This window comes from Tenrec ecaudatus, chromosome X, assembly GCF_050624435.1.
Source record: "Tenrec ecaudatus isolate mTenEca1 chromosome X, mTenEca1.hap1, whole genome shotgun sequence".
Lineage (NCBI taxonomy): Eukaryota > Metazoa > Chordata > Mammalia > Afrosoricida > Tenrecidae > Tenrec > Tenrec ecaudatus.
In genome coordinates, this window is record NC_134548.1 from 161725567 (window position 1) to 161797655 (window position 72089).

At 41.3% G+C, this 72089-nt stretch overlaps 3 non-coding genes across 3 annotated transcripts; 1 reads left to right on the forward strand and 2 right to left on the reverse strand.

Moving 5' to 3' along the window:
* Positions 1 to 21304: 21304 nt before the first annotated feature.
* LOC142435433 (small nucleolar RNA SNORA61) lies at positions 21305 to 21424 on the reverse strand. Its single transcript, XR_012781491.1, has one exon. It is a non-coding gene; the product is annotated as a small nucleolar RNA SNORA61 (small nucleolar RNA).
* A 3248-nt stretch (positions 21425 to 24672) lies between these two features.
* On the reverse strand, positions 24673 to 24792 carry LOC142435434 (small nucleolar RNA SNORA61). Its single transcript, XR_012781492.1, has one exon. It is a non-coding gene; the product is annotated as a small nucleolar RNA SNORA61 (small nucleolar RNA).
* Positions 24793 to 38157: 13365 nt separating this feature from the next.
* On the forward strand, positions 38158 to 38277 carry LOC142435430 (small nucleolar RNA SNORA61). The gene has a single exon (XR_012781488.1). It is a non-coding gene; the product is annotated as a small nucleolar RNA SNORA61 (small nucleolar RNA).
* Positions 38278 to 72089: the final 33812 nt, after the last annotated feature.

Genomic DNA, 72089 nt, shown 5'->3' on the forward strand with positions numbered 1-72089 from the left:
TCCTGTGAGGTTGCCAGACACGCGTGGTTTCAGGACGTGGAAAGCCTGTCCTTCTCCCCTTAAGTTCTCAGTGCTTATCAATTTTGCACCCTGTGGCTTCCAGCACACCATCACCGAGTCTCCTTGTACCCACCTTTCCGGCTGTTCACTGTCTGGCTGCATATTGATTCATGGGAGTGGGTTGCGTTAGGGGTCAGGAGGCACTCCCAGACTTACAGTCCTGAGACTTCTACCTGTCTCTAATAGGCCACGGAAACCAGCCTCTTCAAAGTCATGTTTTTGAAAACATATTTTTCCATTTTGAAAACCGTGCTGGTGATAACTACTCACATGTGGAATACCCCTGGGTATGTGAAATCCACTACACCCGTGTGACTTTTGTTACTATATATAATAGTAGATGAAGGATCCCGGTGTCTGTCCTATGAAGACACCACAATTCTGGTGAAACTTTAAGGACTCTATTCTGGCAAGTCCTCCCTCCAAGCCATCACTGGAGCATGCGCTTGGTTATTCCACCTGCAGACTTAGAGCTCCGCAGCCTCTTACAGCATCAGCCTCTCTAACAGCAATGGGAAGGCTCACTGGGATTCGGCGGGAGGACACGGGAGGAATTTGCCTGCATCAGATGCTCGTGGGCTCAGTCTTCATTTATAGACATGGAATCTTATCCCATTGAAAATGTGGGCCCGCCTGATTTAGCTTTCTAGGGGGATTATTATATAGGCTAATTAGGAAAAGGGGCAAAAACAATCAGGTCTTAACCATATGAAAATATTGTGTGATTTAGAAAATGTCCTAAAGAGTATATCTGGGATGTCTCTCATCTCATATCACACTCAATGAAAATCCAGACATGGACGCCCAGAGAGGTAGAACGAGATGCACCATGGTGATGGCTAATGGGTGAACGACCAAGAAGAGCAGGTGCGGGCCAGTTCAAGGGTGGGCACAGCCCACAGTGTGGAGCACAGTGATCACCGACAGAGTTTCCCATGATAGTCACATACCTAGGGGTGGAGAGCGTTCACCTGGGACACAGGTGAAGGAGACTTTCTGCATGCAGTATTCCCACCAAGTCCCCCTCAGAGTGCTCTCACTGTCACCGTGTGCATCATAGAGTAGTGCATTACTGACATCCATCAGGGGCAATCATAATGTACGGAAATATATGAAAGGCACCTAATGGACAAAGGTACCACACCCAGCACACCTGTCAGAAGATGGGAACCTTGCCCCTGACAAAGAGCCCCCCGCACCCCTATTTGGGCTGTGAGTGGACACTGACATTTGTCCTAAGGCCCAGAGGACCTCGCGTCCCACTGCCTCCCCCCCTCCATGCCGCACTGGGCCCTCTCCCTTCATGATTGGCAGGCTTTCATAGCAGCCTGCACATGCTCAAATCTATTGTGTCCTCTTGCCAGTTACTCTCTGTCACAGAAGGAAACATCATTTCATGCCTCCTCCTGCTCTTTCCCCAATGATTATAAAAAGACCATTGAATAAGGCGCTGACACCCTCTAGATCTAACAAGTAAGTAGAAAATCCGCTGCTCACCTCCTCCAGCCATGCCACTCAAAGGTCTGGAACCCTCTCTTGCTGGCTGTCTGACTTGAACTCCTGCGGTGAAGATGAAGCGGTAGCAGGTCACAGGACTCTGCAGGCAGAGAAGGAGAGAATACTAGGTGGGTGGTAGGATGAAGGATACAGAGTCCTCTCAACCCAGGAATGAAAGAGGGCATCTTCCTAACAAAGGGTGGAATTCTAGAGTGGCTGGGTTTGGGGTCCTGAAGGCTCACAGACATTTTCTGTGCTTTACATCAGAAGCCATGATGTTTTGAGAGCATGTTTTGCATTTCTCACTTTGACATACCTTCTACACAGCTGGCGTTTCCGTCTGCAAAGCACTCCTGCAGAAAGATGGAAGGAAGAGAAGACAATAGTAGAGTAATGACAGGATTGTTTTAATGATACAGAAGCCTGGCTATAGAAAACTTTGTGAAAAAAAAATATGGGAATTTCTATAAATTTATTTCAGGTATAAAGAAATATAAAAAAGAAATGGAACCAGTCTCACCTAGCTGTGAGACTTCAGCTATATCCTTGTCAGAACTTGTCCATAAAACACGCTCCTTGCCCCTCATGCAAAAAAATGGTTCCCTTTTCAATTGAAGGCAGAAATTTTAGAACATTATCAAGAGTACCACATGAAAGTCAGATTTTGCTGTAGATAATTCAACAATTGCAGCAGTGGATGCATGGGGCCCTGCCAACAATCCAAGCAGGATTCAGAAAAGGAGGCCTCATAAGTTTCCAAAGAGGACATGTCAATGGAGTCATCGTGGCTGACTTCAGATGGATCTGGTCTCAAATCGGGCAATACAGAAAAATGTTTATTTGAGCTTTACTGGCCACTTGAAGGCATGCCACGGTATGCATCAATACAAAATCTGGAATACATTGCAGAAAAGGGGAATGTAAGCACACTTCATTGTGCTGCTGCAGATCCAGTCCATGGACAAGAGGCAGTCCTTGCAACCAAACCAGGGAATTGATCCCAAGCAGATGGGGAAGTGCCTAAAGTTTTCATTCTTTTACTATCCCCCCTTAACCTGTGTGCTGAGCAAATAATGAGAGCACCGGCCTGTAGGACAGAGAAGGAGGCATCAGGATTGGGAGAAGTCGGTAACAGCCTCCAATGTACAGATGACACAACCATGTTTGCTGAGTGTGGAAGCATTTGTAACAGAGTGAAAACCTAGTCTGTTATTGACAGATGCCAAAAGTTGGATTTGACAACATCCAACACACATCCTATTTAAGAAACCCAAGTAGATAGGAAAGAAAGAATAATTCCTCAATATGATATAAGGTATACATGAAAAACCAACAGCCAACATGGTAGTCAGTGGAGAAAAGATGAAAACACTTCCACTGAAAAGGGGGACCAGACCAGGAAACCCCTTGTCCCTGCTCCTAATTTACACTGTATTGGAAGTCCCAGCTAAAAACAGACATTAAAATTATTCGTCACGGGATGCAAGAGGTGAAACTATCGTTATTTGCAGATGATATTACTTTTCATATGGAAAAAAGCAAAAGCTCCACAAGTGGTGTACTGGAAGCAAAAGAGGACTATGGCAGAGTGGCTGGATACAAGAACAACAATCAGAAGGCTATCAGACTAGAGGACAACAAAAAGGTAGAAGAGTTCACAACAGCCGAGCACAAAGTACAATATCTAGGGTTATACCTGACTTATGTGTATGAGTAAAACAACAGAATGCTATTACAAGAAACCAAGTGTGACCAGAACAAATGGAAAAATATCCCATGCTCACAGATCACAACACTCAATATAGTAAGGATGTCAGTTCTACCCAAGGCCCTATGCAAGATTTATGCTATCCTGATATAAATGCTATCATATCAAAGAAATGGAAACACTGATTACCTACTTCATATGTAGAGGGGAAGAAGTCAGGAATTAGGAGAGAACTCCCCAAAAAGGACCAAGTGGGAGGGTTTGTTTTACCTCACATTAAAACCTATTATACAGCCACAGTGGTCAAAACAGTGCGGTCTTGGTATAATGAAAGATACTCAGTCCAAAGAAGAAGAACTGAAAACCCAGAAACAAAATCATGAGCATTCACACAACTGAATGGGAAGCAGATGCCCTCTTTGTCAAGTAATGATGGGAAAAATGGATATCTACCTGCAGAGAAATGAAGCACGACCCCTCCCACACTCATGCACAAGTAAACTTAATGTGGATCACAGACCTTGAGGGAAACTCTCAAACTATTAGGTCCATCAGTGAGCAAAATGGACACAACTGATAACTTGGGAGCACGGCTCTCAGAAATAGGTAAGTGTGTACACTCAGGGAAGGCACACATTTACAATTGAGATATACTGAAGATAGAACACCTGTGCACACCAAAAGAATTCTCAAAGAGACTAATGAGAGAACCTACAAACTGGTAAAACATCCTCAGCAATGATGCATCAGACACAGACCTTGTAACTAAAAGATACAATACTCTGCTAGCTTATGTTAAGAAAAAAAGAAACCTACCTGGCTATTGTGGAGCTGGACAAAGGATTTGAGCAGAAATGTTACAAGAGCAGAAATCTGAATGACCATTAAACATATTTCAGAAAATATTCCTGATGATCTGCCATAAGAGAAATGCAAACTACATAGACTATGTGATACCACCTCACCCCCTAAAAGATAGCTAAATTCAAAAAATCAGAAAGTAACAAGGGTTGGAGGCACTGTGGTGAGATAGGATGCCTGTTCTCCTGCTGGTGGACCTGTACGTATGGATAGCCATTATGAAAATTTCTTTGGTGTTATCTAAAACATATAGAAATTAAGCTACCATACGACCTGACCCATAAATGTCTATATTGGGCATATAGCCAGAGGAGACAGGAAACAAGCCAACGCCAGACATGTGTTCTCCAATGTTCATTTCAGAGCAGTTCACAATAACAAGAAGTTGGAAACAACCTAACTTTACATTTATGCACAAATGAATTAAAAACTGTTAGACATACATACACTGGAGTATTACGCATCCCTAAAAAGCAGTGCTGAAACGCATTGCCTCATGGGAAGAAATGTAGGAAACTATGCCAAGTGAAATAAGCCAAGCAGAAAAGGGCAAGTTCAACATGAGTCCTCTGAGAGAAGCGCAAAGTTTCAAAAGGAGCACAAGAGAAAAATTACTGTAGCCATACATTCCCGGGGGGAGGTCCAGGTACTATGGTAGGGGCCTGGCCCAATGCAGGGATACATATGGCAGCCAACTAAAAAGGAAAGGAAAAGAAAGAGCAAGAGGAAAAGGAAGAAAAACTACAGCCTGAATTTCTTCTGGAATATTGTATGATTTTATGGTCTTGTATAATCTCTTGCCTCTTTTAAGTGTTGGGGTAGCTTTCCCTAAAGTACAATCTATCAGGGGAAAACTAGATTTGAGGGTTACAAAACATTTAACTCATTATGGGACCTATATTTCTTACATTACATTGTGTAGCTGTGTGTGTGGTGAAACTTTTCTTTGTTCCTGTGAGGATTTCTTATGCTGGCTTTGAGTATGGGGTCTTCTTCCTGGCAGAGTGCTGGGCTGTTTGCGCTTTTGTTAGGCTTTGTTTCATGTTTTGCTTTGTGTTCCTGACTTTGGGAACTCCCGTCTCCCATTCCTTAGTGACTCATTCTTGCCCTCGTTATGGTCTTGTTTTTTAAATTATTAGTTTTTTTACCTCTCTTTCCTTTACTTCCCTGATTCCTTCAGCCTCCCAGAAACCATCTGTCTGCCCCTTTTATTGGTATGAAAATCTTTATCTTGACTTTTTCCCATTTCGACTAGTGGTGCCATGCAATGTCTCATTTAATGAGAGAGAAATTTGCATGCACATGTCTTCCAAAGTCATCCATGTCAAGAGGTGTGTGACAGATTCCACCTTGTCTTTTTCTGAACATGAATAGCATTCCATGGTACGGTGTGCCATAGTTTATTTATTAATTCCTCCACAGCTGGGTTGGGTGTTCCCATCTTTCTGAGCTATGGTGGAAAATGTTGTGATACATAGGGGTGGGCCTATATCTCGTCCTGTCTTCCTCTTTCTGTGGGGTGCATAAGGAGCAGAGAGATGGCTGAGTAGGAGGGTTTGTCTATTTGCCTTGGTTTCCTGAGGTGGCTGCTGCTGTCCACACAGGGTCTACAATGTGCCGCTCTCACCAGCACTGCAGGAGGGTTGCAGTCTCTCCACATCCTCTCCAGCACTGGTTCTTTGCTGCTGTTGTTCTGTTTTAACCTGTTTACCACTGCTGGGATGTGGTGGTATCTTAATTTTGGGTTAATCTAGGTGTCTCTTCTGGACAGGTAAGCATTCAGGCATATCACTGTAGGCCACCTGGATGTCATCTATGGTGGAATTTCCTATTCATAATTTCTGATTTTTTAAAATTTGGTTCCGTGTGTGTGTGTGTTTCCTTTCTTCTTTTTTCCCCCTTTCCTCTTCTTAAGGTCTTGCATTTTTCCTATAGATTCTGTAGTGTGGCTCTCTATCTGATCTATCATGGTCTAATTTTCGACATTCTGTGGGTTCTCTTTCTAATCCTTTGATGATATCTTTGCATGTACACAAAAAACTTTGTTTTGGGGAGGTCAGTCATTGTGTTCTGTATTGGGATTTTCTCGTGATGCTTGGTAGAGCATTCACTCCTTTTATTAAAGGTTGACTTGGGGAATTTTTAGGTTTGTTTTATTTTTGTGTTGTTGGAAGATGTGACATGCTCATGGTTTTTTGATGCTTTAAGTTAGGACGCAGTTCATGTTTCTCACACGGCTGTATTTGACTTACTTTGAAGACCTCTGGCTATGCCTGTGGTTAAATCCTCAACGGATAACCTGGAGAATGGCTGTTCATACTGACCTGAAAGCACTCCAGAAAGGAAGATTTATGTTTCCATTACAATCTCAGCCAAGGACATTTTCTGAACCCCAGTTCTACTTTTTAACACGTGGGGTTACCATGAGGTGAAATAATCTGGATGAAAGGGGGTACAGATTTTTATTTTCAGCTTCGTTTGCATTCTTGGGGTTGTAATCCTGCATGTGAATAGAAATCCCCATTTTTCTCTCATACAGTACAGTGCCTGCTGGCTTTGAACCATTCACTTGAAGGTTAGCAGCACAAGTTCCAACCACTAAGCCACCAAAAACACTCCACAGAATTCTGTGTTTTTTTGGCGGAGGTAGATGTGGTGCACTGTAATTGTAGAATGCCAGGACTTTTTCCTTTGGTATGACTGTGTGGGTTCAAACCAATTTTTATTTAACAGCTGTGTGCTTAACTGTTTATTCATCGTAGGTCCTTAACAGATAGATTACATATCGTTCTGCCCTCTTTAAGAGCATAGTTTCTACAGAAGGCATCCCCCAAGCAAGCACACTTTGTTCTCAGAACCTGACTTTCTTGGATGCTCACCCTCCTGACATGATCGCTTAAGACGAAATAGGTGCATAAGCAAATGTGATGAAGAAAGCTGATGGTGCCCAGGTAGTAAAAGACATAGTGTCTGGAGTCTTAAAGGTTTACACAAGCTGCCATGTAGTAGAAAAGCAACAGGCTCACATGGAAGAAACACACCAGTCTGTGTGACCATGATGTGTACACAGGTTCCAAAAACAAGCATCAGAAGACTGCCCACCAAAAAACCAAAAAAAACCTCTGAATAATGTTGAGAAAAATGGGATGTTGGAACAGAGACCCCAAACCTATATGAAGACAATTGAACATCTCCTCACAAAAGAGTCACAAGAAAGGGATGAGTCAATCAGGGCACAGTATCGCCCCAATGAAACACCCAATATTCTTTTAGTTCTTTGAGATTTCCTCATGCCCCACTATCATGACCCCAGTCATGCGTTTCAGTTTGGCTAGACCGGAGCATGTGCACTGGTATAGGTAAGAGCTCAGAATACCCTGAATCCGGGTCAGATAACGTGCCCAGTCACAGAATAAGAGTAATGCTCACAGGAGTGCAGGGCGAGGTAGAGGGAGGAAAGGAGAAAGGGAGAAAGGATTGCAATGATCAAAGCATAACCACCCCCATGCCCACCGGGGGACGAACAACAAAAATGGGGGTGAAGGGAACAGTGGTTGATGTAAGATTATGAAAATCCTAATAGTTTATCATTAATCGAGGGACCACAAAGCGGGACAGAGGGGAAAACGAGGAGCTAATACTGATGGCTCAAATAGAAAGTGAATGTTTAGAAAATGATGATAGTAACATATGTGCACCTATGCTTGCTAAAACTGATGCATGCATTATTATAAGACCTGTTAGAGTCACCAATCAAATGTCTCCCCCCAACTCACCAAAAAAAAAAAAGAAGAAATAAACGATAAGCCTAAACTGTAAATAAAAGCAAAGGTAACCTTTCTAATTTGGAAAAAGTAGATACTCACTTCACTTCATGTGTTCTGTCCACAGCAGCTTCAACTCCCAGCCGGAAGTCCTGGACAGACATTGTTGATGTTGTACATTGCTCTACTCAGAATAGCACCATTCACATACCAGCTATACGAGTGGTGTGATCCTGAGTAAGGCACCATACACAGACTGACGGCAGGTACTGAAAGTGTCCCATTTCCACAGCAGATTTCATGGGATGCTCCTCCTGCATGTATCTGGAATTTGTTCATCAGATCTAAGAAAGGCCCACCTTATTTTGTTAAGTGTTCTGAAATGTGGCCCCTCCTGGTCCATTTTCCCTTCATATATAACTAAAATATTGATGAATAAAACCTCAAAGTCAACTCACTGCTGAAGAGTGGATACCAAATATATGATTCTGTAGGAGAGAGTAGATCTGTCCCCGACTTTCTAAGACCATCTCGCACCTTAGGAGAATTCCAACTCATACCCACTATGCCACCAGGGTTCCCAAAGAGATAACTAAATAAGCCCACAAGAATAACTCATCAATCAGTAAGAATTAGAACTTGCAAAGAAGCAGAGTTAGGTAACTTGAGGGTATATATGGGAAGGTTCTCCTAGGGGATCCCCATGACCCTAGGCTTTACCTCTTAAAAGACTAAAAAAGCGCCTACTGGGTGTGCCTCAGCTCAAGACATGGCACCCAGGTGCTGGCAGCCACACCCACTCACAAGAGTTCCCACCTGCATTGCACCTGTTCAACATTAAATCACTCAAAGGAATTTGACCCATACATCTGTAGACATGAATGGCACTTCCGTAAGTGGGGGCACTGAATACACAGGGGTAAAGTTGAGAACCCTCCCCAAATCCACCACCCACCACTTCTGTGTGAGCCCAAACCTCCACTCCGTGTGACATCAGTAGAGGGACACAAAGGACCTGGAAAGCCACCACCCTCGCCCCTCCCTTCTCACTCTTCCCTGACTAGGAGTCTTTGTTGGCATTACTTGTACAGACTTTAAGACAGATATGGAAGATGCTTTCCCTCCTTGCTCTCCTCCCCTGGGACTTAAAATACTTGCTGCAATTGTTCTCCTGAGATTCTACTGAGTATGTTTGAGATATGAAAAACACATTTGCATCTCTGAAAAGTCAGCTGTTGAGTACAAAGGGTCAGAGGGCAGGAAGAATAGTGGCAGATCCTTTGACAATTAGGTAGATTTGGTAGCCCAGTTGGCATCCAGCAACGGCACAGAGGATTGAGGGACCGAAATGATCTCAGGTGAAAGGTCTGGCACATGATTTCTAAATTGCCACACCTTGAAAAATGCAACAGAGTGGTTAAATTCTGCCGTGAGCGAGCTTCCACTCAATGACAACCTTTTTGACCTTTGATTGGTTCTTTGGGGGTTGGGGTTTGTTGCCTTGATGGCACCCAGTCCAGAAGCTGTTGGGAGACAAAGAAGAGCAATTCCTGTATCTACACGGTAGCATTAAAATCCCACTGCCGGAAGGAAGTAAGGCGAGGGCAACTGGGGGAGAAACAATAAAATACCCATACACCGGTTTCCACCCGACACTGTGGCATGCTTTCAAAGGACTTACCCTTGATGAGCTCAGGGTGGCCTCATTCCTTCCTCCTGGGGAAATGTCAGTTACACCATGGCCGCCCAGGCTGGGTTTGTTTGCTGTCTTCCAGCTTCCTTTCTTGCTTTCTCTGTACTGAGTTCAAAATGGACAATTCTTGATATAATTGACCCGATGAATTATATGATTCGGTCCCATTAAAATGGTCTAACAAAAAAATTTTTTTAAAAGAATTAACAAAAGGGAATCTTTAAACATGTTACCTCTCTACAGGAAACTGCTAAACAAAGAAATAAAACATACAGAGATCATAGATTAAAGGGAACAACATTTCTATGTACTTTATTAGTTCCTGGACATGGTTACTAGGTAGAATGCAGAGTGTTATTTAAAGGAAAATGTTCTCGATCAGAGAAAGACTGGTGGCTCCTAGAGACCATGTCGCTGAACTCACACTTCAAGCCAGAAACTGAAGTCACCCTCTTGGCTCAATTATCAGACAAACAGTTGGTCTGTACAGTGAACAACCGAACTATGGGGCTTCAGACTCTAGAACAATCAACCTTTCTTGAGCATGACAGCACTTGATCAAGGACAAGGTTCACAAGGCAGGAAGATTTATGAAAGAAGGAATCCTGGAGACAGTAGAGAGGGAGCAATTGGGGCAAGTGATGCTGCACCATAGAGATGGCCATCAAGGATATGAACCAAGCTATAAGTGATTTTTTGAATGGAACTCTGATGTGCTCTTTACAGCTGCTCCCCCCCCCATAAAACATCATTAATTAATAAAACACACTGCAGAAATCAGTAGATTCAGTCTGTCAAGAACCACCACACTAATAGGACATAATATGCATTAGTCTACACAAAAAGGTGACAGTCATGGTTGAGCTAATGTGGGTGACCCCTTCTGGAACACTGCGCTGCACACCAACAAAGCAGCTTGTCCTGCTGATCACAGCTATGCACCAGCCACCAATGCACACTTGTCGGCAGGTGAACAGTGAGGCCATGACCCTCCTCGAATTTCCCGGGAGTGACATCCTCCTTAAGAAGTGCATTTTGAGGCCTGAGACATGACACACTTTCTTCCCTTTTGCTCCTCCTTGGGTCAGAAATAACACCAACAACATGTTCCATGGTGGGTTTCAATGCGCAAGAAATGACGATTGAAAAATGTCTTCTTTGCTATTAAACTGAAAGTTATCCTCCATGTATCCTTTAATACATGCACCCAGTACCTCTATGCTCCAATGTTTCATCGCCTTGTTTTGAGTTCTGTCACTGGCTTCCAAAACTATGACAGAGGCAAAAGCAAACAATCAAAAAGCAACCTTAATGGAAAACAGGTGATAACACAGCTGATTCTAAGATTCATGGAACAGAAATCTTAATTTCTCCAAACGCTCTGTGAGCATGTACACCACTTACCTTGCTTGGTGTTTTTCTGAGAGACAACGGGCTTAGGAACTAAGAGCACACCCTGTTCTTCTATTTGCAGTAGTGAAGGCAGAACTCTTTGGCAACTCATCTGAAAAATAACCTTTTCCAAAGCCAAATGTCATGTTGATGACTAAGTGGTGGTTAACCCAAACCACAGTCTTTTGAATGGGCTTGTGATAGGTAGGTTTATTGTGACGACCTGACCAAAAGACCCACGTGGGATTAATAAGGTTGCCATTTATTTGCAGTGCAAAGAGATAAATGGGTTGGCAAGCCTTCCCTTTCTGTCTCTTGCTCCCTGATGTTGGGACCAGTGTGTAGCTGCCTCAGAGTTCTCTTCCTCAACTTTAGAGCTACATTCCCTGGGTGACACCCAACCCTTGTGTCACTAAACTTTGAGGCTCTTTCCAGACCTACGTCGCCACTCTGCTGGTATATACATCACTTGATCTGGGAACTGTCAAACCGTGTCATTTCTCTGACGGTTGGTGACCTGCCTTGCTGTTTGCTGCCTGTGGCCTGACTGCCTGTGTTTCACTACAGAAGACTCAGCTGTCTGCTTCCTTGACTTGCACTGAACAGCGCATGTGAGTTGAAGTGCTGCCAGTATGTTAACTGTCTCACAGAATGAGATGAATTGAGTCCTCTGTATAGCTCGGTGGACTCATTAGCTGTTTATTCGTTGTATCAATCAATCAATCAAACTAGCAGAAAGAAACATTCAGTAATTTGTATATCTCTGTGACACACGTCAAATGAGGAAGAGCAACAGACAGAAAAGGGTCAAACAAAAATGCCTACACACAGAATCTAACTCAATATTTGGTGACAACCTGATAAAGCCCACAGAATCATCATTACCAGTTAACAGATCTCATCTAAGAGAAGCCTTGGCAATCATCAGGTTAAGAGTGAACTAGTGATATAATTGACCAAATACAGAATGCTAAATGTTAAGTATATAATTTTGTATGGCCGGACATTTATATTATAAACATACAAATGGCCTTGGCAGAAAAAACAAGCCAAACCAAAAAGTTCCCAACTCTGCTTTCCAGCAATAAACAACAAACCAAAGACAATGAAGACATCAGCCAACACCTGAAAGAACACCCGAGGCATAAAACACAAACAGGAATAAAATCCATAAAATGAAACACTCCCCGCTCCCAGAAGAGAGGATTTCAGATGACAGGACTGAAGTTGCAGCTCAGGGAGAGGGACATGTCTGATCAGAGCACAGGGAGCAAATGAAGGGTGACCGAGAGTGGAAAACATCCTGGCCCACAAAGCCTTGACAGCGTGATTCTCGCTCAGAGGAGCCACTGAACAGAGAAGAGCATATGGACCACTATGAGACACGACATCCCTCACTGACCCATAGCCCTACACAGGATAACAGTGTGGGAACTTCAACCTATGGGATCCCACCACACGGAAGCAAAACACTAAGGGCATGCAACAGACCAGCCAGGGAAACAGAGCAATGAAGTTTCCAGGAGTTACCAGAAATAGACTTTGGGGACAGGGCTTTGAACTCCAGCAGACTCGAAAGGAAAACATTCCTAAAGGCCAAAAAATAGTCCTTAAACTAACTATAAGCTTTCCTGTTTTGTTGTTGTGTTGTGTTTTGTTTATTTTTTCTTTTGGTCTGCTCTGCTTTGATTTTCTCATTGGCTTTTAATTTTGGTTGTTTTGTTTTATTTTGTTGCTTCGTTTTTCTGTGTCGTATTGTTGTGCATGTTATAATCTCCGCAGAGCTGTCTAAATAAGATAGGCTGGATAAAAAATCTGTAGGAGAAAACAATGGAACTGAAGGTTCTGGGGGGACATGGGCGACTGGGAGGTGGTGTGTTAAGAAACCCAGGGACAAGGGAAAAACAAGAGATCAAAAATCGGTTGTGAGGAGGATGTGGGAAATCTGGTAGGGCGTGATCAAGGGTTATGTAATCCAGAGGAATTACTGTAACACAAATGAAGGCTGATCAGGACAATAGAACAAAAGGAAAGTAAAAGGAAACAGAGAAAAGAGCTAGGAGGCAAAGGGCATTTATAGAGGTCCAAATAAAGGCATGTACATTATGTAAATATTTTTATTTATGAAGATGGGGCAATAGATTTATGTGCATATATTTATAGGGCCTTCACTCAAATACTCCCTCAATGCAAGAATACTTTATTCTACTAATGGCATTCCATAAGGCTCACGTTCCTGACAAGATCGCTGAAGACAAAGCAGGTGCATAAGCAAATGTGGTGAAGAAAGCTTATCGAATCTGGCTATCAAAAGATATACCACCTAGGATCTTGAAAATTTGCAGGTAAACAAGAGGCCATCTAGCTCAGAACCATCAAAGTCAACATGAAAAAAACACACCAACTTGTGTGATCACTAGGTGCCAAAAGGATCAGTTATCAGGCATCAAAGAACAAAAAATCATATCATTATGTGATCACCTCCCAGATGAGATCATTGAAGAAAAATATGTGCATAAGCAAATGTGGTGAAGAAAGCTGACGGTGCCTGGCTACCCAAAGATACAGCGTCTGGATTCTTGAAGGTTTGAACTCAAACAAGCAGTCATCTAGCTCAGAAGCAACAAAGCCCACAGGGAAGCAAACCAGCCAGTGTGATCAAGAGGTATAAAAGGTATGAGGTATCAGTCATCAAAGAGCAAAAAATCTTATCATGGTGAATGAGGGGGAGTAAGGAGTGGGGAACCAAAGAGGATCTGAAGGCAACTGGCCATCCCATTAAGGAGGGTTCACAGAGCGGTGACAAGCGAGTTAGGGTGCAGTGTAGCAACGATGAAACACACAAATTTCTTCTAGTTCCTAAATGCTTCCACCCCACCCCCTACTATCATAATCCCAATACTACCTTGCACGTCTGCATACCCAGAGGATGTACACTGGTACAGATAGGAACTGGAAACACAGGGAATCCAGGACAGATGACCCCTTCAGGACCAGTGGTGAGAGTGGCAATATCAGGAGGGTAGGGTAGAGAGGGAAAACTGATTACAGGGTTCTATATATAACCTTCTCCCTAGGACATGAACAACATAAAAGTGACTGAAGGGAGAAGTCAGACAGTGTAAGATATGACAAAATAAAAATAATTTATAAATTATCATGGGTTCATGAGGTAGGGGGGAGCAGGGAGGGAGGGGGAAAATGAGGCTGATGACAGGGATTTACATGGAGAACCATTGTTTTGAGAATGATGAGGGTAATGACTGTACAAACGTGCTTTATACAATTGATTTATGTATATTGTGGTAACAGTTGTATGAGCCCCGCAAAAAAGATTTGAAAAACATGAAAAAAGTACAAACAAAAATGAAATGATAACGTGCACACCTGAGAATTGCAAAGTACATGCATGCTTACACAAAAACACACAAACCCTCCCTCTCAAAGCACTCAGTGTGTGAGAGTACATTTGTACCACTGAAGTCATAGCAGGAGTGGTTGGGAATCCCTTGGGGTGCAGTATGGAAGGAGGCAGACCTGAGCAGTACACAGATATATGAAGGGACATAATAAAGCATTTTTCATCCTCATCATTCATTACAAGGAAAATTTCCACCAAAGCTAGAGAGCTTTGTTCAACCAAACACAGACAACAGGCTGTTTGTAAACATGCAGCAAAATCCACCAATATTAGTTTCCAGCCATGGTTAGGAGTTGACATCCAGGAAGACCTCATCTCCCAGTGCAGAAATGGAGACTAGACAAAAAGCCTCGCAGCAGGGGCTGCCATCCTGCCATGAGCTCCAGGCCTGGGTGCTGGCCCTCTGTCATCCCTGCTTGTATCCCTCCTCCAGGCTCCTTGAGGGAGCTGGGTTAAGGGAGTACACCCTCCAAAAACAGAGCAAATTCTAGGAACTATTCTTCTTTTCCAAAGGCCTCCGGTAAAACTTTTCAGAAAATGAACAAATGTTCATTTTAGTACAATTACCAAAAATATGGTGCTTACAATAAAGGATGCCAAAGACAAAGGGAACACAGAGGGAGCTAGTTTTCCAAAGGCGGATATCAGAGCGGTGTGAGGGAAGACGTGAAGTGTGAGGCCTCTCAGAGGTGACATGGAGCTGGTGTCTGAAAGGGAAACTAAGGGGGTAAAGGAGGAAGGAATGATGAACATGGCCACCTCTTATTCCCAAGGGGCTCAGGCCCTTTGTGGACAACATGCGGTAAACTCCTGAAGAACATCTGGAAGAGATTTTCCCAGCAACTCTAGGATCCCTGGAGCCCCGGTTAAGCTTTGGGCTGCTAACTGCAAGGTCAGCTGTTGGAAACCACCAGCCAGCTCTGTGGGAGAAAGATGGTGATTTCTATTCCTGGGAAGACTTACAGTCTCAGAAACCCCCAGGGACAATGGTAGCGTGTCTGATCTGGTCACTATTGGTCTGTATGAACTGGATGATAGAGTTTGGATCTCTGACACTGGCTCTGCCTTCTGGAGAAAAGACTTTTGGGAGGATGGCACCTAGAGTAAAGGGAGTGCACCTGTGCACACAGAAACATGGCGATGCCCACCGATGCCCCCACTTGTGGTTGCATATGATGTGAAGTACGACACTCAAGAAAGTACCAATCACATTTTAGCAATAACTGAATGGCACCTTTTTGAGTGAGGCACTACACAGAGCTCTGTGTGTCAGCTCAGTCCACCTCTCCCGGCCAGTGACCTTTCAACCTGATGCTTCCAGGCCCCAGGTGAGGTCCCCATGAACTAGCTGATAGATCCAACAGAGAGGGGAAACAATCAAAAACTTCACCTGAATGGCTGTCCATGGGAGACAATGGGCTTAGCATCAAAGAGCTGCCCTGTTCCTCTCCTCAGCCTCTTCTGGGAGCTCTGCTGGGAGAGGGTCTTTCCCAATATCGGCATTCTGAGACTCAGGCCTGCACATCTCAGGACTGTATCACTGGGACAACTGCTCTTCCTTATGGTGGAAGTAAGCACATGAAGCAGATTTTCACACTTATAACAAAAAATGCCAAAGAACAAAAACAAAATGTAATTGCGGAGAATGGCATACATGTTATTGACAAGTTTTTCTTTCCTCGGTATCTACAGGGGTCCTCTTAGCACTGAAATGATTAGATAAGGAAATAACTTCACTGGCATGATTTAGTTCCCATATCTTCACACAAGCTATTTGCACACTATATATATTTTAGCCAGGCGTGTCTTCACACGCACATATTTTTGCAAGCATGATTAATTACAGCACCTTGTCCAATACTTTCAATGTAAGTATGGTTAACAAAAAAATTTGTAATACAAATGTGGTAGTGATTAGCTGAAAAATAGTAGGGAAACAAACAAAAAACCTACTCTTCTAAGTCAATATGAAAATGGGTAAAATTCAACAGCAAAGGCATTTCAAAAATTATTAGATAAGGCAAGGAAATTTATTCATACAAAATTATAAAGTAGTAATTCCCACTGTAACAGAATTAAAACATATCACCTTTGGAAAGGAATATGCAACGAGTAAAATAACAACAGATTAAGGATCAAATTTATAAATCACCCACAGAAATGCTTACAATCAAGAATATATAAAAATATCTATAAATACATTTTATTGTTTGAAATGAACTTGTAATCCTTAAAGACACCAAGTTCACTTCAGTTTTACTTTTCCTCCATGTATTACCACTCACATCAATGCTTAGATCTGAGGGGGTGGAATCCGGAGGGTAGGAAATATTTTTAAATTAAGTCAAAACAACAATAGCAGTACACATAAGCAGAGAAAAAAGTCATAATGTTGCGCACTTCAAATATGTTGCAGCGATGGAAAATAGGAAAAAATGTTCAACATCTTTAGTCAATGAGTGTATGCAAACTAACTAAAGAATAAGCGGAAACTCCATGAGAAATGCAAAGGTTCTGAAAATGCACAACAAATTCTCTCACCATTAGAAAGTGCTGGAGAGGATACATGGAATTGAATAGGGCCTATATTCTTTATAGAAGCAAAGTAAAATAACCATTCAGGGAAATATCCATTCTAAATTTAGACATGCGCTCAGCACATGACAGAGATCCTAGTTCAATATTAACACTCGTGAAATGAAACCTGTGTTCACACATACACCTGCCTGCTAACAGTTAGAACAGACTCATGATGAATGCCTACACTGACAGAGAGCAGCCAGACGACTCGGCCAGACTCAGCACAGGACATGGACCAAGGGATGTCATTGCTACTGACAGATGGATCTTGACAAAGGACAGAATCCCAGAAAGATGGTCTCACTTGTCTTTCATTAAGGATACACAGTCATTCTCCTGTGTGTATCATCACAAATGGTGGATAACACTGAGAAGAATGAGAATCACAGAACACTCCAGTGGGCCTAGTGCAATATGGACATGCACCTAGAGGCAGTTGTTGGAACAGAACAAGAGAATACTGCATAGTTAATAATAAGGAATAGTGTGAGTCAGCGTTGTATCCTCTCATCAAAATTAAGCTGTATTGTGGTCACATAATGAGAGAAGTTGGCTTATATGGAGAAGAATGCAGAATAAGAATGGAAGGAAGGCTCATTAATAACCTGTAATATGCAGATATCACGAGCTTGCTTGCTGAAAGTACAAGGACCTGAAGCACTTGTTGGTCAATGACGAGAATTGAAGCCTTTCCTGTAAATTAAAATTCAAAGAAAAGAAAACGAAATCCATCACAAGTTAACCAATAGACATTCTCGTGCAAAGTATAAGTGGCTTTAAATAAGGTAAATGCTGTTTTATTTATACATTTTATGGAATGTAACATATGAAACGATTTTTTTATCCTTGATGTATGCAAGATTGATATTAAACTACTAGAATGGGGATAAGGGAATGTTATTTTATTTTCAATGCAAAGATTGAGGTGGTAAATATTTTAGACTTCTTGGGGTATGTCATTTTCAAAATTCCTCAACATTGATGTTTCCCCAGGAAAAAACCAAGGGATATCATAAGCAAATGTGCATGCCAATTTAAATTTATGAATGTTAAAATTAGAAATTGAGAGAAATACTTTATATCACACAATGTCCATTATTTTCTACCCAGTCCTTTAAGACTTTAAAGACTTTTCCCACCTTGACAACTGTACAAAAATATGTATATAACCCTCCACCTCCGGGGTTGAGGTCTAAAATTATCAATCCACTTATTTTCATCTACCTTCTCTGAGTTTAATGTAATAACAGTAAGATTATTTTTATGCACATCCCAATTAACACATTGTGTTGGACAGGGTTCTCTAGAGAGACAAGCCAGAATGCTAGTAATTATACATAAATATATGTATCAAGATAGATATATAATTCAAAAAATGAACCGTTAAATTGTATACAGATAGATAATACAAGAAATTAAGAGTTAAATTATAAAACAGTGAGACACTAGCAGTCCTTTAAGGCTTGAGAGCCACCAGTTGTCAGTCCCCTTCTGTAGAAAGAGCTGGGCTATATATATGCAGGCAGCAAAAACCAAGGCAGGTCCCCAACTGACATGAACTGTCGGTCCAAGCTCCAGAGATGAACATTCGAATCATGTGAGCTTAAAGGGATCTCAACTTACAGGAACACAATCCACAAGCTAGGCATCCCACAGTTAATGTACCCCTTTAAACTGAGGCACAGAACAACCAAGGTGAGGCTCACCGAGCCATTTATCCCTCAGTACTGCAGTTAATCCTGCTCGTGTTTATGTGCCAGGCTGGCACAATAAACTACAGCACACATCTTCAGAATTTGGAAGAAATCATTGTTTTTGTGGACAGTTGCTGACAAGTCAGTTTCCATACCTGGTCAGCCCATGTAAAACTGAATTAAATACCACTGCTTGTTAAGCCTTCTTTATGGCCACTGAAGCCTACAGCTCCTAAGAGTGAAGTCTCTGTGGACTCACAAACAAGTCAGTGACCTGGGGCAGCAATGAAGGGAGAATGTCAGGACATCAGAAATAGCAGCTCCATGTTGAGTTTCACATCTGTCCCAGGGACACCACACGGGCTGTACTTGTGTACAGTAAGTTTCTCAAAAAGGTGACATTCATATTTGAGTGCACATGAAAGACACCTTCTTGTGAAAGGCACTGCACACTGAACAATGGAATGTGGTAGCCCACCCAAGTGCCCCAAACCGAGGCAGGTTGCAGGCCACCTCTCCCAATCACTTTCCCAAGTGCTGATATTCTGAGGGGATAACGAAGGCTAAGAGAGGAAGGCTAGCCTTCCTCTGTGTAGCTACCAAGAATTATGCAAAATACACTTACAACATCTTGCCACCGTCTTCGTTTGCCAGTCCTCCCTGTATGATGCCTTACTGTCTGTGTAATTGACAGACCAATTTCAACATGGACAAAAATACCTTGTTCTCCTTTTCTCTTGCTCAAGGGTTATTTGTTAGAATGTGAAAGATTCTGCAAGGGAAGGCTAAGAGAGATGAAGTGGCTCGGTAGAAATGTAGAGGTTCACTGCGATGTACTAAATGAATACACATTTTTTTTGTTTCAGGACATCAGTTTTAAACCCCCCATCCCACCCCCACCCCATACACACTGTCACAACATTCATCCCACTTCCTACCTGGGTGGACTTTTTCCCTCCATGCCCCTTGCTTCCATCTGGGCTCCTTAAAGCTCTACAGCCTCTTAGAGCATCAGCCTCAATAACAGCAATGGGAAGGCTCACTGGGATTCAGTGGGAGGACACAGGAGGAAATTGCCTGCATCAGATGCTCCTGGGCTCAGTCTTCATTTGCAGACCTGGTATCGTATCCCATTGAAAATGTGGGCCCGCCTGATTTAGCTTTCTAGGGGGATTATTATACAGGCTTATTAATAAAAGAGACAAAACCATGTGTGCCTTAAAAATAAGAGAATATTGTGTGATTTAGAAAATGCCCTACAGCGTATACATGGGATGTCTCTCATCTCATATCACACTCAATGAAAATCCAGACATGGACGCCCAGAGGGGAAGAATAAGAACCACTATCGTGATGGCTGATGAGCGAAAGACCAAGAAGAGCAGGTGCAGGCCAGTTCAAGGGTGGGCACAGCCCACAGTGTGGAACACAGTGATCACCTGCAGAGTTTCCCAGGGTAGTCACATACCTAGGGGTGGAGAGCGTTCACGTGGGACACAGCTGAAGGAGACTTTCTGCATGCAGTATTCCCACCAAGTCCCCCTCAGAGTGCTCCCACTGTCACCGTGTGCATCATAGAGTAGTGCATTACTGATATCCATCAGGGGCAATCATATTGCACAGAATTATATGAAAGCCACCTAATGGACAAAGGTATCACACCCACGACACCTGTGAGAAGATGGGAACCCTGCCCCTGACAACGAGCCCCCGTCCCCTTTGGGCTGTGAGTGGACACTGGCATTTGTCCGAAGGCCCAGAGCACCACGCATCCTACTGCCTTCCCCCTCCCTGCCGCACTGGGCCCTCTCCCTTCATGCCTGGCAGGCTTTCCATACCATCCTGCACATGATCAGATCCACTGTGTCCTGTTCCCAGTCACTCTCTCTCACAGAAGGAAGCATGATTTCATGCCTCGTCCTGCTCTTTCTCCCATGATAATAAACATACCTTGAATAATGCGCTTACACCTCCAGATCCTAAAGCTAAGCAGAAAATCCACTGCTCACCTCCTCCAGCCATGTCACTCAAAGGTCTGGAACCATCTCTCTTGGCTGACTGGCTTGAACTCCTGTGGTGAGGATGAAGTAGTAGCAGCTCACAGGACTCTGCAGGCAGAGGAGAGAATACAGGGTTTGGTGGGATGAAGGATACAGAGTCCCCTCCGCCAAAGGAGGGAAAGAGGGCATCTTACTTACAAAAGATGAAAGTGGGAGAAGGGAGATATAGGGCAGAAATTACAAAGTAATTATACTTTTGAAATTATCAAGGATTAATGAGGGAGGGAAGGTGGGGATGGAAACCAAAATTAGGAGCGCATATAATAAAAAATGTGATACAAATTTGCCTAAATATAGTACAAAATAAACAAGGAAATCAATACTCTTCATAGTCAAGATGTCAGTGTATAAAATTGATCTCATAAAGGTAGGTCACCAATTGTTAGATGTGGCCAGAAAAAAACTCCATTCAAAATTTTGAAGAAGGAACCCTATTATAATAGAATTAAAAATACTGACTGAGAAAAATTGAGTATAACAAGTACAATAACAACAGATTAAGGATCGGATTTAGTAATCACACACAGAAAGGTTTACAATCAGAAAATACATGTAACTATTTATATATGCATTTTATTGTTTGAAATGAACTTGTAAGTCATTCAAGAATCCAAGTCCACTTCATTTTTACTTTTCCTCCATTTATCACCACTCAGACCAATGGTTAGATCTGAGGGGGAGGAATCTGGAGGGTAAGAAATATTTTGAAATTAAGTCAAGCAACAATAACAGGACACATAGCAGAGACAAAAATGACACTGTCCAAAAATTCAAATATGATGCAGGGGTGGAGAATAAATTTAGGAAAAGATGCTCAAAATCTTTCCTCAATGAGTGTATGCAAAATAACTCAAACATAAGCTGAAACTCCATGTGAAATGCAAAGGTTCAGAAGAAGCACAGCAAATTCTCTCACCAGTAGAAGGTCTAGAGAGGATACATGCAATTGAATAGGGGCTATATTCTTTATCGAACCACAGTAGCTTAACCATTCAGGGAATTACCTATTCTAAATAGAGACATTCATTCGCTCAGCACATGACAGAGATCCTAGTTCAATATTAACAATCGTGAAATGAAACCTGTGTTCACACATACACCTGCCTGCTAACAGTTAGAACAGACTCATGATGAATGCCTACATTGACAAAGAGTGGCCAGATGATTCGGCCAGTCTCAGCGCATGACATGGAACAAGGGATGTCATCGCTACTGACAGATGGATCTTGACAAAGGACAGAATCCCAGAAAGATGGTTTCACTTGTCTTTCAATAAGGAAACACAAACGTTCTCCTCTGTGTATCATAACAAATGGTGGATAACACTGAGAAGAATGGGAATCCAAGAACACTCCCGTGGGCCTAGTGCAATGTGGACATGCACCTAGAGGCAGTTGTTGGAACAGAACAAGAGAATACTGCATAGTTAATAATAAGGAATAGTGAGTTAGCGTTGTATCCTCTCATCAAAATTAAGCTGTATTGTGGTCACATAATGAGAGAAGTTGGCTTATATGGAGAAGAATGTGGAATAAGGATTGAAGGGAGGCTCATTAATAAGCTGTAATATGCAGATACCACGAGCTTGGCTGCAGAAAGAGACAAGGACTTGAAGCACTTGTTGATCAATGACGAGAATTGAAGCCTTTCCTGTAAATTAAAATTCAAAGAAAAGAAAACGAAATCCATCACAAGTTGATCAATAGACATTTACATGCAAAGTATAAGTGGCTTTAAATAAGGTAAATGCTGGTGGTTTTACACATTTAATGAAATGAAACATGTGACACTTGATTTTTTTATCCTCTATTTATGCAAGCTTGATATTAAACTACTAGAATGGGGATAAGAGAATGTTATTTTATTTTGAATGTAAAGATTCAAGTGGTAAATATTTTAGACTTCTTGGGGTACGTCATTTTCAAAAGTCCTCAAGTTTGATGTTTCCCCAGGAAAAAACCAAGGGACATCATAAACAAATGAGCATGCCAATTTAAACTCATGAATGTTAAATTTAGAAATTGAGAAAAATTCTGTATATCACAGAATGTCCATTATTTTCTACCTTGTCCTTTAAAACTTTAAAGACTTTTCCCATCTTGACAACTGTACAAAAATACGTATATAATCCTCCACCTCTGGGTTTGAGATTTATAATTGTCAGTACACTTATTTTCATCTACCTTCTCTGAGTTCAATGTAATCACAGTATGATTTTTTTATGTACCTCCCAATTAAAACATCTTCAAAATTTGGATGAAATCATTGTTTTGTGGACAGTTGTTCACAAGTCAGTTTCCATTTCTGGTCACCTCATGTAGAACTGAACTAAACATCACTGGTTATTAAGCCTTCTTCATGGCCGCTCAGGCCTACAGCTCCTAAGAGTGAAGTCTCTGTGAACTCACAAACAAGCTAATGAGCTCGGGTAGCACTGAAGGGAGAATGTCAGAACTTCAGAAATGGTAACTCCATGCTGAGGTTCAAATCTGTCCCAGGGACACCACACGGGCTGTACTTGTGTACAGTAAGTTTCTCAAAAAGGTGACGTTCATATTTGAGTGTACATGAAAGACACCTTCTGGTGAAAGGCACTGCACACTGAACAATGGAATGTGGTAGCCCCCCCCCCAAGTGCCCCAAAACAAGGCAGGTTACAGGCCAACCTTCCCAATCACCTTCCCAAGTGCTGATATTCTGAGTGGATAACGAAGATTAGGAGACGAAGGCTAGCCTTCCTCTGTGTAGCTACCAAGAATTACACAAAAGACACATATAACATGTTCCCTACTGTCTTCCTTTCCCATTCGCCCCTGGATGACGCCTTATTCCCTCTGTAATTAAAAGACAAATTTCAACATAAATAAAAAATTCCTTGTTGTCCTTTCTCTCTTCCTCAAGCATTATCTGTTAGAATGTGAATGATTCTGCAAGGTACGGCTAAGAGAAATGACATGGCTCAGTAGAAATGTACAAGTTCACTACGATCTAGTAATTTCATACACATTTTGGTTTCGGGACATCAGTTTTAGCCCTCCCCATAGCCTGACCCCCAAACACACACTGTCACACCATTCCAGCCACTCCCTCCCCGGGATGTCCTTTTCACTACCTGACTCTCTGCTGCCCCTTTCTGCTTTCGGGGCTCTCTGTTGCTGCACACAGTCTCTCTCTCACAGAAGAAACATCATTTCATGCCTAGGCCAGCTCATTCCCCTATGATTATAAACAGACCATTAAATAGGGCGCGAAAACCCTCTAGATCTTAAAGCTGAGAGCAGAAAATCCACTGCTCACCTCCTCCAGCCATGTCACTCAATGTTCTGGAACCCTCTCTCCAGATCTCTCTAGCTGGCCTATGGACTTGAACTCCTGCTAGCAAGATGAAGCAGTAGCAGCTCAAAGGATTCTGTAGGCAGAGAAGGAGAGAATAATCGGTGGGTGGTGAGATGAAGGATACAGAGTCCCCTCCGCCAAAGGAGGGAAAGAGGGCATCTTACAAACGGTGAATGTGGGAGAAGGGAGATATTGGGCAGACATGACAAAGTAATTATAATTTTGAAATTATCAAGGATTCATGAGGGAGGGAGGGAGGGAGGGTGGGGAGGGAGGCCAAAATGAGGAGCAGATATAATACAAAATGTGAGAGAAATTTGCATAAAGATGGTACAAAATAAAGAAGGAAATCAATACTCTTCATAGTCAAGATGTCAGTGTGTAAACTGAACTCATAAAGGTAGGTCAATAAGAGTTAGATGTGGCCACAAAAAAATTCATTCAAAATTTTAAAGAAGTAACCCTACTGTAATAGAAATAAAAAGATTGTCTCAGAACAATTGAGTAAAACAAGTACAATAACAGCAGATTAAGGATCAGATTTAGTAATCACACACAGAAAGGTTTACAATCAGAAAATACATGTAACTATTTATATATGCATTTTATTGTTTGAAATGAACTTGTAAGTCATTCAAGAATCCAAGTCCACTTCATTTTTACTTTTCCTCCATTTATCACCACTCAGACCAATGGTTAGATCTGAGGGGGAGGAATCTGGAGGGTAAGAAATGTTTTGAAATTAAGTCAAACAACAATAACAGGACACATAAGCAGAGATAAAAATGATACTGTCCAAAAATTCAAATATGATGCAGAGGTGGAGAATAAATTTAGGAAAAGATGCTCAATATCTTTCCTCAATGAGTGTATGCAAAATAACTCAATTATAAGCTGTAACTCCATGTGACATGCACACGTTCAGAAAACGCACAGCAAATTCTCTCACCAGTAGAAGGTCTAGAGAGGATACATGCAATTGAATAGGGGCTATATTCTTTATCGAACCACAGTAGCTTAACCATTCAGGGAATTACCTATTCTAAATAGAGACATTCGCTCAGCACATGACAGAGATCCTAGTTCAATATTAACACTCGTGAAATGAAACCTGTGTTCACACATACACCTGCCTGCTAACAGTTAGAACAGACTCACGACGAATGCCTACATTGTCAGAGAATGGCCAGACGACTCGACCAGACTCAGCACAGGACATGGAACAAGGGATGTCATTGCTACTGACAGATGGATCTTGACAAAGGACAGAATCCCAGAAAGATGGTCTCACTTGTCTTTCAATAAGGACACACAGTTTTTCTCCTGTGTGTATCATAACAAATGGTGGACAACCTTGAGAAGAATGGGAATCCCAGAACATTCCAGTGTGCCTTGTACACCGTGGACATGCACATAGAGGCAATTGTTTGAACAGAACAAGAGAATACTGATGGTTTATTTTAAGGGATGGTGGTTGTGAGCTTTGTATCCTCTCATCAAACTCAATCTGCATGATGATCAAATCATGAGAGAAGCTGGCTTAGAAGATCAGGAACATGGAACCAGGAGTGAAGGAAGGCTTACTAACAACTTGTGATGTGCGGATGACTCAAGCTTGCTTGTTGAAACAGACAAGGGCTCAAAGTACTTGCTCGTGAATGATGGAAGTGAAGCCTTTCGTAAAAAAATTAAAACTCAAAGAAAAGAAAACCGAATCCCTCCCAAGATAACCAATCAACATCATCACGCAAGACATGAGGTGCTTCAAATAAGGGAAATGCTAGTGAATTTACACATTGGTTCAGTGTTTGTTGGTTTCTTTTCTTTTTAAAAACTTAAATCACCTAACTGGGGGGCTCTCACAGCTATTTATAACAGTCTACACATCAATGGTATCCAGCATATTTGTACACAGGTTGTCATTGTCATTTTCAGGACGTTTTCCTTCTACTTGTTCCCTTGGTGTCAGCTCTTCTTCTTTAGCTCCCTCATCTAAGAACGTGATATTTTTTGGTTTGTTCATAGTTTTTAAGAAATGATATGTAGGAAACTTGGCTTATTTTTATCTGACCCTCCAGTTATTCAACCTTGATCTTAAACTATAGAATGGGGGTAAGGGAATTTTCTTTTTTGCAAAGATTAACATGGTAAACCTTTTAGGCTTTTTGGGATATGTCACTTTCAAAAGTACTCAACTTTGTGTTAGCCCAGGAAAACAGCAGAAGAAATCACGTGAAGAAATAAGCATGCAGATTTCATTATAAGTAATGAACATTAAAATTAGAAATAGATACAAATTCTTTACATCACACAATATTATTATTTTCCATCTTGTTCTTTCAAACTTAAAAGTCCTTGTCTACATTGAGAGCTATACAGAAATACATATTTCACTCTCCACCTGGGAGCACAGGTTATACAATTATCATTCCACCAACCTGCATTTAGTTCTCTGAGTTCAATGTAATAACAATAAGATTTTTTATATAGCTCAAAAGTAATGCATCTCCTGAAAAGCGTGAAAAATTGTTTGTGAGGAGAGTTGTTAACAATTCAGTTTCCATTCCTGGTCAGCCAATGTAGAGCTGAACTAAACATCGCTTGTTGTTAAGCCTTCTTCTTGACCGCACAAGCCTACATCTCCTAAGAGTGAAGTCTCTGTGAACTCACAAAAAAGTCAGTAACCTGGGGCAGCACTGAAGGGAGAATGACAGGATGTCAGAAATAGCAGCTCCATGCTCAATTTCACATCTATCCCAGGGACACCGTATGGGCTTTACTTGTATACAGTAAGTTTCTCAAAAAGGTAACATTCATATTTGAGTATACATGAAAGACACCTTCTTGTGAAAGGTACTGCACACTGAACAATGGAATGTGGTAGCCCACCCAAGTTCCCAAATCAAGGTAGGTTACAGGCCACCTCTCCCAATCACCTTCCCGTGTGCTGATATTCTGAGTGGATAACGAAGACTAGGAGACGAAGGCTAGCCTTCCTCTGTGTAGCTACCAAGAATAACACAAAAGACACGTACAACATCTTCCCAACCATCTTCCTTTCCCATTCTTCCATAGATGATGCCTTACTGTCTGTGTAATTAACAGACAAATTTCAAAATGGACAAAAATACTTTGTTCTCTTTTTCTCTTCCTCAAGCGTTATGTGTTAGATGTGAATGATTCTGAAAGGTAAGGCTAACAGAGATGACGTGGCTCAAGAGAAATGTAGAATTTCACTGTGATCTAGTCATTGCATACACATTTTTGGATTAGGGACATCAGTTTTAACTCACGCCCTCCCCCCCCCGCCCCCACACACACTTTCACACCACTCCTCCCACTTCCTCCATGGGTGGACCTTTTCTCTCCATGCCCCTCTTCTGGCCCGTGCAGGCTTTCTGGGCTCCGTGTTGCTGCCTATGTGCTTTCTCATGGCCTCCTACTGTTTTCACCCTTCATGGGGGCTAATGTCTACCTTCTACTCCACACTCACTGCCATGGCGTCCACGCCAACACATGGTGATGCAGTAGGACCAAGTAGGTCTCCCTGTGAGGTTGCCAGACACGCGTGGTTTAAGGAGGTGGAAAGCCTGTCTTTCTCCCCTTAAGTGCTTAGTGCTTTTCAATGTTGCACCCTGTGGCTTCCAGCACACCATCACCGAGTCTCCTTGTGCCCACCTTTCCGGCTGTTCACTGTCTGGCTGCATGTTGATCCATGGGAGTGGGTTGAGTTAGGGGTCAGGAGGCACTACCAGACTTACAGTCCTGAGACTTCTACCTGTCTCTAATAGGCCAGGGAAACCAGCCTCTTCAAAGTCATGTTTTTGAAAACATATTTTTACATTTTGAAAACCGTGCTGGTGGTAACTACGCACATGTGGAATACCCCTGGGTATGTGAAATCCACTACAACTGTGTGACTTTTGTTACTATATATAATAGTAGATGAAGGATCCCGGTGTCTGTCCTATGAAGACACCACAATTCTGGTGAAACTTTAAGGGCTCTATTCTGGCAAGTCCTCCCTCCAAGCCATCTCTGGAGCATGCGCTTGGTTATTCCACCTGCAGACTTAGAGCTCCGCAGCCTCATAGATCATCAGCCTCTCTTAGAGCAATGGGAAGGCTCACTGGGATTCGGCGGGAGGACACGGGAGGAATTTGCCTGCATCAGATGCTCGTGGGCTCAGTCTTCATTTATAGACATGGAATCTTATCCCATTGAAAATGTGGGCCTGCCTGATTTAACTTTCTAGGGGGATTATTATAAAGGCTAATTAGGAAAAGGGGCAAAAACAATCAGGTCTTAACCATATGAAAATATTGTGTGATTTAGAAAATGCCCTACAGAGTATATCTGGGATGTCTCTCATCTCATATCACACTCAATGAAAATCCAGACATGGACGCCCAGAGAGGAAGAACGAGAAGCACCATGGTGATGGCTGATGGGTGAACGACCAAGAAGAGCAGGTGCAGGCCAGTTCAAGGGTGAGCACAGCCCACAGTGTGGAGCACAGTGATCACCGGCAGAGTTTCCCATGATAGTCACATACCTAGGGGTGGAGAGCGTTCACCTGGGACACAGCTGAAGGACACTTTCTGCATGCAGTATTCCCACCAAGTCCCCCTCAGAGTACTCCCACTGTCACCGTGTGCATCATAGAGTAGTGCATTACTGATATCCATCAGGGGCAATCGTAATGTACGGAAATATATGAAAGGCACCTAATGGACAAAGGTACCACACCCAGCACACCTGTCAGAAGATGGGAACCCTGCCCCTGACAAAGAGCCCCCCACACCCCTCTTTGGGCTGTGAGTGGACACTTACATTTGTCCTAAGGCCCAGAGGACCACGCGTCCCACTGCCTCCCACCTCCATGCCGCACTGGGCCCTCTCCCTTCATGATTGGCAGGCTTTCATAGCAGCCTGCACATGCTCAAATCTATTGTGTCCTCTTGCCAGTTACTCTCTGTCACAGAAGGAAACATCATTTCATGCCTCCTCCTGCTCTTTCCCCAATGATTTTAAAAAGACCATTGAATAAGACGCCGACACTCTCTAGATCTAACAAGTAAGTAGAAAATCCGCTGCTCACCTCCTCCAGCCATGCCACTCAAAGGTCTGGAACCCTCTCTTGCTGGCCATCTGACTTGAACTCCTGCGGTGAAGATGAAGCAGTAGCAGGTCACAGAACTCTGCAGGCAGGGAAGGAGAGAATACTCGGTGGGTGGTGGGATGAAGGATACAGAGGCCCCTGAGCCCAGGAGGGAAAGAGGGCACCTTGCTTACAAAGGGTGAACGTGGCTTTACGGAGACATTGGATAGTACACTACATGAAATAATAAAAATCATAATTTATAAATTATCAAGGGTTCGTTTGACAAGGAGGGTGGGAGTGAGGGGAAAAAGAGGAGCTGATTCCAAGGCTCAAGGAGAAAAGATATGTTTTGAGACTCATGATGGCAACAAATGGACCAATGTGCTTGACACAATGGATGGCTAGGTGGATGGACTGTGATAAGAGTTGTATGAGCACCCAATAGAATGATTTTTTTTCTAAAGGGTGATAATAACCGGGATTGCGGCAGAGAAGGCTCATAGACATTTTCTGAGCTTTACTTCAGAGGCCATGGTGTTTTGAGGGCATCTTTCCATTTGAGATGCCCTTTACAGAGCCTGCAATTCCCTCATCAACGTGGTCTCCAAGAAAGATGGAAAGAAGTGAAGAACAAAGTAGTAAATGCAGGCTCATTTTAAAGACACAGAAGAAGGACCAGAGCAATCTTTCTGAGAAAAAAAAAGGTATGTGTATTTTATTGTACTCATGTCATCTTTGAAGAAGGAACAAAGTTGAGAAAGAAAGACGTCTAATCAATGTCCCCTAGCTCCACAAGTTCAGATATGTCCCTGCCTAAACTTTTTCATAATATAATTCCAGCCCATCACTTCCCCAGCCAACCATTTTTTTCCCTTTCCATAGCTGTGCCCATCCCAAAGTAAGTTGACCAAAGAGAAGACAGAAATTTTAGAACAATATCACAAATACGACATGAAAGCGAGATTTTGCTGAAGATAATTCAACAATTGCAGCAGTGTATGCATGGGGCTCTGCCAGCAATGCAAGCTGGAATCAGAAGAGGTGTAGTTTTAAGGCTTCCAACGAGGACATGTCCACAGAGTCATCGTGGATGACTTCAGGTTGATCTGGTCTCATTGCGGGCAATACACGAGGATGTTTATTTGTGTTTTCTGGCCATATGAAGGGATGCCACTGTATTCATCAGAACAATGTCTGGAATACATAGCCCACAATGAGAACATAAGCACACTGCATCGTGCTGCTGCAGAACCAGGGCATGGCTTTTCCCAGAGGCTCTAGGGTCCCTGGAGCCCTGGTAACGTAGTGGTTCGGCATTGGGTTGCTAACTGCAAGGTCAGCTGTTGCAAACCACCAGGCAGTTTTGTGGGACAATGATGGTGGTTTATACTCCTGGGAAGACTTACAGTCCCACAAACCCACAGGGACAGCCCTAGTGTGTCTGGTCTGGTCGCTATTGGTCTGTATGGACTGGATAATGTAGTTCGGGTCCCTGATCCTGGGTCTGCCTTCTGGAGAAACGTCTTCTGGGAGGATGGTACCTAGACTAAAGGGAGTGCACCTGTGCACACAGACACACGGTGATGCCCACCGCTGCCCCCACTTGTGGTTGCACATGATGTGAATTACCACACTCAAGAAAGTACCAATCACATTTGAGCAATAACTGAATGGCACCTTTTTGAGTGAGGCACTACACAGAGTTCCGTGAATCTGCTCAGCGTGCGTTCTCCCCGTGACTGAGCTTTCTGCCCAGCACAGGATGCTTACAGTCTCCAGGTGTAACTCTGATGAGCTGTCTGATAGATCCAACACAGAGGGGACACAAACAAAAACTTCACCTGAATGGCTGTCCATGGGAGTCAATGGGCTGAGCTTCAAAGAGCTGCCCTGCTCCTCCTCTCTCAGCTTCTTCTGGGAGCTCTGCTGGGAATGGGTCTTTCCCAACATCGGCATTCTGAGTCCCAGGCCTGTGCATTTGTCTCTGTATGACTGAGACAAATGCTGTACAGTACGGTGGAAATAAGGAGGTGAAAGTGTTTTTCACACTTACAATGAAAAAACAAATCTTAATTTAAGAGGATGTCACCCGTTTTAAGAACAAGTTCTCTTCCCTCTAGAGCAGAGCAGTGGGTTCTCAACCTGCCTAATGCCGCAACCCTTTAAGACAGATCCTCATGTTGTGCTGCCCCCAAAACATAAAATCATGTTCATTGCTGCTTCAGAGCTGCCATTTTGCTGTCGTTACGAACCGAAAGACCCCCTTTAAAGGGTCCTTCGGCCCCAAAACTAGTCGCCATGCACTAGTTGAGAACTGCTGCTCTGTATCTACAAGGACCATTCAAAACTGAAAAGATCAGATTCAGGACCGAACCCCACGGGCATGATTTACTTACCACATCTTCACACAAGCTACTTGCAGAGTATATCTATTTTAGTCACAAATGCTCTTTCCCCCAAAGATTTTGGTAAGCACGATTATGCTGATAAATTAACAAAAAACATGTAAAACACAATGAAAGGTGGGTTTCGTTGACAAAAATATGTATAATAAAAAGTGATGGCGATTTCCATCAAGATGGTACAAAATAAGCAAAAGAAATCCCTACTCCTCAGAAAAGAGATGTCAGTGTGCAAATTTCAGTTCATAAGTGTGGTAAACAAAATTGGACGTGGCTACAAAACACAATTCATTGAAAATTTTAATGTAGTAACTACTATTCTGATAGAAACATATTGCCTTTGAAAAATTAAATTTAACAAGTGTAAAAACAGAAAATCAAGAAAAAAAATTTATAAATCACACACAAAATAGCTGACAATCAGAATATATGTATACATATATCTCTACATATAATATTTGAAATGAACTTGGAAGTCATTAGAGACACCAAGTACACTTCAGCTTTACTTTTCCTCCATTTAACACCACTCAGACCATGTTTAGATCTGATGGAGAGGAATCTGGAGTGTAGGGCTTATTTATAAATTAAGTCGAAACAACAGTAAGAGTGCACAAATGAAGAAACAAAAATAATAATGATGAGCACTTCCAATAAGATGTGGGGGTGGAAAATAAATATAGGACAGATGCTCGACAGCTTCATCAATGAGTGTATGCAAACTAACTCAAGAACAATCTGAAACTCCATGAGAAATGCACAGGTTCAGAAAATGCACAACACATTCTCTCAGAAGCAGAAAGTGCTGGAGAGGATACGTGCAATTCTATATGGGCTATATTCTTTGTAGAACCAAAGTAGCATAACCAGTCAGGGAATTACCCATTCTAAATTTAGACATGCGCAGCACATGACAGCCATCCCGGTTGAATATTTACACTTGGGAAATAAAAGCTGTGGGCACACATACACCTGTAAGCTAACAGTTAGAGCAGCCTTCGAATGAATGAGGTACATTGACCGAGAGCGGCCAGACTCAGAACGGGAAGTGGAACAAGGGATGTCATTGCTACTGACACATGGATGTTGACTCAAAGGACAGAATCCCAGAAAGATGGTTTCACGTGCCTTTCATTACGTATACAAAGGCGTTCACTTGCGTGCCTTATAACAAATGGTGGATAACCCTGAGAAGAATGGGGATCCCAGAACACTCCAGTGGGCCTTGTGCGACGTGCACACGCACGTAGAGGCAGTTCTATGATAAGAGAATACAGATGGTTCATAACAAGGAATGGTGGGTGTGCCCGTTGAATCCGCTCAGCAAACGTCCTCAATCTGCATGATGATCAAATCGTGAGAGTAGCTGCTTTATAGGAAGAACATGGAATCGGCATAGAAGGAAGGCTTATTAACAACCTGTGACATACAAATGACACAGGCTTGCATGCTGACAGACACAAGACTTGAAGCACTTGCTGGTGAATGATAAGAATTGAAGCCTTTCGTACAATTTGAAACTCAAACTAAAGAAAACCAAATCCATTAAGAGTTGAACAATCGACATCATCACGCAAAGTATGAGGTGGGTTCAAATAAGGGAAATTCCAGGGAATTCATACTTTTTTCAACCTTTGTTAGTTTGATTTATGTTCCTACGCTGGATCATTTTACTGGGGGCTTTTACAGCTCTTTGATACAATCCATACAGCAATTGCGTGAAGCACATGAGTTCTATAAGTTGCCACCATCATTTTCAGAACATTTCGTTCTACTTGCTCCCTGGGTATCAACTCTTCTTCTTTCTTGTCGTCCTCCAAGAATTCGATACTTTTTGTATGTTTGTTTATACTTTTTATGAAATGATACATGGGAAACTTGGTTTTATTTTTAACCTATCCTCCAGTTTTGCAAGTTTGATTTTAAAACGACTACAATGGGGATAAGGGAATGTTTTTAAAATAAATAAATAAATATATATATATACAAACACAAAGATTCAGGTGGCAAACATTTTACACTTTGTCATTTCCAAAAGTACTCAACGGTATTGCTTCCCCAGGAAAACACCAGTGGACATCATATAAGGAAATAAACATGTAAATTTCATTAAAATTTATGAACCTTAAAATTCTTTGACACAAATCTTTACATCAAAGAATATTACTTTCTATCGTGTCTTTTAAAAGACTTTTGCTACTTTGACAACTGTATACAAATACATATATCTCTCTCCAAATCAGGAGGGAAGATGTGCAATTATAATTCCTTGTACTTTCATCTACCTTCGCTGAGTTCAATGTAATTGAACTAAGATTTATTTTATATCTCAAAAATAATGCTTCTTCAGTAATAGGGTGAAACATTGTTTGTGTGGACAGTTGCTCCCAAGTCACCTTCCATTCTTGGTGACCCCATATAGAACTGAACTAAACATCACGGGTTGTTAAGCCTGTTTTCATGACCGCTGAAGCCTACAGCTCCTAAGAGTGAAGTCTCTGTGAACTCACAAACAAGTCAGTGAGCTGGGGCAGCACTGAGGGGAGAATGTCAGGACGTGAGAAATGGCAGCTCCATGCTGAGGTTCACATCTGTCGCAGGGACACCACACGGGCTGTACTTGTGTACAGTAAGTTTCTCAAAAAGGTGACGTTCATATTTGAGTGTACATGAAAGACACCTTCTTGTGAAAGGCACTGCACACTGAACAATGGAATGTGGTAGCCCCTCCCCCCCCAGTGCCCCAAACCAAGGCAGGTTACAGGCCAACCCTCTCAATCACCTTCCCGTGTGCTGATATTCTGAGTGGATAGCGAAGATTAGGAGACGAAGGCTAGCCTTCCTCTGTGTAGCTACCAAGAATTATGCAAAATACACTTACAACATATTGCCACCGTCTTCCTTTCCCATTCTTCCATGGATGATGCCTTACTGTCTGTGTAATTGACAGACAAACTTCAACATGGACAAAAAATACCTTGTTGTCCTTTCTGTCTTCCTCGAGCGTTATCCGTTAGAATGTGAATGATTCTGCAAGGGACGGCTAACAGAGAAGACGTGCTCAGTAGAAATGTAGAAGTTCACTGCGATCTAGTCATTGAGTACACATTTTTGGTTTCGGGACATTACTTTTACCTCTCGCCCATCCCACCCGCCACCCCCAGCCCCACACACTGTCACACCACTCCTCCCATTCCTCCCTCTCTCCATGCCCCTCTGCTCCCCCTTTCAGGCCTTCTGGGCTCCTTGTTGCTGCCTCTGTGCTGACTCCTGGCCTCCTCCTACTGCTCTTTCCCCTCACGGGGGCTACTGCCCACCTTCTAGTCCTCACTCACTGCCATGGCGTCCACGCCAACGCATGGTGATGCAGTAGGACAAAGTAGGTCTCCTGTGAGGTTGCCAGACACGCGTGGTTTCAGGAGGTGGAAATCCTGTCCTTCTCCACTTAAGTGCTCAGTGCTTATCAATTTTGCACCCTGTGGCTTCCAGCACACAATCACCGAGTCTCCTTGTGCCCACCTCTTCGGCTGTTCATTGTCTGGCTGCATGTTGATCCATGGGAGTGGCTTGAGTTAGGGATCAGGAGGCACTCCAGACTTAAACAGTCCTGAGACTTCTACCTGTCTCTAATAGGCCAGGGAAACCAGCCTCTTCAAAGTCATGTTTTTGAAAACATATTTTTACATTTTGAAAACCGTGCTGGTGGTAACTACTCACATGTGGAATACCCCTGGGTATGTGAAATCCACTACACCCGTGTGACTTTTGTTAATATATATAATACGGGATGAAGGATCCCGGTGTCTGTCCTATGAAGACACCACAATTCTGGTGAAACTTTAAGGGCTCTATTCTAGCAAGTCCTCCCTCCAAGCCATCACTGGAGCATGTGCTTGGTTATTCCACCTGCTGTCTTAGAGCTCTGCAGCATCTTACAGCATCAGCGTCTCTAACAGCGATGGGAAGGCTCACTAGGATTCGGCGGGAGGACACGGGAGGAATTTGCCTGCATCAGATGCTCGTGGGCTCAGTCTTCATTTATAGACATGGAATCTTATCCCATTGAAAATGTGGGCCCGCCTGAGTTAACTTTCTAGGGGGATTATTATACAGGCTAATTAGGAAAAGGGGCAAAAACAATCAGGTCTTAACCATATGAAAATATTGTGTGATTTAGAAAATGTCCTAAAGAGTATATCTGAGATGTCTCTCATCTCATATCACACTCAATGTAAATCCAGACATGGACGCCCAGAGAGGAAGAACGAGAAGCACCATGGTGATGGCTGATGGGTAACGACCAAGAAGAGCAGGTGCAGGCCAGTTCAAGGGTGGGCACAGCCCACAGTGTGGAGCACAGTGATCACCGGCAGAGTTTCCCATGATAGTCACATACCAAGGGGTGGAGAGCGTTCACCTGGGACACAGCTGAAGGAGACTTTCTGCATGCAGTATTCCCACCAAGTCCCCCTCAGAGTGCTCTCACTGTCACCGTGCGCATCATAGAGTAGTGCATTACTGATATCCATCAGGGGCAATCATAATGTACGTAAATATATGAAAGGCACCTAATGGACAACGGTACCACACCCAGCACACCTGTCCGAAGATGGGAACCCTGCCCCTGACAAAGAGCCCCCCACACCCCTCTTTGGGCTGTGAGTGGACACTGACATTTGTCCTATCCCCCAGAGGACCACGCGTCCCACTGCCTCCCATCTCCATGCCGCCCTGGGCCTCTCCCTTCATGCCTGGCAGGCTTTGATAGCAGCCTGCACATGCTCAGATCCATTGTGTTCTCTTGCCAGTTACTCTCTCTCACAGAAGGAAACATCATTTCATGCCTCCTCCTGCTCTTTCCCCAATGATTATAAAAAGTCCATTGAATAAGGCGCTTACACCCTCTAGATCTAACAAGTAAGTACAAAATCCGCTGCTCACCTCCTCCAGCCATGCCACTCAAAGGTCTGGAACCCTCTCTTGCTGGCTGTCTGACTTGAACTCCTGCGGTGAAGATGAAGCAGTAGCAGGTCACAGGACTCTGCAGGCAGGGAAGGAGAGAATACTCGGTGGGTGGTGGGATGAAGGATACAGAGGCCCCTCAGCCCAGGAGGGAAAGAGGGCACCTTGCTTACAAAGGGTGAACGTGGCTTTACGGAGACATTGGATAGTACACTACATGAAATAATAAAAATCATAATTTATAAATTATCAAGGGTTCGTTTGACAAGGAGGGTGGGAGTGAGGGGAAAAAGAGGAGCTGATTCCAAGGCTCAAGGAGAAAAGATATGTTTTGAGACTCATGATGGCAACAAATGGACCAATGTGCTTGACACAATGGATGGCTAGGTGGATGGACTGTGATAAGAGTTGTATGAGCACCCAATAGAATGATTTTTTTTCTAAAGGGTGATAATAACCGGGATTGCGGCAGAGAAGGCTCATAGACATTTTCTGAGCTTTACTTCAGAGGCCATGGTGTTTTGAGAGCATCTTTCCATTTGAGATGCCCTTTACAGAGCCTGCAATTCCCTCATCAACGTGGTCTCCAAGAAAGATGGAAAGAAGTGAAGAACAAAGTAGTAAATGCAGGCACATTTAAAGATACAGAAGAAGGACCAGAGCAATCTTTCTGAGAAAAAAAAAGGTATGTGTATTTTATTGTACTCATGTCATCTTTGAAGAAGGAACAAAGTTGAGAAAGAAAGATGTCTATTCAGTGTCCCGTAGCTCCACAAGTTCAGATATGTCCCTGCCTAAACTTTTTCATAATATAATTCCAGCCCAACACTTCCCCAGCCAACCAATTTTTCCCTTTCCATAGCTGTGCCCATCCCAAAGTAAGTTGACCCAAGAGAAGACAGAAATTTTAGAACAATATCACAAATACGACATGAAAGTGAGATTTTGCTGAAGAAAATTCAACAATTGCAGCAGTGTAAGCATGGGGCCCTGGCAGCAATGCAAGCTGGAATCAGAAGAGGTGTAGTTTTAAGGCTTCCAACGAGGACATGTCCACAGAGTCATCGTGGATGACTTCAGGTTGATCTGGTCTCATTGCGTGCAATACACGAGGATGTTTATTTGTGTTTTCTGACCATGTGAATGGATGCCGCTGTATGCATCAGAACAATCCCTGGAATACAATGCCCACAATGAGAACGTAAGCACACTGCATCGTGCTGCTGCAGAACCAGGGCATGGCTTTTCCCAGACTCTAGGATCCCTGGAGGCCTGGTAACATAGTGGTTCGGCATTGGGTTGCTAACCGCAAGGTCAGTTGTTGCAAACCACCAGGCAGCTTTGTGGGACAAAGATGGTGATTTAATCTCCTTCTGTGAAGCCTTGCAGTCTCAGAAACCCAAAGGGAAAGCCCTAGCATGTCTGATCGGGTCACTAATTGTCTGTATGGACTGAATGATAGAGTTTGCATCCCTGATCCTGGGTCTGCCTTCTGGAGAAAAGTCTTGTGTACTCTCCAATGTCTCTTTAAAGTATCATATTTGAAGTGTTCGACAGTATTACTTTTTTCTTTGCTTATGTGTCCTGTTATTAATGTTTTGACTTAATTTAAAAATATTTCTTACCCTCCAGATTCCTCCCCCTCAGATCTAACCATTGGTCTGAGTGGTGATAAATGGAGGAAAAGTAAAACTGAAGTGGACTTGGAGTCTTCAATGACTTACAAGTTCATTTCAAACAATAAAATGCATATATAAATATCTGGGAGGATGGCACCTAGACCAAAGGGAGTGCACCTGTGCACACAGACACACGGTGATGCCCACCGCTGCCCCCACTTGTGGTTGCACATGATGTGAAGTACGACACTCAAGAAAGCACCAATCACATTTGAGCAATAACTGAATGGCACCTTTTTAAGTGAGGCACTACACAGAGCTCCGTGAATCTGCTCAGCGTGTGTTCTCCCCGCCACTGAGCTTTCTGCCCATCACAGGATGCATACAGTCCACAGGTGTAACTCTGATGAGCTATCTGATAGATCCAACAGAGAGGGGAAACAATCAAAAACTTCACCTGAATGGCTGTCCATGGGAGACAATGGGCTTAGCTTCAAAGAGCTGCCCTATTCCTCCCCTCAGCCTCTTCTGGGAGCTCTGCTGGCAGAGGGTCTTTCCCAACATCGGCATTCTGAGTCCCAGGCCTGTGCATCTGCGGGTGATTAGACCAGCTCTCCCAGATGAAGCTGCGTCTGAAATGAGACGTGCGGCTGAGAGGAAAATAAAGAGGCATATACAAAGCATGGGATTGGGAGAACCACAGTCTGATGAACTGAGGTAGGAGTATATTCAAAGCTTGGTTTTTATACTTTTCTTACAAGGGAATGATTACAAAAGAAACATCAAAAATTTACTTTAAAAAACATTCTGAACCTCTTATCTATGCAGGTGTTACTTAACTAGCCACACTTTCTAAACACTTGAATAATAACAGCACTATATTCTAAGATAAGCACAAGGACATGCAGGGTTCAAAACAATCTTAAAGCGGTCTTAAAAACTGAGTTATCTCACAATGCTTTTAGCTGCAAGGTCATAAAGACCTGAGTTATCTCACAATGCTTTTGGCTGCAAGGTAAACAGAGGCACAGGGGACTAATTAGTCACCCACCAAGAAACACCTGGACCAGCCTATGGCCTCCTACATGCATCTCAGCACTGTATGACTGGGACAAATTCTCCACCGTACAGTGGAAGTAAGGAGATGAAGGATATTTTCACCCTTAATCTGAAAAATTAAAGCAAACCTTAATTTAGGAGAATGACATCAGGTTATGGACAAACTGGGAAACAGTGAGTTGGGAAGTTTGCGGAAACAGATCACTATCTTTGCTGTAAAGAGATAGGGCTAGTTAAGAGATTTTAAACTGGACTTCGCCAAGTCCTACCAAATTTAGGAGCCTACCTTGTATTTTAGGAGCCCTGGTGGTCCAGTGTTCCCTGCTAGGCTGCTGAGTGTGAGGTGAACTGTTTGAAAACACCAGCTGCTCTTTGGGAGCAAGGGCTTTCTACTCCCATAAAGAGTTATAGTCACTGAAAATCACAGGGACAGTTCTACTCTATCCTATGTGCCACTTTGCCAGAACCACATTATAGCCTAATCAAATGAGTCATGGCTTCACATCGCAAAGGTACATGACATTCTAAATCTTCCATAAATATAAAAACAGTTGCCATCAAAATGATTCCGGTACAAGACAACTCTACTGGATCAAGGAAGATCAGTACTAAGTAGCATTTTCAGTACTTGGTTTTTCTGAAGTAGAGCACCAGGTCTGTCTTTCAAGGTATTTTTAGGTTCACTCAAGTCATCAATCATTTGGTTAGCAATGAAACATAATAATTTACAATTCTCAGGTACTCTTAGACAAGAATAGAAAACAAAGACTGAAAGAAAAACAACTGATTTTTTATAAAGTTGGATTGGAAATTCAATGTGTAGAAAGACTACTCTTGGCACAAACAATGCTGGAACATATTATTAATATTTCCTTCTGTTTTTATTTACTGTTCCCAGTTTATAAAGCACAAAAGGAGTGGATGCCTAGAGATAATAACTAATGTAATGGTTGATGGGGATGGGTTGGTGGACAGGGAGAATAAGTGGAAGTGGAGAACAAAAAATGAATGCAGTAGGTGCGGAGCAAGCACTAGAATCAATTGTGATGATGTCTATACAACTCTTTTAGAAAGCAACTGAACTATGGCAATATACTACATGTGAATGTTAATTCAATAAAACTATTTTTTAAAAGAACAAATGCTGTAAAATTGAATACCAGTATGTAAAACATGAATCATCGTTTGTATGTGGGTGAATTGTGAGTTTACTTTGTTGTTGAGAATATACATAGCAAAACATACAGATTGAACCATTCCTACATGTTCCATTTCTCACTGCCATGGCGTCCATGTGGAGTCACAGAGACCCTCGACACAGGGTAGAACTTGCCCTGTGGGTTCCTGGGACTGAAACTGGTCATTAAAATAGTCCACTGCTAACTGAAGGATGGCCCTTCAAACCCACCTGGAATAACTGCCGAAAAGAAGACCTCTCTATCAGCGTCTATTACAATCTGAACCAAGAACATACTACACAGCTCAGTGCTCTGTGTAATACATGGGGTTAGATGAGTTGAAATAAATATGATGCGAGGGACATGGGTCTCTGTTTTCAGTTTATTTTGCCTTCCTGAGGTTGTATGTCATTATGGGAACAGAAATGTCACATTTTTCCCTCCAGGAGTGGTTGGTGGTTTTGAACTGCGGACCTTAGGGTTAGCTGCAAAACTCACAAGCACTAAGACAACAAAAAACCCATAGGATATTTTTGGAAGTGTGGGGATGTTAAACTGCAATTGGAGAATGCCAATTCCTTCAACCATGTTACCACTGGGTAGGTTCAAACCATTTTTTTAGTAAACAGTTATGTGTTTAACTATTTAGTCATCAGGGGACCTTAAAAGATAGATTATATATATTTCTATCTCTCTATACTAGATGTACTTTGAGAAAGGATAAACCTAAACTTAAAAGCAAAGTTAACAGTTTGTAGATTTTAAAAGTTCTGAAATCTATATAGTCACATCACATCATCCATTGTATCCACAGCAATTCTAACTCTCACCCTTAAGACCTTCACAGACATTATTGATGTCATAATGTACAACATTACACTACTCAGTAAAACCCTGCTCACATGCATGCTATATGAACAGTGTGATCCTGAGTAGGGCACTGTACACAGACTGAGGAGTGGTGCTGAAAGTGCTCAATTTCCACAACAGATTTCATGGGATTCTTCTCCCACGTGTATCTAGAATTTATCCATCAGATCTAGGAAATGCACACCTTATTTTGCCAATTATTCTCAACCGCATTCCCTTGTTGTCCATTTTCCCTTCATATGTACTTTGAAATAAATGAGGAAAAAAAGCCCAAAAGCAAACTCTCTATGGAAGAGTGGATGCTAACTCATAGTGACTCTGTAGGACATAGTAGAACTGTCCCCGTGAGTTTCTGAGACTCTCTCCTGAGAGTTAGTCCAAATCATAATCACTATGCAACCAGGGCTCCTTGAGAAATAAATGAAAAAACCAATAAAAATAACTCCTTAATAAGAACTAGAATTGTCAAAGAACCAGGGTTAAGTTAATTTGAGGGCATACATGGGAAGGCTTTCTTAGGAGACCCCATGCTCTAGGTTTTGCCTCTTAGAAGACTAACAAAGGGCCCGCTGTGTGTGCCTTAGCTCAACAAAGGCCATCCACATGCTGGCAGCCACACCCACTTGCAACTATCCACACATTGGTCATACCTATTAGGCATTACATCCCTGAAAGAAGTGCCAATCATTTATCTATAAAAAATGAGTGGCATTTCCTGAAGTGGGGACACTGTATACAACATGGCTGGAGGTGATAAACAAACCCCAAACCCAACAAACACCACCAAACCATTCCACTTTGAGCCTCAATACTCTCCTTCATGTGACACCAGCAGGATGGCCAAAATGACCTTGAAAACCACCCCCCGCTCCGCTCCCTAAGTGAACATTCCAGTTGGCATTAGGTGAACAGACTTCAAAACAGACGAGGAATATGCCTTCCCCCCTAGATTGCTTCCCCTGGGACTTGAACTACTTGCTGGCATTGTTCTTCTGAGACTATACTGAGTATGGTTGATGCATGAAAAACATATTTGGCTCCTTTAAAAGTCGGCTGTGAAGTGAAAATGTTCAGAGGGCAGGAAGAATAGTGGCAGATCCTCTGACAATTAAGGACATTTGGTGCCCAGCTGGCATCCAGGGTGGCACAGAGGAATGAGGGACCCATATGCACTCAGGTGAAACATCTGGCACACTCTTTCTAAAATATCACATCATGGAAAATGAAACAAAGCAGTTAAATTCTGCAGTGAGTCAGAATCCACTCAATGGCAACTTGTTCTGTTTGTTCGATTGGTTGATTTGGGGTTTGGATTTGGTATCTTAATGGCACAAATAACAACAAGTCCAGTTAACAGTGTTGGGACACAAAGATGAGCAATTCCCATATCTTGATTACAGCATCAAATTCTTCCTGCCTGAGTGAAATGAGGTGCAGGGCAATTGGGGGAGAGACAACAAAATGCACTTACGCCAGCTACCAACCCAACACCTTGACATCCTTTCAAAAGATTTACGGGGGAAGTGATGGGATCTCAGGGAGGGCTACATTCCTCATGGAGGGATGTAACAGTTACACCATGGCCTCCTAGGCTATAAATGCTTGCTGTCTTCCATAATCCTTTCTTGCTTTTCTGTCCTGCGTTAAGAATGGGCAATTCTTGATAGAACTGAACTATTGAATTATATGCTCTTAAGATTGTGTCCTATTAAACTGACCTTAAAAAAAAGAATAATTAATGACAAAGAAGAAATAAAAGAGTGGAGTGTTTCATCACGTTACCTTTCTATAAGAAACTCCAAGCTCAGAAGCAAATAAGCCAGCTCAGAAGCAAATAAGCCCACATGGAAGAAGCACACCGGCCAGTGCGATCACGAGGTGCCCAAGGGACCAGGTACAAGGCATCATGCAAAAAAAAAAGATATAAGTGTGTGTATGTATGTGTATATATGTGTATATGTATATATGTATGTATATATATGTATATATATCATATTAAATGAAGGGGGAAGTGCAGAGTGGAGACCCAAGGCCCAAGTGTCGACCAATGGAGATCCCCTCATAGAGGGGTTTAGGAGAGGAGATGGTTTAATTAGGGTGTGAGGTAGTACCGATGAAGAACACAGCTTTCCCCCAGATCCTGGATGCTTCCTCCCCCCAACTACCATGATACGAATTCTACCTTGCAGGGCTGGATAGGACAGAGGCTGTACACTGGTGCATATGAGGGTTGGAGGTACAGGGAATCCAGGGTGGATGATACCTTCAGGACCAAGGGTGTGAGGGACGATGCTGGGAGAGTGGAGGGTGAGTGGGTTGGAAAGGGGGAAGTGATTACAAGGATCCACATGTGACCTCTTCCCTGGGAGAGGGACAGCAGAGAAGGGGGGAAGGGAGACTCCGGATAGGGCAAGATATGACAAAACAACGAGGTATAAATTACCAAGGGCATATGAGGGAGGGGGGAATGGGGAGGGAGGGGGAAAAAAAAGAGGACCTGATGCAAGGGGCTTAAGTGGAGAGCAAATGCCTTGAGAATGATTGGGGCAGAGAATGTATGGATGTGCTTTATACAATTGATGTATGTATATGTATGGATTGTGGTAAGAGTTGTATGAGTCCCTAATAAAATGTAAAAGAAGAAAAGAGAAAAAAATGATTAGGGCAAAGACTGTACAGATTTGCTTTATACAATTGATGTATGTATATGTATGAACTGTGAAAAGAATTGTATGAGCCCCAATAAAATGATTTTTTAAAAGAAAAAAAAAGAAACTCCAAAAAGTTCAAATAAAAATGTATGTACAGAGCTCATAGATTTAATGAATAGATATTTCCAAGTACTTTCTTAATTCCCTGATATGGTTACTAGATCGAATGCGGTGTAATACATGAAGGAAAATATTCTTGGTCTGAGACAGTCTGGTGGATCCTAGAGACCATGGCCCATAAGCCATGCTTTACCCCTGAAACTGAATTCACCCCCATGGCTCAATTATCAGACAACAGTTGGGCCATAATGCGAACAAGAGCAGTGTTTGGTCAAGGACAAGATCCAAAAGGCATGGAGGTTTAGGACACATGGAAACATGGAGCTAGTAGAGAGAAGAAGGAAGAATGACAAGCGATGCTACACTGTGGAGACTGCAATCAATGACATGAAACAAACTATGAATTGTTGAAACAAGCTCTTTAAAGCTGTCCCCAGTGAAACGTTAATAAATAAATAATGGATAAAGTTTGGAGGAATTTGGTAGATTCAACACACAAGAGAACCACCATAATAACTGAACATAATGTACATTTCAATACTCAAAATTTGGCAATCATAATTCTGTAAGTGATGAAATGGTTTATTGGATGGGATTAGGGGCACAGAGGATAAGCAGAAATGGAGCAAATAATGAATTCTTGAGGGGAGGGAGCAATAGAACTTATTGTGATGAAGTATGTACAACTATTCATAAAAGCAACTGGACTATCCAAATGTATGATATGTGGATTTATTTCAATTAAAGAAATTTTAATGAAAAAATTCTGAAACAATCGAATACCGGTATTCAAAACGTGAATCATAACATACGGGTGGGTGAATTGTGTGTTTCCTTAGTTGTTGAAAATATTCATAGTAAAATGTACACCAATTCAAGAGATTCTACATGCACAATTTCTCACTGCCATGGAGTCCAGGCTGAGTCACAGAGACCCTCTAGGACAGGGTAGAACTGACCCTATGTGTTGCTGGAACTATAACTGGTCATGGGAGTGGACAGGCCAGTATTTCGCCCATGGAGTTGGTTGGCTGGTGCTTTCAAACTGCTGACCAGGCAGAACACAGCTCAACTCACAGTCACTATACCACCAGGGCTCTTCCAGGTACAATTTAGTGACCTTTATGATGTTCTTGAAGTTGTGTAACCATTCTTATGTTCATTCCTCTACAGTGTTCCTCCCCGATTAACATAAATTCGCTGCCCCTGAGTTTCCTATCTAATCTTTCAAGTTGGTATTGCCAAATTGATCCAATGAAGTTAGTTCTTCAAACAGCATAATGGCACACATTTTCTACTAGTTAACCTAAATCGTTTTTTGACATTAGAAATATAATAAGGGATATTTCTGAAGTTTAGATGATATATCCAATCCACATGGATCAGAGTGCATGGAATCCATGAACCTGAAACTCTGTTCTGCATTTTCTACCGGTTGATCAGGATTCTTCTATGAACTCTTTGATCTAAATGGTAGCTGGATACCATGCAGTTCATTGGCACACATTGAAAAGGAGACAGTTGTCCGTGTAGATGATTAACCCACAGGTTCTAGATCCTCCTCGCATTCCTAACTCTCTTCCTTCCTCTGTTGTACCAAGTGAACAGCAAGGAGTGAATCTTAACACGTCCAACACATAGAATATAAAACTTAACACAAGCTGAATGATAGCGGTCAATGTGAAAAATGAAAATATAAAACCCAGAGAAAAGAAGTGTAAATAATTGTGGCACTAGATGAGGTCCTAGATAGCCACTTCTGCCATAACAGAAATATCACAAGTGGAGAGCTTTGAAGAACAGACATTTGTTGTGTCAAAGCTTAAGGAGCTAGAAGTTCAAAATCATAACTTGGCTGCTGGGGGAGGTCCTTCCTTGTCCCTTTAAGATGCTAACACCTGCTAGCACTCATTATGACTCCTGGGCTATAACTATATCCACTCTACATATCTGAATTTATAGATTTTCTTTCCTCTGTAACTATATGGCTCTTTTATAACCCTGAAGTGATTAGGACAAAAAACCGAGGCACACTTGCATGACTTAGTCCCCATACCTTTACACAATCCATTTGCACAGCACACCATTTTTTCTTTGTAAGCCAGGCCATTCCCTAAAAAAATTTTTGCTACCACGATGATGCTGATCAATTTATGTTGGTAGATGGCTGTAGTTAGCAAAAATTATACCAATAATAATAATGTACGTGTCATTTGCTTAAATATAGAATGAAAGAACAAAGCCAACCCATCAGAGTAAAATTCAACTCATAAAAGGCAGGTGAAAAGTATGAATTAGAAACAAGAATAAAATTGATACAAAATATTAAAGTAATAACCTGCAATGTAACAATTAAAAAACTTGCCTCTAATACAAATAAAAACAATTAACTATAACTAAAACAGTGACAGCAAACTGAGCATAATATTTAAAAATCACACGCAAAAAGGCTTACACTCAGAAAATATTGATATATATTCACACACACCTATTATGTTTGAAATGAGCTTGCAAGTCCACTTCGGTCTTACTTTTCCTCCTTTTATCACCGCTCAGACCAATATTTAGATCTGAGGGACAGGAATCTGGAGAGTAGGAAATATTTTTTAATGTAAGTAAAAATCAGAGCAAGAGCACACACAGGCAAAAAATAAATAAATGATCTCAGCAAACACTACCAACTATGATGAACTGGTAGAGAATAAATATATCAAAGGATGGTTCAATATTTGTCGTCAATGAGTAGACACCAATGGAAACAAGAAAAACATAAAACATGTGAAATGAACTGGTTCTGAAATGCACAACGAATTCTGTAATCATTAGAAAGTTACATTCTCTCCGATCCTCTCCATTGTTATGTTTTCACTCTTCTACCACCTCCTGTGTGGAGTGGCATCCCATTGTTGGTTTAATTTGCATGTCTGTTAGAGCTGTTGTGTGTGTACTCCCTCATGAGAGTTGGCTAACTGGATGTCATCTTTGGAGAATTCCCTTTTCCTATTCACGTTCTCCTATTAATTGGATATTTTATGTGTGTTTCTTTTTTCCTCGTTAAGATGCTGCACTTTCATATAGATTCTCAAGATTGGCCCTCTATGTGGTCTATCATTGTCAAATATTTCCCATTCGGTGGGTACTCTTTTTAATAGATTTGTGAATTATTTTCATGTACATAAATATCATATTTTAGGAGGTCACAACTTTGTCTTCTGTAATGGGGGCATTTTTCTTTATGCTCCATTCTGTGTTTGCCTTGTATTAAAGGCTGACATGAGCATTTGCTTTGACTTTTTGTGTTCCTTAAAGATGTTCCATGCGCCTTGATTTTGAAACGAAAAGTGAATACATTGTTCATGTTCACTGCGCATTATGGTATTTTATTTACTTGGAAGTCGTCGGGGAATGCTAATGGATTAAAAACTCACTGTTTACCTGAAGGATGGTCTTTGAAACCCACCTGGAAATATAGTAGGGAAGAGCTCCTGATTGTCTGCTTCCCTTACAATCGAGCCAAGGACATTTTATGAAGCTGAATTCTACTGAGGCTAGCACATGAAACTACCATGGGATGAAATGAACTTGATGACAGGGGGTGCGGGTTTTGTTTTTCAGTTTCCGTTGCCTTATTGAGATGGAAACTCTTTATGCGAGTAGAAACCCCATTTTAATCTCATAGTGCTTGGTGGTTTCAACTGGGAACAAGAGAGGTAGCTGGCTGACTCACAACCACTAAGCGACCAAAGAACTCAACGCGATATATTTTTGGGGGATGGCAGTGGTAAACTTTACCTTCCCGACATATCCACTGAAGAAAAAGTTGGTGAATAAGCAAATGTGGTGAAGAAAGCTGATGGTGCCCGGCTATCAAAAGAGATAGTGTCTGGGGTCTTAAAGGCTTGTAGGTGAACAAGCAGCCATCTAGCTCAAAAGCAACAAAGCCCACATGGAAGAAGCACACCAGCCTGTGAGATCACGAGGTATCAAAAGGATCAGGTATAAGGCATCATCAGAACAATAAAAATCATACCATAGTGAATAAGGGCAGGAGTGCAGAGTGAAGACCTAAAGCCTGTTTGTCGGCCACTGGAGATCCCCTTGCATAGGAGTCTCGGGGAGATGAGCCAGTCAAGGTGAGATGTAGCACCGATGAAAAGTACAACTTTCCTCTAGTTCCTAAATTCTTCCTCCTCCCACCCCCCCCCACTATTATGATCCGAATTCTACCTTGCAAGTCTGGCTAGACCAGAGGATGTACATTGATACAGATAGGAACTGCAAACACATGGAATCCAGGGACAATCCGCTCAGGACCAACAGTGTGAGTGGCATACTGGGAGGGTAGAGGGAGAGTGGGTTGGAAAGAAGGAACCGATTACAAGGATCTACATGTGACCTCCTCCCTGGGGGACAGACAACAGAAAAGGGGGTGGAGGGAGACGCCAGTTAAGGCAAAATATGGCAAAATAATAAATAATCAATTATAAAGGGCTCATGAGGGAGGGGCAGTGAGGAGGGAGGGGAAAAACGAGGACCTGATGCCAGGGTCTTAAGTGGAGAGCAAATGTATTCAGTATAATGAGGGCAATGAATGTGCAGATGTGCTTTACACAGTTGAAGTATGTATGGATTATGACAAGATTTGTATGAGCCCTTAATAAAACGATTTTAAAAAGTGAAGTAAATGTCTTGAGGACAACAGTGGCAATATATGTACTAATATTTCTGATGCAATTGATGTATGGATTGTAACAAGAGTTGTAAGAGACCCAAATAAAATAATTGTTTTAAATAAAATAAAAAATAAAGTGCCCTCTGGGCGTTGCTTCTCTTAAAAAAAAACTTTAATTTGAAATGTCAGTGCTTTCTCTCTTGTTATTACTGGGTGGGTTCAAACCAATCCTCTGGTTAACAGCCATGTGCTTAATTGTTAGTCATCAGGGATTACATATCATTTTTAATGCCGATGATAGCTTTAATGGAATAAGCATAAATGTTAAATACAGGCAAACATAACATTGTTTTCGTTTTTATAGGTCTAAAAGATAAACACTCACGCCACTTGATCAGTTGTCAATAGCAGATCCAACTCTCCTAGGAGGGAAAATCGCAGACGTTGTTGATGTTGTATATGACTCTACTCAGAAAAGCGCTTGTCATGTGCCAGCAACAAGACATGTGCATTTCTGAGTAAGCCACCATACACAGATAGCAAAGAGGTACTGAAGGTATACAATTTCGACATCATATTTCACTGGACACTCCTCCCATATATATACTCAATTATCCAGAGGACCCAGGAAATGCTTAACTTATTTTGTTAAGTATTCTGAACTCTGGTCCCTTCTTGACCATTTACCCTTCTAAATAACTAAGAAACAAACCAATAAAACCCCAAATGGAAACTCACTGCCCAAGATTGGATGCCGACTCACAGTGACATCGAGGGATAGAGTAGAACTGTCCCTGTGAGTTTCTGAGATTGTCTTTCTCCTGACCATTAGTTCACAGAATAAGCATTATGAAACCTGGGCTCAATAACAAATACATGAAGCAACTGACAAAAAAAATCAATCAATATGAATTCAGAATTGTCACAGAACAAGCGTGAAGAAAACTTGAGGGCATACATGTGAGGGCTTACCTAGCAGATCCCATGATCTAGGTTTTATCTCCTAGAAGACTAATAAAGGACACTCTGCATGTCTCTCAACTCTTGACATGACCCCCACCTATTCTCTAGGGTCCCCACCCATGTCATACCTGTTGTGCATTACATCACTCAAGGAAGTGTCTATCATATCACTATACAGATGAGTGGCACTTCCTTAAGTGCGGGCACTGCACACAGCTGTCATCCATAATCCTTTCATGATTTTCTGTCATGAGTTAAGAATGGACAATTCCTGATAGAAATGATATAGTGAATTGTATGATCTCTGGATTGTTTCTCATTGACATGGACTTAAAAATATGATAATTTATGAAAACATGATGAAATGCCAAAAAAGGAGAAGTCCATCTTGTGACCTGTGTACAACAAATTTCAAAGACTTGAAAGATTTACATGTCTCAAAGATTTTATGAAAAGATATTTCTATGCACTCCAATTCCCTGATATGATTACAAGATAGGATGCAGAGTAATATTTAAAGGAAAAGGTTCTTGATCAGAGAGAGTCTAGTGAATAACCTGAGACAATGGACCTAAAGTCCCTCTTCAAGATGGAAAATGAACTCACCCCCATGGCTCAATTATTAGTCAAAAAGTAGGTCTATAAAGTATAAAAACACACTATGGGGTACATATTCTAGAACAAACAACCATCCGTGATCCAAATGACAGGGTTTGATCAAGTTCAATGTTCAGAAGGAGGGAAGGTTTAGGTAAGAAGGAAATATGGAGACAGCAGACACAGGCAGCCAATAGGAGAAGAGATGCTACATTGTGCAGATTGGAATCAATCCCACAAAACAAGCTGTCTATAAATTGATGAATAGAATTCTGATTTGCCGTTTATAGCTACCCCCAATGAAAATTAATAAATAAAACACATGCAGGATAAAGCACGGGGGAAATTGGTAGATTCAACCCTCAGCTAAACAACCATATTTGACTTACTGTGTATTATTCTGCTCAAGAAGGTGACAATGGTTTAAGGCGACAGGGTGGGGTTGGAAGGATAAGTGGAATGGAGAGCAAATATTGAATGTGGGAAGAAACTGAACACTAGAAGTGATGTGTTGTACAACTCTTTGTAAAAGCTACTGACATATGGAAGGGTATGTTATGAGGATTTTATTTCAATTATAAATGTTCTTTAAAAGAAGAAAAAATGTTGGAACAACCGAATAACAGTATGCAAAATGTGAACCATCTTATGTGTGTGCATGAATTGTGTATTTCCTTAGTTGGTGAGAATGTGCCTAGGAAAACGTACACCGATTCTACCGTTTGTACCTGTTCCATTTCTCACTTCCATAGAGTCCATGTTGAGTCACAGGCCATGTGGGTTTCTGGGATGGTAACTGGTCATGGGAGTAGACAGTCCAGTCTTTCTCCCATGCAGTTGGTTGGCTGGTGCTTTCAAACCTGCTGACCTTGCAGACCACAGCTCACCTCTCAAATCACTACATCCCCAGGGCTCCCACATGTACTACTTACTGGTATTTATGACATTCTTCCAGTTATGCAAACATTCTGATGCTCATTCCCCTGCAATGTTCCACCCCCGTTAACATCCATTCACTGCCTCTGAGCTTCCTAACTAATCCTTCCTCTTGCTATTGTGAGATTGATCCCATGAAGATACATTTTTAAAGAACACAATGGTACATATTTCCTACCAGTTAATCTAAATGGTTATTTGGCTTTAGAAAGATTTCAAGGGATGTTTCTGGGTTAAGTTTTAAATCTCTCAGAGAAACCATTTGGGTCACCCAACCAGTCTACGTGGATACAGAAGGTCTGAAATCCATGAGAACTTGAAACTCTGTTTTGCATTTTCTACCTTTTGGTAAAAATTCTTCTATGAATTCCCGGTCAAAGTGAACAAAGTATGGCAGCCAGACACCATCCAGTTCTTGTGGACTCATGGCAGGGCAGGCAATTAACCCACACGTGCTAGATCCTCCTCCCATTCCTGACTCTCCTCCTTCCTCTGCTGTTCCAAGTGAACAACCAGAAGGGAATCATAACTAATGCAATACATCCAATAGGAAACAGAACACAGACTGACTGAGTCCTCAGTGAACTAAGGGAAAATAGTAAACCCATAGAAAAGAGGTGAGAATCCACATGGCACTGGGCACAGTCTTAGTTCTCCCGTGCTGCCAGAACAAAAATAGCACAAGTGGACGACTTTAAATAACGGAAACTTATTGTCTCAAAGTTTACGGAGCTAGAAGGGCACAATCAGGACTTGGCTCCTGGGGGAGGTCCTTCTTTGTTGCTTTATCAGCTGGTGGCACTCATTTTACTCCTAGACGATGGATATATCTACTCTAGGCATCTAAATTTATAGTTTCTTCCCTAGATATTCTATTACTCTATGGCACGTTCATAATCCTGAAGTGATTTGGTTACAAACCAAGGCACACTTGAATGACTTAGTCCCCATAACTTTATACAACCTATTTGCATAGCACACAATTTTTGGCCATCCACTTCCATCTCATAAATATTATTGCTATCACAATAATGCTGATCAATTTATAGCAGCATGCATAATACTTTGGTAGATTGCAGTAATTAGCCAAAATTATGACAATAATAATAATGTAATTGTTATTTGTTAGAATATAGAATAAAATTACAAAGAAAATGAAACCCATCAGCGTCAACATGGCAATACCTACATAGGGGTGCCTAGATAAAATTCAACTCATAAAAGGGAGGCCAAAATTTAGCAGCTTTTGAAAGAATAAAATTCATCCAAAAATATATCAATAACTAGGTTTGGAACAGAATTCAAAATCTTGTCTCTGATAAAAATACAATGAACTATAACAAAAACAGTGACAACAAACTAAGGATCATATTTAAAAATCACCAGTGTACATCCTCTCATCTAGCCATTATGGTAAGTTAGAATTGGGATCATGATCATGGGTGGAGAGGAATCATTTAAGAACTAGAGGAACGTTGTATGTTTTATCATTGCTAAATCACATCCTGAGTGGCTCGACTTTGTCCCAAGATCCTTCTGTAATGGGATGTCCATTTGCAGACGAATGGGATGTACACTGGTATAGATAGGAACTGGAAACACAGGGAATCCGGGGACGATGATCCTTTCAGGACCACTGGTGTGTAGAGGGAGTGTAGAGGGAGGGTGGGTTGAAAGGATGAAACCGATTACAAGGATCTACATATAACATCCTCCGTGGGGGGCCTACAACAGAAGAGTGGGTGAAGGGAGACGTCAGACAGGGCAAGATTACACAAAATAATAATTTATAATTTATCAAGGGTTGATGAGGGATGGGGAAGTGTGGAGGGCGGGCAAAAAAATGGGTTGCTGATGCCAGGGGTTAGGTGGAGAGCAACTGTTCTGAAAATGATGAGAGCAATGCATGTACAAATGTGCTTTACAAAATTGATGTATGTATGGATTGTTATAAGAGTTGTATGAGCCCCTCAAAAAACGATAAAACACATAAAAAGATCTAAAACTAACATGCCAAAATGTTAACAAAAAACGCATATATATGTATATAAAGACATATTATGTTTGAAATGAGCTTGTAAGTCATTCAAGGCTCCAAGTCCACTTCAGTTTTACTTTTCCTCCTTTTATCGCCACTCAGACCAATATTTAGATCTGAGGGACAGGACTCTGGAGGGTAGGAATGTTTTTTAATGTAAGTAAAAATAAGAGCAAGAGTACACACAGGCAAAAAATAAATAAATGATCTCAGCAAACACTCCCAACTGTGATGTACCGGTGGAGAAAAGATGTATCAAAAGATGTTCAACATCCGTCATCAATGAGTAAATGGGAATTGAAACAAGAAAAACATAAAACAACATGTGAAATGAATTGGTTCTGAAATGCACAACAAATTCTGTAATCATTAGAAAGTTGCAGTCTCTCCCTATCCTCTCATTGATGTTATGTTTTCACTCTTCTACCACTGCCTGAGTGAGGTGGCATCCCATTGCTGGTTGAATTTGCATGTCTCTTAGAGTTGTGTATTCACTCATGAGAGAGTTGACTAACTGGATGTCATTTTTGGAGAATTCCTTTTTCCTATCCACATCCTATTAATTGGATACTTTATGTGTGTGTTTCTTTTTTCCTCATTAGGGTGTTGCACTTTAGTATAGATTCTCAATATTGGCCCTCTATGTGGTCTATCATTTTAAAATATTTCCCATTCTGTGGGTACTCCTTTTAATAGATTTGTGAATTCTTTTCATGTACATAAATGTCATATTTTTAGGTGGTCACAACAGTGTCTTCTGTATGGGGGTGATATACCTTATGCACGATTCTGTGCTTATGACTTGTATTAACAGCTGACATGAGCATTTGCTTTTACTTTTGTGTTCCTTAGCGATGTTACCTGGTCCTTGATTTTGAGCTATTAAGTGAGTATACAGTTCATGTTCCCTGCACTATGGTATTTTATTTACTTGGAAGTCGTCGGGCAATGCTAATGGTTAAATACTCAATGCTACCTGAAGGATGGTCTTTGAAACCCACCTGCACATATTGCAGGGAAGAGCTCCTGTCTGTCTGCTTCCATTACATTTCGAACCAAGGTTATTCTATGGAACGGAGTTCTACTGAGCCTAGCACATGAAACTACCATGGGAAGAAAGAAACTTGATGACAGGGGGAACGGGTTTTGGTTTTCAGTTTCCTTTGCCTTGCTGAGTCCGGAACTCTTTATATGAGTAGAAACTGATTTGCAATCTCACATAGTGGCTGGTGGTTTCAACTGGGAAACTGAGAGCTAGCTGGCCGACTCACAACTACTAAGCCACCAAAGAACTCCACGGGGTACAGTTTTGGGGGGCCAGTGGTGGTAAATTTTAATCTGAAATGTCAGTGCTTTCTCTCTTGCTACCACTGGATGGGTTCAAACCAGTCATCTCATCTGGTTAACAGCCATGTGCTTAATTGTTAGTCATCAGGGCTCCTTACTGATGGATTACACAATGTTTTTTACTCCAGATGATAGCTGTAGCAGAAGAAAGGATGAGCCTAAATGTTAAAGAAAAGCAAACATAATATTTTCTTCGTTTTTTAAAGGAAAAATAAGTACTCACATCACTCGCTCTGTTGTCCATAGCAGATCCACCTCTGATCTGTGGGTCCACCACAGGCGGTGTTGATGTTGTACATGACTCTACTCAGAAAAGCGCATGACATATATCTGTTATAAGACATGTGCGATTCTGAGTAAGCCACCATACACAGACTGACGAGAGGTGCTGAAAGTGGCCAAATTCCACATCATATTTCATCGGACGCTCCTCCCACATGTATCCTAAATTATACAGAGGCTCCAGGAAGTGCTCACCTTATTTGGTCAAGTATTCTGAACTCTGGTCCCTTCTTGACCATTTACCCTTCTAAATAACTAAGAAACAAACCAATAAAACCCGAAACGGAAACTCACTGCCCAGGTCTGGATGCCGACTCACAGCGACACTGAGGGACAGAGTTGAACTGTCCCTGTGAGTTTCTGAGATTGTCTTTCTCCTGGCCATTAGTCCACATCATAAGCATTATGAAACCTGGCCTCGATAACAAATACATGACGCAAATCAAAAAACAAGCTCCTCAATCAATATGCATTCAGAATTGTCAAAGAACAGGACTGAAGTCAACTTGAGGGCATACATGTGAAGGCTTTCCTAGCGGATCCCATGATCTAGGTTTTACCTCCTAGAAGACTAACATAGGACACTCCACATGTCCCTCAACTCTTGACATAACCGCCACCTGCTGACAGCCACACCCATTTGCTAGGGTCCCCACCCATGTCATACCTGTTGTGCATTACATCACTCAAGGAAGTGCCTAACATACCACTAAACAAATGAGTGGCACTTCCTTAAGTGCAGGCACTGCACACAGCAGGGCTGGAGGTGATAAGCCTCACCAAACACCCCACCCACCACCACACCATTTCAATCTGAGCCCACCCTCTGCTCACTGTGACACCAACATGATAGACACAAGGGATCTGGAAAACTACCACTGACTCCCTTGTGAACACTTCTGACTGGACATCCCCGTTGCCATTAGTTCAACAGACCTCAAAACACACTTGGAAGAAACCATCCCCCATTGATGTCTTTCACTAGAAATTAAAATACTTGCTGGCATTGTTTTTCTGAGCCTGGACGAAGTATGGCTGATGCATGAAAAACACACTCCCTTTCCTCAGAAGTCAGCTGTTAAGTACAAATGCCTGGGGGGCAGAAAGAAGCCTGGAAGATCCTGTGACAACTACGTTTGGTAGCCAGGGGCCATGCTTCATGGCAGAGATGATTGAGGGGCCCATAGGCACTCAGTAGCAACATCTGGCACAGGAGTTCTGAAATGCCACACTTAGGGAAATGCAACAAAGTAATTATATTGGGCTGTGACTCAGAGTCCACTTAATGACCACCTTTTTTGATTGTTTAGTTGGTTGATTGGTTGGTATGGAGTTTGAGTTTCTTACCTTGATGGTACAAGTTAACACCCAACCTAGTAACAGTGTTGGGAGACAAAGAGGAACAATTACCGTGTCCACATTAGAGCATGTAGTTCCTCCTTCCTGAGTGAAATGAGGTGCAGGGCAATTAGTGGGGAGACAATAAAATGCATGTGCACCAGTTACCAATCCAGCACCTTGACATCCTTTCAAAGCACTTACCTCAGAACCCATGAGATATCAGGGAGGGCTTCATCCCTCACAGGGGAATGTAAGAGTTACACCATGGTCTCGTAGGCGGTATATGTTTGCTGGCTTCCATAATCCTTTCATGCTTTTCTGTCACGAGTTAAGAATGGACAATTCCTGATAGGATTGGCATATTGAATTGTATGATCTTTGGATTGTTTTCCATTGACATGGACTAAAAAAAAAACAGGATAAAAAATTAGAGGAAATGTCAAATCTGAGTCTTCAATCTTTTTACTTTTCTACAGTAAATTCCAAGGAGTTAAAAGAAAAATATACAGGGCTCACAGCTTTAGTGTACATATATTTCTATGAACTCTAATTCCTCCCTGATATCATTACTGGATAGAATGTACAGTAATATTTAAAGGAAAACGTTCCCAGTCAGAGAGATGCTGGTGACACCATGACCCTTAAGAGCCCCTCAAGCCTGAAACTGAACTCACTGCCATGTATCAATTATCAGTCAAAAAGTAGGTCTATAAAATGAACAAACACACTCTGGTGGTAAGTACTCTAAAACAATCAGCTATTCATGATCTACATGGCAGCGTTTCATGAAGGATAAGGTTCAGCAGCCAGAATGGTTTAGGAAAGAAGGAAATAAAACACATGAAGGATAAAGCGGTCAAGAAATGAGTAGATTCAACCCCCAAGAAAACAACTACATATGACATACTGTGCATTACTCTACACAAAAAGGTGGCAATCATGTTTCAATAAATGATGCAATCATTTTTGGGATCAGGTTGTGGGATCGGGAGGACAAGTTCAAGTATATTTTGGGGGGGGTGTTTATTTCAATTGAAACTGTTTTTTAAAAGAAGAATATATGTCATCACAATTCAATACTGGTATGCAAAACATGAACCCTCTTATGTGTGTGCATGAAATGTGTATTTCCTTAGATGTTGACAATATACATGGCAAACATACACTGATTCAACCGTATCTACATGGTCCATGTATCAGTGCCATAGAGCCCGTGCTGAGTCACAGAGACCCTTAGGACAGTGTACAACAGGCCGTTTGGGTTTCTGGGATTGTAACTGGTCATGGCAGTAGACAGCCCAGTCTTTCTCCCATGCAGTTCGTTCGCTGCTAATTTCGTACAGTTTACCTTGCAGATAACAGGTTCACTCCCAATCCCCACCTTCCCAGTGCTCCCTCGTGTACAATTTAGTGATATTTAAGACATTCTTCAATTTGTACAGCCATTCTTATACTCTTTCTCCGCCAGTGTTCCACCCTCATTCACATATTCACAGCCCCTCGGTTTCCTATCTAATTTTTCAAGTTGCTGTTGCCAGATTCATCCCATGAAGATAGTCTTTCGAAGAACATACTGGAATGTTTTTTTTTTTTTTACCAGTTAACGTAAATGGTTATTTGGCTTTAGAAAGATTTCAAGGGATGTTTCAGGATTAAGTTTTAAATCACTGAGAGGAATCATTTAGGTGACACATCCAATCTACATGGAAACATAATGTCTGCAGTCCATGAGAACTTGACACTCTGTTCTGCATTTTCTCCCTTTTGATAAGAATTCTTCTGGGAACCCTTTAATCAAAATGATCATTACATGCTAGCCGGACACAATCCAGTTCTTGTGTCAGAGCAGATCGTTGTCCATATAGGCAATTAACATACACGTTCTAGATCTTCCTCCCATTCCTGTCTCTGCTTCTTCCTCTATTCTTCCAAGTGGATTCAAAGTAGTGAATCCTAACATGTGTAACACACTGAATATAAAACTTAACAGACTGACTGACAGACATCAGAGTGATAAGAGAAAATGTAGAACTCATAGAAAAGAGCTGAAAATCCTGGTGGCACTGGGCGAGGTCTTGTCTGCTGAGTGTTGCGATAACAAAAATATCAAACCTAGATGGCTTTAAAAATCATAAATTTATTGTCTCAAAGCTTAAGAAGCTAGAAGTTTAAACTAATGACGTGGCTATGGGTGGGTGATGGTGGTCCTCGTCTCACTGAACTTTTAGCAGGTGCTAGAAAACATTAGTGCACCTGGACTATACCTATATCCATCAATGTATCTGAATTGATACACTTGCCTTCCTCTATACCTATCTGGCAATTTTATAACTCTACATGACTAGGTTTAGGAACCAACCCAACTGGCATGACTTAGTTACCATACCTTTACACTTTCTATTTGCACAATACACTGTTCTTTGACCATCCACGTCCCTCTCTGAAAATATTTTTATAAGCACGTTTATGCTATCTGTCTCAAGCAGCAATTAAAACTTGTTGGAATGAGGGAGTGGTTTGTAATAATAATAATATATACTCAAGTATAAGCTGACCCAACTATAAGCGGCTGCACCTAATTATGCCATGAAAACTACATTAAAAATGAGATGAAAATTGTACATGAATATATACGGTAATATTACTGTGATAAACATTTTCACAAAAATAGTAACAAATAAAAAGGGAAACTTACCACATTCAAGAAATCAAGACATACATACGGGTGGATGGGTAAAACAACTCATAAACGCAAGCCAAATATTATTACAACTGGAAAGAAAAACACAATTCATAAAAGTTTTAAAAGAAAGCTTTTTTTCTGTAACAAAAATAAAAATATTGCCTTTGTAAAAAATTAAATAACAAAAACCTAACCTACCGAAAAACTTTATAAATCACTTAAAAGAAGCTTACAATCAGAGTATCTATAAATGTACATATACATTATGTTTGAAATGAACTTGTAAGTCATGAAAGACCCCAAGTTCACTTCAGTTTTACTTTTCCTCCTTCTCTCACCACTCAGACGAGTATGTACATCTGAGGAGCAAGGAATGTGGAGGGTATGAAATATTTTTTAAATAAGTCAAAATGATAATAAGGGCACACACAATCACAAACAGCCAGACAAAACTAATCTCCATCTTTCTGGGCTGTGGAGGAAAACGCTGTGATACATAGGGGTGGGCCTATATCTTGTCCTGTCTTGCTATTTCTGTGGGGGCACAAGGAGCAGAGAGATGGCTGGGTAGGAGGGTTTGTCTATTTGCCTTGGTTTCCTGAGGTCACTGCTGCTGTCCACACAGGGTCTACAATGTGCTGCTCTCACCAGCACTGCAGGAGGGTTGCAGTCTCTCCACATCCTCTCCAGCCCTGGTTCTTTGCTGTTGTTTTAACCTCTCTACCACTGCTGGTGTCAGGTGACATCTCATTTGCATGTCTCTTGTGAACATATATATGATTTCATATGACTGTTGGCAACCTTTGGTGAAATTCCTCTTCATGTATAAAGCCCATTTTGAATTGCATTTTCGGTGGGTGTGGTTGTTTGTTTGCTTTTTCATTTTATTGAGGGCTCCTACAACTCCTATCACAATCCATAAAACAACAATTGAGTAAAGCACCCTTATACATTCGTTGCCCTCATCATTCTCCAAACTCAACTTCGACTTGGGTTCCTGGAATCAGCTCATTTTCCTTTTTCCCTCTCCCTCGCTCCCAGATACCCCCTACCTCATGAACCCTTAATAATTTATAAATTATTATTTTATCTTGGTTTTTATTACTATTATTGAGGTGTTAACGTTTCCCATAGATTTCTGAGATTACCCCTCTTATCTCATATACTGTTGTCAATTCTTCCCATACTGTGATTGCTGTTTTTCCTGCTTTAAGTCTTTTCATTAAATAATTATGTATTGTAGGAGGTCACAATCATGTCTTCTGTAGTGGGGGTGTTTTCTTCATGCTTGACAGTGTGGTCATGCCTTGTACAAAAGGGTGACCTGGGGAATTTTTACGAGTTCATTTTAATTGTTTTTGAAGATGTTCCATGTTCCTCATGTTGGATGCTTTCAGTTAGTACGCATTTCATGTGTCTCACACTGTTGTATTTTATTTATTTAGAAGTCCCCGGGCAAGGCCAATGGTTAAATAGTCCACTGTTAACCTGAAGGGCGGCCGTTCAAAGGGACCTGAAAGCACCACAGAGAAGAACTGTCTATCAGCTTCAGATACCATCCCCACCGAGAACATTCTATGGTGCTTAGTTCTACTGAGCAGCACAGGGGTTAGAAGAGATGGAATAAACATGATGCAGGCAGCTATGGGTTTCTGGTTTCAATTTCTTTCGCCTTCCTCAGGCTGTTAATCTTCATGGGATATCCTGTTTTTTCTCTCCCATAGTGGCCACTGGTTTTGAACAGTGGGTCTTCAGGATAGCAATACAACTCACAAACACAAAGCCAACAAAGAATCCCATAGAATTTTGGTGGGGGGGAGGTTTGGGTGATAAAGTGCAATTTGACAGTGCCAAGTCTTCTTCCCTTTTTAACACTTGGTCGGTTCAAACCTACTATTTGGTTAACAGACGTGAGGTTATCAGGTTACTCATCAGGGTCTTTAACAGATAGAATGCATATCCTTCTGTAACTATATATTAGCTGTAGTTTATCAAAGAATAAACCAAAACTTTAAATAAAAGCAAAGATTACATTTCCTAGATAAGATGTTCAAAGGTCTGGAAGCTAGATACTCACATCACTACATCCATTGCGTGCACAGCAGCTCCAACGCTCATCCGTAAGACCTTCGCAGACGTTGTTGATGTTGTACATTACTCTACTCAGAAAAGCCTCGTTCACACACCACCTATATGAACGGGCAATTCTAAGTACGGCACGGTACACACAGTGATGGCTTGTGCTGACAGTGACCAATTTCCACAGCAGATTTCAGGGGATGCTCCTACTGCACGTACCATATACACTTGTATGTGAGCCGAGTTTTTCAGCACATTTTTGTACACTTTTTGTGGTAAAATTAGGCTATCAGATGACATTGGGGTCGGACTATACTCGCGTATATATGAGAGAATTTTTCTGTCAGATCTGGGAAATGCCCCTTATTTTGTCAATTATTCTCATTTTCCCATCACACATCACAAAGCAATGATACCCCCAAAGAAAACTCACTGCCCAAGTGTGGATGCGGACTCACGGCGACTCTCTGGGACAGAGTAGAACTGATCCCATGAGTTTCTGAGACTGTCTTTCTCCCAAGGAGCAGCCCAACTCTTATCCACTGTGTCCCTGAAGAAACAAATGTTCTGAAGAAACAGATGAATAAACCCACAAAAGCAAATCCTCAATCAATAAGAATTAGAACTGTCAGAGAAGCAGGAGGTCAGTTAACTGCAGGGCACTCAGGTGAAGGCTGGCCTAGGGGCACTCGTGTTCTAGGTTTTTCCCCCATAGAAGACTAATACAAGTTCTGCTAGGTGTGCCTCAGCCCAACACAGGGCACCCGCCTGCTGGCAGCCACACCGCCGTTTTGCAATGGTCCGCAGCAAATGTCCTACCCGTTGTGCAGTACGTCCCTGAAAGGAGCGTCAAACATTCCTCTCTATATATGAGTGCCACTTCCGGAGGTGGGGACACTGTCTGCCGCAGGCCTGAAATGATCACCGACCCCCAACCACCCACCCACCACCAGACCACTTTGTTCAGAACGTCACGACTCTCCGCTGTGTGACATCAAAAGGACGGACACCACAAACTAGAAAACCACAGCCTCTCCCTCCTCCCTCCTCACCCCTCCCTGAGTGGGTATCCCTGTGAGCATTAGGTGGGCACACTTCAAGACACACAAGGGAGACACCTCCCCACGTGCTCTCTTCCCCTGGAACTTAAAATGCTTGCTGGCATTGTTCCTCTGAGACTCTCCTGAGTGTGTTTGGTACTTGAAAAACACATCTGCAGCCCTGAAAAGTCAGCTGTGAAGGGCAAATGCTCAGAGGGCAGGAAGAAGGGTACTGGACCCTGTGACAAGTAGTACATTTGGCAGCCCAGTGAGCGTCCACGGGGGCACAGAGGATTGACAGAGCCATATGCACTCAGAGGAAAAGTCTGCCAGACTTTTGCTAAAATGTCTCACCTTGGCAAATGCAACAAAGCGGGTAAACTCTGCACACAGGAGGACTTTTTGAGTCACAGTCCACTCCTGGAAACTGTTTTTGTTCATAGGAATAGACGGTGGGTTTGAGGTTTGGGTTTGCTATCTTGATGGCACATTCCCCCACCAGCACAGTAACAGTGTTGGTAGACAAAGAAGAGCAATTCAGGTATCATTCATTACAGCATTAAATTCCTCCTTGAGTGAAATGAGTTCCAGGGCAATTGGTAGCGAGACAATAAAATGCACGTGCACCAGTTACCACCTTGACATCCTTTCAAAGGACTTCCTGGGATGTGATGGGATTGCAGGGTGGGCTCCATTCCTCCTGGGGAAATGTAAGTTACCCTATGGCCTCCCAGGCTGCATTTGTTTGCTGTCTTCCATCTTCCTCTTTTGCTCTCTCTGAACTGAGTTCAAAATGGTTAATTCTTGATAGGACTGAACTATTGAATTTTATGCTGTATGGATTGTGTACTATTAAAATGTGCTCTTTTTAAAAGATGGATAATTCATGAAAAACAACTAGAAATGACAGGAGTCTTTCATCTCGTTACCTCTTTACAGAAAATTCTTAAAGGTTATAATAAAAATGTACAGAGCTCAAAGATTTAGTGAACAGGAATTTCTATGCACTCTCTTTATTTTCTGATATGTCTACTAGGTAGAATGCAGAGTAATATTTAAAGGAAAAGGTTCTTGTTCAGGAGTCTGGTGGATCCCCTGAGACTAGGATCCCTCAAGTCTGCAACTGAACTCACCCCCATGGTTCAATATCAGACAAACAGTTGGTCTTTAAAGTGAACAATCACACTATGAGGTTACATACTCTACAACAGCAGTTCTCAACACATGATCCACGACCCCTGGGGGTCAAACAACCCTTTTACAGGGGTCGCCTGATTCATAACAGGAGCAAAATGAGAGTTATGAAGTAGCAAAAAAAAATTTGATGATTGGGGAATCACCACAACATAAGGAACTGTATCAAAGGCTCACGGTATTAGGAAGGTTGAGAACCACTGTGCCAGAACAATCAACCATTTGTGATCAAAGTACAGCATTCCATCAAGAATAAGATTCAGAAGGCAAGAAGTTTAAAGGAAAATGGAAACATGGAACCAGTAGACAGAAGGAGGAAGTGGGAAAAGCAATGCCCCTTTGAAGAGACTGCAATCAATGACATGAAAAAGCTGTCTATGAATTGTTGAATATAACTCTGATTTGTTCTTTATAACTGTTCCCAGTTTTTTAAAAATTGGTAAATGAAACAAGTAAAGGATAAAATGCTGAGGAAGTCAGTAGATTAAACCCACAAGAGAACCACCACACTTATTGGACATAATGTGCATTTCTTTACCCAAAAAGATGACAATCATGTTTCAATAACTGAAGCAATGGTTTATTGGGACGGCGTGATGGGTAGAGAGGATAAGTGGAAGAGGAGAGCAAATGATAAATGTGGGAGGGGGAGGAAGTACTAGAACTGATTGTTATGATGTATATACAACTCTTTATATAACCAGCTGAACTGTTGGTATGTGACTTGTATTTCAATAAAACTATTTTAGATGAAAAAAATGTTATAAAAATTGAATACCCGTATGCAGAACATGAACCATCTTATGTGTGGGTATGAATTATGTGTTTCCTTTGTGGTTGAGAATATACATAGCAAAATAAGCATTAATTCAACCATTTTTACACGTTCCATTTCTCACTGCTATGGTGTCCATACTGAGTCAGAGACTCTTTAGGAGAGGGTGGAACTGGCCATGTATGTTGCTGGGAATATACCTCTTCATTTCAATAGAAAGCCCTGTCTTTTTCCCATGCACTTGGTTCGCTGGTGCTTTTGAACTGCTGACCTTGCAGATCACAGCTCAACTCGGGCTCACTACATTCCTAGGGCTCCCACATGTACAATTTAGTGACATTTATGACGTTCTTGCAGTTGTGCGAGCATTCTTATGCTCATTCTTCTGCAGTGTTCCTCCCCCATTCACATCAATTTCCTAGCTAATCATTCAAGTTGCTGATGCCAGATTGATCCCATGAAAATAGCTCTTCAAATAACAAAATGGCACACATTTTCTACTAGTTAATCTAAGTGGTTACCTGGCTTTTGAAAGATTTTGAGGGCTATTTCTGGGTTAGTTTTTAAATCTCTCAGTGCAATCATTTAAGTGATGCATCTAATCTACATGGATCTGGAATGTCTCAAGTACATGAGAACTTGAAAATTTGTTCTAGATTTTCTCCCTTTTGATTCGGATTCTTCTATGAACTCTGGCCTCAAGTGAGGAGGCAGGTATCCATCCATATAGGCAATTAATCCACACATTCTAGATCCTCCTCCTATTCCTGACTCTCCTTCTTACTCCATTTTTCCAAGTGAACAGCAAGAAGTGAATTGTAACAGATGCAACACACTGAATATAAAATTTAACACAGACCAAATTATAGATGTCAATGTGATAAGTGAAAATATTAAGCTCATAGAAAAGAGTCAAAATTCCTTGTGACACTGGGTAAGGTAGAAGGTTACCCAAGGTTGCCATAGCAAAAATATCACAAGTTCAAATTCAGGAATTGGCTCTGGGGGGAGGGCCTTCTTTGTCTTTAAGCTTTTAGTAGATTCTAGCATTCATTAGTAGTCCTGATATAGATAGATAGATAGATAGATAGATAGATAGATAGATAGATAGATAGATAGACAGACGTAGAGATATGAAGTCCTTCACCTACAGCTACATGGCTCCTTTATAACTCTGAAGATATTAGTTTTATGAACCAACCCACACAGCCTGACTGAGTCACCATTTCTTTACACATGCTATTTGCAAAGTACACCTTTTATGGTAAGCAACACCCCCCCACCAAATATTTCTGCAAGCATGAATATGTTGATCTATTTACTACAACAAGTAAAATACTTTGGAAGTTGAGTGTGGTTAGCAAAAAATTAAAAGAAAAAACTGTGATAGCTGTTTGCATAATAATAGTATGAAACAACAAAGAAAACCCTTCTCACTAGACTAAAGATGCCAATACATCATTAGGAGTGGGTGGGTAAAATTCAACTCATGAAAGGCAGATAAAAAATTATTAGATGTGACATAAAATTTAATATAAAATTTTAAAGTGATAACTTGTACTCTATCAGAATTAAAAATCTTACTTTTATAAAAAAATCAAGATAACAAACTCAATAACAGAATAAGTATAACATATAATTACATACCAAAAGGATTGCAATCATAAAATATATACATATTTTCTGTTTTAAATGAACTTGCAAGCCATTAAAGAGTCCAAGTGCACTTCAGTTTTATTTTTCTATTCTCTCGACTTAGACCAATTTTTAGCTCTGAGGGGCAAGGAATCTGGGGGCTAGGAAATATTTTAAATATTTTAAAATTCAATTATTTTAAACATGGGTTCCAAATTGGTGGTAAGGGGCGAATGGCAGGGCTGGTAGGGAATGATCAAGGGTAAGGTTACATAAAGAAGAGGTATAGCTGTAACCCAGGTGGGGATGGAGCATGATAGTGGGGCAGGAGGAAAGTCAAGGGAAATAGAGGAAAAACTAGGAGGCAAAGGGCATTTATAAAGGTCTAGACAAAGACATGTACATGCAAATATATATATGAGGATGAGGAAATAGATCGATGTGTGTATATTTATAGGTTTAGTATTAAGGTGACTGAAGGACCTTGGGCCTCTACTCAAGCACTCCCTCGATGCATGAATACTTTCTTTTATTAAATTGGCACTCTACGATGCTAACCCTCCCGACACAACTGCTGAAGCCAAAGCACGTGAACAAGTAAATGTGGTGAAGAAAGCTGATGGTGCCCGGCTTCAAAAGAGATAGTGACTGAGGTCTTAAAGGCTTAAAGATAAACAAGCGGCCATCTAGCTCAGAAGCAACAAAGTCCACATGGAAGAACACACCAGTCTGTGTGATCCCGTGGTCCCAAAGCAATTGGTTATCAGGCATCAAAGAACAAAAAAAATCATATCATTTGTTGCACACCTCCATGATACGATCATCGAGGACAAACGGGTGTATAAGCAAATGTGGTGAAGAAAGCTGATGGTGCCCGGCTATCAAAAGAGATAGTGTCTGGGGTCTTAAAGGCTTGTAGGTGAACAAGCGGCCATCTAGCTCAGAAGCAACAAAGCCCACATGGAAAAAGCACACCAGCCTATGCAATCACGAGGTGCCAAAGGGTCCAGGTATAAGGCATCATCCAAAAAAAATACAATAGTGAATGAAGGGGGAAGTGCAGAGTGGAGACCCAAAGCCCATTTGTCGGTCACTGGAGATCCCCTCACAGAGGGGTTTAGGGGAGGAGATGAATCAGTCAGGGTGCGATGTGGTACCGATGAAGAATACAGCTTTCCTCAAGATCCTGGATGATTCCTCCCCCCAACTACCATGATCCAAATTCTACCTTCCAAGACTGGATAGAGCAGAGGTTGTACACTGGTGCATATAAGAGCCGGAGGCACAGGGAATCCAGGGTGGATGATACCTTCAGGACCAGGGGTGTGAGGGCCGATACTGGGAGAGTAGAGGGTGAGTGGGTTGGAAAGAGGGAACCGATTACAAGGATCTACATGTGACCTCCTCCCTGGGAGACGGACAACAGAGAAGGGGGCAAAGGGAGACTCCAGATAGGGCAAGATATGATAAAATAATAATCTATAAATTATCAAGGGCTCATGAAGGAGGGGGGAGCGGGGAGGGAGGGGGAAAAAAAGAGGACCTGATGCAAAGGGCTTCAGTGGAGAGCAAATGCTTTGAAAATGATTAGGGCAAAGAATGTACAGATGTGCTTTATACAATTGATGTATTATATGGATGGATTGTGATAAGAGTTGTATGAGCTCCTAATAAAATATTTTTAAAAAATAATAAAATAAAGGAAATATGAAAAATAAGTCAAAACCATAATAAGAACACAAACAAGTAAAAAGAAATAATGTCAGCAGACACTTCAAATTTGGTGACTGGTGGAAAATAAATATATGAAAAAAGCCCATCTTTAGTCACGGAGTAAATGTACATTAAAATAAGAATAAACTAAAACTCCATGGGTAACGAACTATGTCAGTAATGCACAACAATTCTGTCATCATAAGAAAGTGCTGGGGAGGATTTGGGCAATTTAATGTTTATAGAAACGCAAAGTAGCATAAGCATTCTGAGAAATACGTGTTCTAAACATAGCCATACGCTTAGCAGAATATAACTCAGCCACCGTATTCTGAAATATTTACAGTTGTGAAATAAAACCTGTGTTCACATTTATAGCCACCTTATTTATACTTGCCAAACACTGGAGACACCACAGATGTTCTTCACTTGTTAAGAAGAAATAAAATATGGTCATCCACAAACATGAATGCTTCTCAAATGAACAACTTCCTTAAGGCAGAGGAGTCAGGACCAAGAGCTATATGCTGCATAATTCCACGTATATGACATGCTAGCAAAGATGACGTCTAAGGACAGACATCAGTTAGAAGAGATGTGGGTAGGGTGCCGATGAACACAAGTAAGAACATTTAGGGATTTGGAGGGTGATTATAGTTTCCGTATGATGACTATGGTTTGGATACAAGATGATATTCTCAAAACCTATAGAAAACTATAACATAAATGGAGAATTTTTATGACATCTTATTTTTTTCCAAAATATCTGTTTCTGAAGATTAGGGCCCAAAGAAAAAAATTCTTTGAGATGCTCCACAAAATTATTGAGATCTTTGAGGGCATGGAACCGTTTTCTATCCCTGGAGGTTTAAAAACAGAAATAAGAACAACAAAACTGAAGCACAACACGTATAAATAACTTTTCGCCCAAATACCACCAAATAAAGAATTTTGAAGATTAATCGTCCCCGAAAATAACTATGAAATTATAAAACAAATAATAAGGAAGGGCTACAGAGAAATCAAACCACAATCAATGAACTGTGGATTGTAAGCATGGTAAAACAGACAAGAGCGAGTGAATTCCCCGTTGGTAAGTAAAATTAAAAATCTTAAGGAAGGTTGTTTGGGTCAGTCAAAAAGTATTGCTATCCAAATCGTCAAAACATTCATTCAACAGAAATATCAGAATGTGAAGTTAGTATTTCTTGACATATCATCCATATAGGTCTATACACTTCTGACTGCAGTATCTTCATCTCTAGAATGACTCCCTGAAGAATTCTGCACAATATGATTTGTACCACATCAAAATGGCATCTGTGGCATCCTAGAGGGACTGAGATTGCACTCCTTTTTAATGTTCTTTGAGTTTCGGGAGGAAAAAATATCTAGGGGGACAAGACCAGGGCTGTCAGGGGGTTGGAGTAAAATTTCTCACGTGAATCCTCTGGTATTATCCCTGCTTCCCAGAAGAATGAATAAATGTGATAATATGATGCAAACTTTTTCTTCAGAACAGCTCCCTGCCTGTTTTCAACCAGCCCATTTTCAATGGACTTAAAACATCTCCCGAATAAGCCTCTTTTATCAACTTTGTCTTTACTGGAAAGCCACTGGAGGTTCAAATATAGTCACCTTCACCTTCTGAGCTGACCTCTGTGTTTTGACCAATGAACTGGCCCAGCAGATTCCCAAGAAAACCACAACTTTGCACCTATTTTTGAAGGTGTCTTACTGAGACTACAGGAACCAATGTGCAGAAAGAATAAGTTCAAGTGGCATACTGCATTAGGCTCGGGCATAGAAACAGGTGTGAGCATGGCACAGGACTGTGTTGTGTTTCTGTTGTGCATAGGGTTGCTATAGTTCGGAGCCAAGGCCATGGGACCTACCAATAATAATGGGACTAGGACAAATGTATTACTGAGAGACCCTGTCTGCAGCACCCATTGACTGTAGGGACGTGTTTAAACAGGTTTTGTTTGGAATAATCCTGTGCATGTATGAACTGAAACCCTAGCAATATTTTACTTGCTCTCATTTATAGCTAGCTTATTAATCCAGCTGAAATTCTATAAGAAGATATTTTCAACACAATTCCCTAACCAGAATTGAAGAAGGAAGATACTAGATAATTTCCCATTTCCAAAAAACACAAAATGTAAAAATGTGTGCCTTCCCTTTTCAAGAAACCTCTCTGATCCCACCAAACTGGAAGAAGTAAGCTCTGTGGTCACAGCACAGATAAAATAAAATGACAAAAAACAAATACGTAAATGTAGGAATGGAGAATAGAGTTTTGTTATACATCCATTTGAATCCAAAGTGATATATTAATATTGAGGGTGGACATTAGAGCAAATATTATAAATATCTAAAATGGAAAATTAATGACAAATTTGGAAAAAGTTGAATCATAAAACTCTCAATTAACTATAAAAATACTCAGGAGGAAAAAAATGAAAAACAACAAAGATAATCTAGAGCAGTGGTTGTCAACCTGTAGGCCATAACCCCTTTGGGGGTCGAACAATCCTTTCACAGGGGTCGCCCAATTCCTAACAGTAGCAAAATTACAGTTATAAAGTAGCAATGAAAACAACAATTTATATGGTGGGGGCTGTCACCACAACATGAGGAATTGTATTAAAGGCTCACAGCATTAAGAAGGTTGAGAACCACTGCTCTAGCGAAACACTAACAAAATCGTACATTTTATTTGAACCATACTCACTAGTCATACAAGGCATGAATGAGCTAAACAAACTGGAATGGATTATATTGTGCCCTGCAAGCTATATGTTGAAGTCCTAACCCTTAGTACCCGTGAACCCCACTTCAGAAAAAGAGTCTTTGACAATGTTACCAGTGAAATTAAGGCCTTACCAAGGTTGGCTCTCTTCTAATCCTTTTAGAGTTGGTGTCATTATTTAACAAGAAAAAAGTACACAGAATCAGAGGGAGAAATTCCATGTGCAAATGCATTTACAAAGTAAGGAACAAAAAGAATTGCCAGAAGACTCTTGAATTAAGGAGAAAGATATGGACCAGAGTCTATCTGTGAGCCCTCAGAGTGAATCAACACTGCCAGTGCCCAAATTTTAACTTCTAGGCTTTGAAACTATGAAACAACACATTTCTGTCCTTAACAATCATCCACTTTTTTGTTATGTCTGTCTTTTGCTTTGGCAGACCTGCAAATCTCAGACACAAAGCAAATAAAGCAAAATGATGACGAGATTCAATAATAAAGACCCAGCCCTGTTTTGTCTATAAGGAAAACTCAAACACTAAGTGCCATCAAATTGATTCTAACTTACAGTGACCCTTGTGGACTTCTGGGACAATAAATCTTTATGGGATCAAAAAATTTTACTGCTGATACCTTGTGGTTAGCAGGCCAACGTGTGACCACTGTCTTAAGAGGGTCACTTGAAATATAAATATAAATACACAGGTAGGTTATAAGGAAAACGGCAGGTAAAAGATTTTATATATATATATATACATACGTATATATACATATGTACATATGGACACATAAATGCAAACACAAACCAGAAGAATATTGGAGGAGCTACACCAAAGTCAGGTAAAGTAGATTTCAGAATAAGAAATGTTATCAGAGATGGAGAAGAACATTACAAAATAATAGAGTCTAATTCCCAAGGATGGTAAAGTAATAATAAATGTTAATGCAATAAAACCACAGAGCTTCTCAATGCATGAAACAAGAAGATAAAGCTATCTATGCAGGGAAAATATGCATTTCCCAATTATACTTGATAACTTTAAAACTTTAGTTTAGTAATGCACAGAACAAATAGGAAAATAATATTAGTAAGGACTCAAAGAGAGTGGAACAATATTTTCAGCTAATTTGAACTAAATATAATCAGTATAAAACCCACCCTACTACAAAATATATATTATTTTCAAGAACATTCACCAAAGTAAACTATATCTGGACTATTGAACAAAATTTAAAATTTTAATAGAGTTGAAGTAATGCTGCATCTGTTTTCTGGATGTCATGCAATTAAACTACAAGTCAACATTAGAAGTATATGTAAAATATTGGGAATTTATAAAACATTCTGTGTGCTGACCCCTGCGATTTCTCCCAAATGTGGGAAACTCTACTGCATAATTTGTGGTAGTGGGGGACTGCGTTTGTGCTATCCCCTGAAAATAAAAATAAAAACATTCTAAAGAAGTGTTAAATAAGAAAAGCACTGATGCAAAAATTTTAATTATTTTGAGCTGAAAAGAAATTGAAAATACAACTTGTCAAAATAGATGGGATGCATGTGAAGCATCTGAGAGGGAAATGTATGACATTAAATGCTAATATGAAAACAATAAATGACTCAAAACATTAGGATCAGCTTCTGATTTAAAATGAGAAAAAAGACAAATTAAACTAAAGGTAAACATGAAAAAAAAAACAAAAATAATCAACCATATTGAACACAGAAAAAATTATAGAATTAAAAAATGCATGCTGTTTGAAACATAAAATGTATAAACTCTAGCTAGACTGACCATGAAAAAGAGAGTTCACAAGTTTCAAAATGGTAAATGGAAAAGTAAACATCATTATACCCCCAAACCCCTAAGCTCACTGACGCAGTGGATGCTGAGTCAGAGCAACTCTATGCAACAGGGTTGACCTGCCCCCGTGGGTTTCAGAGACTGTACCTCTTTACCACCATAGAAAGTCCCATCTGTCTCCCTCAGAGCGCCTGTGGTTTCGAGCC